Source organism: Thamnophis elegans, chromosome 1, assembly GCF_009769535.1.
Source record: "Thamnophis elegans isolate rThaEle1 chromosome 1, rThaEle1.pri, whole genome shotgun sequence".
Lineage (NCBI taxonomy): Eukaryota > Metazoa > Chordata > Lepidosauria > Squamata > Colubridae > Thamnophis > Thamnophis elegans.
In genome coordinates this window covers 16,335,980-16,408,068 of record NC_045541.1, presented here as the reverse complement: position 1 = coordinate 16,408,068, position 72,089 = coordinate 16,335,980, and the positions used below count along the sequence as shown (strand labels likewise).

The 72,089-nt window shown below is 40.1% G+C and overlaps 1 protein-coding gene across 2 annotated transcripts; it reads right to left on the bottom strand.

Moving 5' to 3' along the window:
- Window positions 1-20,704: 20,704 nt before the first annotated feature.
- Window positions 20,705-67,757, bottom strand: TFPI (tissue factor pathway inhibitor). 2 transcript variants are annotated; one of them, XM_032235248.1, is made up of 8 exons: window positions 67,372-67,755; window positions 55,326-55,445; window positions 38,121-38,321; window positions 33,334-33,372; window positions 31,181-31,357; window positions 30,548-30,634; window positions 23,446-23,628; window positions 20,705-21,294 (listed from the first exon to the last, which is right to left on the bottom strand). In XM_032235248.1, exons 2-8 carry the CDS (start codon window positions 55,438-55,440, stop codon window positions 21,188-21,190), a joined length of 909 nt encoding a protein of 302 aa, XP_032091139.1. In that variant the 5' UTR covers window positions 55,441-55,445; window positions 67,372-67,755; the 3' UTR covers window positions 20,705-21,187. The 2 variants fall into 2 exon arrangements, with proteins under 2 accessions (XP_032091139.1, XP_032091223.1); XM_032235332.1 differs by lacking the exons at window positions 20,705-21,294; window positions 23,446-23,628 and adding an exon at window positions 28,278-28,848 and having other exon boundaries at window positions 67,372-67,757.
- Window positions 67,758-72,089: the final 4,332 nt, after the last annotated feature.

Genomic DNA, 72,089 nt, shown 5'->3' with positions numbered 1-72,089 from the left:
CATCTGAACTCTCTCTATTTCAAAATGACTTTTTGTTGTCGAGCAGAGGGAAGAGCAAGGGTAATTTGACTCTGATCACGTACATGCTGATATGAGGATTTGAGTCATATAGATGTGGATTTGCACATTTGAGCCAACAATGGGGATTGGGATTGAGCCTGCACTATGGCGAGCATCAGCAAATGAGCTACATTCATAATAGAACAAACAGAGTTGGAAGACATCTTGGAGGTCTTCTAATCCAACCATCTGCTCAAGCAGGAGACCCTATGTGATTTCAGACAAGTGGCTGCCCAATCTCTTCTTTAAAACCTACAGTGATCCTCAACAATAAATTCACTGATTTATTCTGTCAGGAAATTTCTCCTTATTTCTAGGTTGGTTCTCTCCTTGATTAGTTTCCATCAAATGCTTCTTGTTTTGCCTTCAGGTCCTTTGGAAAAATAAATTGACCTCTTTTTTATGGCAGCTCTTAGATATTGGAGCACTGCTATCATGCCACCTCTAGTCCTTCTTTTCATTAGACTAGACAAACCCAACTCCTACAATTTTTCATAGGTTTTAGCCCCAGTCCCCTAATCATATTTTTTGTTCTTCTTTGCACTTTTCCTAGAGTCTCAATTTCATATATCTATATCTTTAGAATTACCCTTTTCTGACAATGGAACGAACACTCAGTGTTTCCAGTCCTGTGACCACATGTTGGTTTCCCAGATTTTCTGCCACAAGTCTCTAATGCAGTGGTGGGTTTCAAAAATTGTTTAACCTACTCTGTGGGTGTGGCCTCCTTTGTAGGAGTGGCTTGCCGCCCATGTGACCGGATGGGAGTGGCTTGCCACCCATGTGACCGGATATGAAGATGCCGACAACACTTGTCAGAACCACCTTAAATTACCTCACACACAGCACTGGCATGCATAAGAATATGATGTAAACTTGTTTCTTAAAAGGCATCTTTGGTTTGCGTTAAAACAACTTCAACATACGCAATGTTCTGATTGCACCACAAATGCAATAGTCATCCTTACCTTTCACAGAGGCACTGAGTTTTATAAATATGAGCTTGATAGTGTAGAATAATCATCTCCAAGGACCAATGGTGGGTTTCAAAAATTTTTGGAACCTCTTCTGTAGGTGTGGCCTGCTTTCCGGGTCCACTGGTGGAACCTCTTCTAACCAGTTCGGTAGATTTGACGAACCGGTTCTACCGAATAGGTGCGAACTGGTAGGAACCCACCTCTGCTCTAATGACTCTGTGTGGTACAGATTTCAGTAATTCTGCCGGTATAGCATCAATACCTGTAGTCTTGTTGTTTGGCAGTTGCTTCATAGCCCATATGATCTCTTTGTTAGGGATGGCTGGTTCTATTTCTATTTCTTTTACTTCGTCATCTCCCAGTTGGGGCTCTTTGCTATCTTCGTCCAGGTTTTTTCTATATTCTCAGCATCTGTTCTTGATGCCTTGTTGGTCAGGTAGTTCTTTGCCTTGCCTTTTTTTAAATGATGCCTTCTTTATGAGCAATAAATGATGCTTGGATCATTTTGATTTAAAAACATTTTTAATCTGTAATACATTTGTTCTTGTTCATTGATTGATGACATAGAACATAGTCAATCTGATTATGATGAAGTCCATTTGGTGCAGTCCAAGTGTATAAGTTTATTTCCTGGACCTTTTTAAATCTAGATTCAGGCCTGGCTATGGGACAGAGACAGACTTGGATGATCTCTGGTGAGAGTGAGATTGAGGTGGTGCATTCTCACCCTTTTTGACCTTTCAGTGATCTTTGATACCATTGACCATGAGTGACCTAAGTGATGCTACCTCTGTCCTCTCATGAAGTCTGGATGCTGTGGGGTCCTAGATTGGAGACAATGGACTTCAACTGAACATGGGCAAGACTGAATGGCTTTGGGTACATGTAGCCTTGGGATCCAGGGTTTTGTCATCTCTGGTTCTGGACATCTCTGGTTTTGGACTTTCCCATTCAGACCCGATTTGCTCTTGGGGGTTCTCCTGGACTCACATCTCCTGCTTGAAGAACAGTTAGCAGGCATCGCTAGGAGAGCTTTTGCACAGCTCTGGTTTTTACACCAGTTGCAACCTTTCCTAGATCTTGACACTTTGTGCTCAGTTACTCAAGTCTTAGTCTTCCCTCATCTGGACTACTGCAATGCGCTCCACATGGGACTACTCTTGAAATCCATTTGGAAGCTTCAATTGGTACAAAATGTGGCAGAAAGAGCAGTCTTTGGAATGGAATGGGACAACCTGCTGTAGCCAAGTCATACAGCCAACTCACCATGGGACAATTCATTACGGCCAATTCGCTGAAGGACAACTCCCCTTAATGGCATACTGTAGGTCCATGCTATTTGATGAATTGCATTGTCTTGCTAAGTCTAACCTATCCTACTCAGGCTGGCAGAGATCCCACCAGTGAAATAACTCTGTCTGTCAGGATCCAGAAGAAGAACCTTCTCCCACACTTTGGAACATCTTGTCCTCCAGGGTAAGTTCCGGCCCAACATCCTATTCTTTTGTTAAGAGTCTAAAGCCTGGCTTTGCAAGTTGCCCTGGGGACCCAATGGGGGAATCTGACTCTGAGGGTGGCTAATAGATACCACTTCACCTTACCCCCCAACTCTCTGCTCCCCACTCCTTTTAATTAATCATATTAATGTATCTTTTTGGTTTTCTTTTTCCCTTGCTATTTTATTGTTTTATTTTACTTTCACTTTGTTTAAACCTTTTTTTATTTCTTTGTTTTTTATGGATGTGAACCACCTGGACTAGCCTCATGGTGAGATAGGAGGCAAATAAACTTAAGAAGAAGGAGAAGGCGTAGTAGTAGTAGTAGTAGTAGTAGTAGTAGTAGTAGTAGTGGGGGGCAACTGTGGTGGCCAAGTGCTAAGGTCCCTGAGACCCTCCCTCACTCTCATTATAAACTCTTTCCTTCCTTCCTTCCTTCCTTCCTTCCTTCCTTCCTTCCTTCCTTCCTTCCTTCCTTCCTTCCTTCCTTCCTTCCTTCCTTCCCCTCTTTCCTTATTTTTCCTTTCTTGATCTCTTACCATGTTTTCTCCCCACCCCTTGTCTTTCCTCTTTCCCCGTCTTTCTCTTTTCCCTCTTGTCCCTTCTTGCACGCTCAAATGCAAAAAAGAAAACATTTCTCCTTTTGTTTTGTTTTTAGTTTTGATAGTCCTCTGCCAGCCAAACGGGTCATGAGGGGGGGGGCTTTGCCAGCCAAAAAGGGATGTGGCCCCCATATGACCCATTTTCAGCCAAAAAGGCCTCCTATAGCAGTTTGACAGCTGATATGGGCCATGGGGCCCATTTTCACTAGCAGAGGCACCGTGGACCAGTGCTTTGCTATTTGCAAGCTGGCCGCGCCGGCCAGATCTAAGCACCCCTTGAGCCTTAAGTTTGACATCCCTGGTATAAAGAATTGCCTGGATTTGATAACCTCCTTATATGTGCCATGCCATTATACTTCATTTATTTCCTGATTGTCTTTTATCTGCATGGTCTTATCAAGAGCAATCCAGTTCTTCTTAGCTTTTTGTAATCAACCAAGACAGAGGCTGTTTTTAATTCTTGGGAATAAGTTTGAGAACTCTGCAATCAAAGCATCAATCCTAAAGCTTTTCTCTTGAATTTTCTGAACAGACAACTTACATTGTTAATAAATACAGTGACTGGAAAGATTGAAGAAATCCTAAGAAAAATGAGGAAAAGAAAGGCAACACGGGGAATCAAAATGACAGGCATGATTCAACCACTTCTCTAAATTAAATAGAAAAGTCAGAAATCATTTGCTATTCCCTGGGAAAGTCGGAAGAGCATTAACGATCTTTTAAGGTTTGGAAGAATGTGAGCAGATAGGTATTCTACTTGGGGTCCTTATGAGGTGTAAGTCCAGCTGCTAATCTGCATCTTAATCTTTACAGTACCAGTGAACAAAGAACTGATTATTTACCCTGATCGTTAAATTCCTGATAGTAAGATGGACAATTCTGTATGGCCGTTACTCCTGCAGGAGTGTCATCCCAGCATAACCAGCCATCCCATGTTCTGTTGCAGTAAGAACCTAAAAATTAAAGAGAAATATGTTCAGTTTATAATCTGTAATACATTTGTTCTTGTTCATATCAGCTTTCCAGAGAATGATCAGAGAGGATAGATTACAGCAGTAACGGCTAACCTTTTCCGGACCGAGTGCCTGAAGCGTGCATGCCTGCCCAAACCCCCCAAATGCAATGTGTGCACAGCCCCTGTGTACGCATCCACAAGCATGCGTGTGTGGACCCTACACATGCCCCCACACCCCACTCATGTACACATGCCCCCTGCACATGCCCCATCCCCATATATGGTGGCAGAGACCTGAAAACCAGCTGGCTGGTGGGAGGTGCGCGTGCATGAGTGACGGAGCTGAACTGGGGCACATGCCCACAGAGAGGATGCTCACATGCCCACAGAGAGGATGCTATGTGCCACCTCTGGCACATGTGCCATAGGTTCACCATCATGGGATTATAGAAAGAAGGGAATTATGTTGTAGCCATAGAATAAGAGTAAATTTATAGCAGTAGTTATAACTACTGTAAAGAACATCAGAAGCTTCTTTTTGTATCTTTTTTCTTTCTTTTCTATTTTTCTTTTTTTCTTTTCTTCCACTTTTAGATTTTTCTGTGATTTTCTTTCTTTTCCTTTTTTTCAAACTTTATATTAGTTTGTATAATTTTTTAATCTTTTATGAAATTCTTTAATAAAAAATCTTTTATAGCAAATTATTTTTTATTTAAAAAAACAGGTGCATACAGTGGCTGAAGTAATATAGGATTCAAATTAGAATGAAGTGGAGTGAATGAAGGAGAGGTGAAAAGGCTTGTTAGGCAGATGCAGTTTACATACAAGGCTGTGGAACAACTTGCCTCCCTAAGTTGTGGTTGCTCCAACAGTGGAGGTTTTTAACGAGAGATTGGACAGACATTTGCCCGGAATGATATAGAGTAGGGGTGTCAACGTTGTGGCCTGCAGGCTGGATGTGTCATGCGCTGGCCACACCCACCCCCGGTTTAGTGAAGGGGAAAAAAGTCACAATACATCATGTGACGACATGACAATGCGAGTTTGACACCCCTGGTAAAGAGTCTCCTGTTTGAACAGAGGTTGAACTAGAAGATTTCCAAAGTTCCTTCCAACTCTTTTATTCTGTTATGTATAAGTCTAGATTACCTAAACTGATATAAGATTTAAATTAAATTTGTTATCCTATTGTATTTGTTGAGATCTTTTGAAATAAACTGAAACCTTTTGGTGCCCATGGGAATTACTCCATGTTATAATTTTTAATTAATAAGTTACTTGGCCTAGATGCAAGGCACAAATATGTGGATTGTCATATAATAGGCTTTCTCGGGTAATTGATCTGGTTCTATTGATTGGTAGGTTGGTCTTGTTGTTTGAGTAGTTCAGTTTTCTTAATATCTGTTTTAATTCCATCAGTTGAATGTCTCTGTCAGATCAGAGGCAGTTGAAGTGCATAGTCTGGCTGTCGATGAAAGGATTTGATGGTGGGTTTTGGGTAGAAATAGAAAATTTAGAAAGAAGCAATTCCTTAATCATGGAATCATCAAGAAAGAAGCCCCAACTCCATCCATGAAGAGGAGAATTTGTCTTGGAGAATTAATGGAGCAAGGCCTTGTGGGGGAAAGATAAGCAAAAATAAAAATAAAGAATAAGCTTTAGCCAAAGATTTAATGCAAAAAAATACAGATTCTTGCTTTGTCTTTTATCAATCAAAATTATATTCATATTGGTAACATAACAAGAGTACTCTTTTACCTGTATTCTCATGCACAGGAACTTGTATAATTTTCTGGTAACATTCAAATTGTGCTTTCATTATCATTTTGTCTGTTTTCATTTCCTGTCTTGGATGAAAATGCTTAAATAAGAACCTGAGGGTTTAAAAAAAGATAGGACAAGATCTGCTATTAAATGTACCATTCAACTTACTCTAAAGTAAACAATAGAATAAAATAAATATCTATGAGGAATGGAAATCTCTCTTTCTAATACCCCAGTTCCAACTTTGTTTCCTAACTTCTTCAGGACAGAATCTGTAAACATGAAGAGTAATATTATTAATATATTTAAATACACATATAAGATCAAACTCTGCAACACCATATTCATATCAGCAGCTCATGTTCCTCTATTTTATAGCTGTGCCTCAGCTATTGTAATAAATGAGCATGGACCCCAAATCTCTTTCTTCTTGTTCCTGTGATTTAATAGACCTAAAACTGTTTACATGTGAAATATAGTTCAAGATATTTTTAAGAAAGAAATGTTTTAAGAAACTGTATATATTAGCTTATCCCTTGATCTTGAAAACCTGATGAAAACTGGTGTAGCTTCCAAGAAATAACTGTTGAAAAACAGATTAATTGTTAAATCTATCATTTGTGTTACTACAGAGATCCATCTATACTTGCAGCAAATTTCTCCAAGAGCTTCAGTCCATTAAGTTCAGTATCACAGGGTGTAATCTTGATTAGCAACCACAATGTTGAAAGGGAAGAGATTATATTGACTTCATCTTTTTCTGCCACTACTAACCATGCAGATGTTTCGTTACCATGCACCCTGTGTGTGGAAGGAGATGCAATTGGCAGCAGAGTTCCCTTGGTTTTGGAGGTGAGGTGCTTCAATGCCCATTGCAAAAGCTCAGGCAGGCAGCCTCAAATGATGGCAATAGAGATGGCACAAATAAGATATGAACCAAGACAGGAAGGCTGATTAACAGGTAGGAAGCACTGAACAGAAAATCCAAGATCGACCAAAATATAGAATGGATATCATAGTTTCATAATGTAGAGTTGATAGATGGAATATTTGCATGAACTGTTTAAGCTGTTCCTGCTCTGGGCTCATGCCAGTTTGATTCTAAGCTGACTTTAGAAAATTCTAGCAATAGCAATAGCAATAGCAGTGGACTTATATACCGTTTCATAGGCCTTTCAGGCCTCTCTAAGCGGTTTACAGAGTCAGCATATTGCCCCCAACAACAATCTGGGTCCTCATTTTACCCACCTCGGAAGGATGGAAGGCTGAGTCAACCCTGAGCCGGTGAGATTTGAACCGCTGACCTGCTGATCTAGCAGTAGCCTGCAGTGCTGCATTTAACCACTGCGCCACCTTGGCTCTTAATTCTGCTTGATCTGGACTGTATTGAGACATTTTGATATCAGTTTGCAAGTTATTTATTCTGGACTGTAGGATATGATTGCATAGTTTCTGTTTTAAGAAAGTAATTGCCAATCATTTTTCTTCCTATGGACAGATAATGTCATCTACTTCTAGTTTTATCTTTGCGTCTTCCTCTGCTCTCCTCTGCTCTTCACTCACCCCCCCCCCCACACACACACTTTTAAGTTCTCCTATTGCTTTTCTGTTTTTTTTTTTAAGAGCTACCTTTACCATGAGTGCTACAATTGCAAAATTGCTATGACTCTTGGCCTGTAAAGCTCTAATGGCTATTTGGGAACTAAGAATGATATTCTTTTACCCCAGATGATTAGGATCTGGCAAATTCTGAAACTCCAATCTTCTATTTACAAGGCTTGAAAGTAAACAGAAGTTTAAAAGAAGGCAACATCATTCGTTCCTGCCCTCCATAAATAGATGCCAATCTGGTAATGGGGCAACTAGGCAGCATGGATAAATCTAGAATGGGATAAATCAAGACAAGAACTAGAGGATGGACATATCAGCAGATGGCATCTGGTACAGGCAGGGAAAGGAGTCTGCAAATATTTCTAAACCAGGTCAGACCATCATGCTTCTGTATATTTGTACAAGTGACAAAAAGCATGTAAGTAGTCATAAGTTACCATGCATGACCCGACAAAAGCACGCCCAACAACAGCGTGCTGACAAAACCGCGGCGATAAAACCGCGACGTCGACAGCGCGCCCACAAAGGCGCACCAACAAAAGAGCACCAATAGAAGTGCCATTACGGTTAAGATTAGGGTTAGGGTTAGGGTTAGGGTTAGGGTTAGGGTTAGGTTCAGGGTTAGGTTCAGGGTTAGGTTCAGGGTTAGGTTTAGGTTTAGGGTTAGGCTTAGGTTCAGGGTTAGGGTTAGGCTTAGGTTCAGGGTTAGGTTCAGAGTTAGGTTCAGAGTTAGGTTTAGGGTTAGGTTTAGGGTTAGGGTTAGGTTAGGGTTAGGTTTAGGGTTACCTTTAGGGTTACATTTAGAGCGCGCTTCTGTCAGCGCGCTGTTGTCGGCGCGCTTCTGTGCTCATTCTTTGGCGTGATTTCAAACTCGCGCTTTTCTCCCCGCGGTTTTGTCAGCACGCTTTTGTTGAGCGTGCATTTGTCGGTGAACCATAAACATGTTTCTTGTCCATCTAGATGAGACTGTCGTAGTACTAGAGTAGACTGACAGAACAGGAAATAGTTTTATGAGTAACCAATTATTAATTGTATCAATAAGATAACTTTGGAAGGGAAAAAAAGGGCCCCAAAGATCTTTATCACTGGACTGGAAAAATGCTTCAAAATGGAAATCAAGGAAGGGCAGCAGATCAACAGAAGAAGTTAAATGGACCAATAGTCTGCCTAAGGCAATTTCCTATATATTGACCAAAGATAATCCACTTCATTCCAATCTTTTCTTTCATCATCATTATTCAATATCTTCACAAAGTGATGGGTTACTAGGTATTCTAGTTGTGGGGTCATTAGCAGCATGATGAATTCTTAACTGCAGCCAATCTTTCTCCCTACCTGCTATATCCATTGGTTACCCATTATTTATTTTTATTTAGCAGCAATATCGAGACGTAATAGATGGCTAATCTTGATTAGGTTTATAAAACTAGTAAGGTCATTTTACTGAATTCCCTTTTTATCTTCTGAGATATTGTTTGGAATGAAATTCGTACAGTATTTTTAAAGTATTTAAGTACAATTCAGTATATTTGCTTTTTCAGTTGCCCCAAACAGTCAAAAGTCTTTTATCTTACAACGAGCGGCTATATATTACATAGTTTCAAGCTGAAACCTTAGCCGAAGAACTATGTGGAGTCATGGTGGACCTTACGCTGGGACTAAAAACTCTATGGTGCCCCAAACTAAAATTCTGATATCTACATCTGTAGTACCAAGAGACTTTTCCAGTACTCTGGTCAGGTTAAAAACAGGAATCTGTAAAATTGAAGTTAGAGCATGGAGATTGATGTTAAACTGCTGACAGAAGGTCCAGTTCTTCTCCTCAGAACTACCCCCATTAATAATGACCAGTGAATGCTCCTTAAACTTGAATGATGCCATAGAACAAAAACAAGTGACTTATCAGCTATCATTAGAGTTTCTACGATTCCTGGGCTATGACCTTGCCAAATGCATACTTCTTCAAAGATTTAATGACATTGAACTTCAGGCAGTAACTAACTTGTCACAGAGAAATAGGACTTGGGTGACAAAGGGCTTTTGGGAAACAGCCAATTATCTCTCTTTACTGACATTCTCCAAATTAAGAAAAACTTTCTTCTGGGCAAAGCATAATAATTGCCTTTTGCATTACTACAGGACAGATATTCTAAAATCCCTCTGGAGAAACATGCTTGCTCATGTGTAACTGGAATTGTAACAGTCCAACACTGAATTCAGCAATGATGAATATTCTAAAGAGTCAAATTCTAAAACATACTAAATTTTAATTAAGTATCTTTAGCTTCTTGAAATTGCAGTAATCTTTCAAAACAGTTTTACTGTTTAAGGTGCTGGGGGAATGAGGAGAGTGGGAGATATTATTTTTTTAAAAAGTTACTTAATTTTCTGTATATTAATCTGCCATAAACAATAGCAATACTTGAAAATCTATTTATTATCTCATTTACTTGGCAAAGGAAGGGAGTTCCATCGGTTTTATTTGCTATCCCAACCTAATTTTCCTACTCTGAATAACTTCCCAAGCCGTCCTTCCAATGTGATTTTTCCCTCTACAGCAGTGTTTTTCAACCACTGTGCCACGGCACACTAGTGTGCCGTGACATAGTGTAAGGTGTGCCATGGGAAAAACACTTTATATATAGCACAGAGTTAAATTTTTTTAACATTTTCTAATGGTGGTGTGCCTCGTGATTTTTTTTCATGAAAAAAGTGTGCCTTTGCACAAAAAAAGGTTGAAAAACACTGCTCTACAGTAACTTAGCAGCTCTAACAAATATTGAAATTTCAAAAGAAATATCCTTTTGATATGTTAGCATAATTATGGTAAGTATTAAAGGTAACGGTTCCCCTCACACATATGTGCTAATTGTTCCTGACTCTAGGGGGTGGTGCTCATCTCCGTTTCAAAGCCGAGGAGACAGTGCTGTCCGAAGACTTCTCTGTGGTCATGTGGCCGGCATGACTAAATGCTGAAGGTGCATGGAACGCTGTTACCTTCCCACCCAAGGTGGTTCCTATTTTTTCTACTTGCATTTTTTATGTGCTTTCGAACTGCTAGATTAGCAGAAGCTGAGGCAAGTAACGAGAGCTCACTCTGTTACATGGTGCTAGGGATTTGAACCACCGAACTGCCAACCTTTCTGATTGACAAGCTCAGCGTCTTAGCCACTGAGCCACCACACACATAAATATTGCTATAGATCAGTACTCACCAAATACTTTTCGTAAGATATTGGAAAGATGAATAATCCATCATTCACCTTACAGTTCAAGTGGAGGAATGAGAGATATTGTCTGCAATGTGATACAATGAGTCATAGAGTTGATCAGTGGTCATATGATGAAAAATATCTGATTGTCCGTAACTGACTGTTAACTTATCAGCAATCTGAAAGAAACAGTTTTTCTATCACATATACTGTATATCAGTCCACCCCACCCCCCTAGTTTTAACAGTTAAGCAGCAATAATGAAGAAGTAGCCCTATCCCTTTTAACATAATTGGCTCTGGGATCTCAGAGAGAGATCAATTTCTACACTTACGTTATGTATGGATTCCCTTCTCATATGGGTGGTCTATGTCTTCCTCAATCTCAGGTCCTCTGTCGGATGCCTGGGAGTTTAAGGGGTCTGCACAATATCTTAGCTGTTCCTACTACTCCACTTTTCTGAACAGAGAACTTGAGGTTGTTCCTGGCATCTGTTGGAACCACTCTACCAGTTTAGGAATCAGAGAAACGCTCATACCACAACTGGGACCACTTTAGCTTTTATTTTCCTTTAGCCCCTAGTACTTCTCCAGCTTCCCATATGCTTTCAATCACCACTGCTGTCTTCGGTCCTTATATTTTGTCACAATATTTGATTGACTGGCTAGTCCATGTCTGTCCATCTAGATCCGGAAGTCTCCTAGGATCTTAGTCCTCTTATTCTCCATGACCTTCTGTGGGATCTCTCATTAGGAGGGTCTAGCTCATAAGCTATGTAGATGCTCCTGTAGAACAGGGACGTGCAGTCAGGGGAGGCGGGGAGACAGAACCTCAGTGCTGTCATCATGAAAATAAAAAAAATGTAAAAGGAAAAAGGCAAGAGCTGAGTTCAGGCTGAGCTAGTGTCAGCCTCTGCTTTGCTGCTGCTTTGGCTGTCCTTGAAACGGGGAGGGGGCGCCTGGTATCTGGGAGGGGAATCATTATTTGCTGGAGGAAGTTTCTAGTCGCTGATCTGACCATCTTACTGCGCATGTGGAAGAAGGGAGTTTCCTGCCAAGCTAACTGTCCAGCATTCCATCCTGATGAGACTTTTTGAAGTTATCTCCCACCTGACAGTTGGGTGCATTATAATTGGACTATGTTCAGGGATGCCAAGGGGAGGGGATTGAATTGCACTTGAGATTATCCACTTTCGCGCCTAATTAACCAGACTCAGCTTTGCTTTGCAACTGTTCATTTATAATTAGTAAAAGTACACTTGATTTCAATTCAAATGGAGTCCAGTGGTTTTCTTTCCTGATTACTCTAATGAAGTCAATGCTGACAGCTAGTTGCTGCCAGAGTCACCATGGATGACTCTGCTTAGTGCTTAACTGCTTAAAAAAGCCTCTAAAAAAGCGTCCTCAACAGGAGGCGGCAGGAGAACGACGTGCCTCATCTAGTCTGACTTTTTATGATCACTCGAGCAGAGTTAAGCAAGGGTTAAAAGCCAAAACATTCCTGACGTAGATGAGGCACGTTGTTCTCCTGCCTCCTTCTGTAGAAGGTGCTTTTTTAGGGGCTTTTTTAAACAGTTAAGCAGAGTCATCCACGGTGACTCTGGCAGCAACTAGCCCAGCCTGACCTCTTGCCTTTTTCCTTTTACATTTTTTTTCTTTTCATGATGGCAGGCAAGAGCAGAGTTGAAATCCTCTTTGAAAGAGCTGGAAAAGGTACAGAGGGAGGGGGAGGAATTCAAACTTCATCCTCAAGTGTAGATCCCTCCCCAGGTGTAGTTTGATTGCAGGCAGAGCCACGTTGCCTTTTCAAAGACACACACACACACACACACACACACACACATACACACACACAGAGCTGGATAAAACTATATAAGCCCAGCTTCACTGATTACAAGTTTGAAAAGGCAACGTGGTTCCACCTGAAATCAAAGGCTCGGATCAGCTCCCGTCCAGCTTCTCTGCCTCTTCTCTCACCCCAGCCTGCAAGCAGGAGATGAGTGGGTGGGTGGGCTTTATTGCGTTTCAGGCATTTCCCACCCAGACAGCAGGCTGCATTTGCAATGGTGGAGGGGAATGGGGGGGGAGGTATGGCAGAGGAGCTGCTTTCAAGCTATTGGAAAATATATCCAATCCAACTTCTGTGTTTGTGTTTGTTTGAGAGAGAGTGAGTGAGAGAGGGAGGGGGGTAGGATAAGGTGACCAGATGTTAACATTGGTAAAGAGGGACACCATTGGCAGAAGGGGGAGGGAGGTTCTTGATTAAAAAATAATAATAAAAAAAAGATTTTAAAAAATCCTATCCTTCAAATTGTCTTCTGATAACATTATGGACATGTTCACCAGTTTTCTAAGCAGAAGTAATGGCTTCTGGAAGTAATTTGCCAATCTTCTTCTTCTCCTTCTTCTTCTTCTTCTTCTTCTTCTTCTTCTTCTTCTTCTTCTTCTTCTTCTTCTTCTTCTTCTTCCCACCATCTCTCCCCCACCCAAATCACTGCCCCAGCTTCCAATCTACCCTGTAATCCTGGGATTTTGCTCCTAGTGTTTTCTAGGCCTGGTTCTGCTCATTTTTCAAGACCAACCAAAGTTTGTTGACTTAGCATCAGTACATGGAGGATTATGTCTCCAGCCCCCCCCCCAAATTAAAAGGGATTGCTTTTAAATAGCAAGACAAAAACTAAAATCCCCCCTGAAGTCCTTGCTAAACTACCTTTGATCCCACAGAAACCACCAAAGCAGTTCCCATGTCAAAATAATCTCAATTACAAAGAATGTTTCTCTTTATACACTGGCAGATTATACTGTTTACATGTTATTCGGTCTCAGAATGTCCGTTCACACAGTTATCATTCATGATATCAACTGCATTAATCAAATACTTCTGCCGAGAGGTATATACCAAAAGTCATTTAATCACACTTTCGCTGGCAGAGAGGGGAAAATGTTTCCTTGGTGTTCCTTATGGCCTAGCTGAGATAGCAGCTTTTGATTATTGTTTTTCGAAAGTTTTATATAAATGGGGGGGGGGGATAAGGGACATTCTCTCCACCCTTTTCGCTTACACTGGGGCTTGGGGAGCTTAGCAAAACTGTGTTCTTCTTGCCTTGCGAAAATTTAGCCCCAAAAGGATGTGGGGGAGGAACAGACACGTTAGCATTCTAATAATCTTTCACTCATTGTTAAATGGTTTGCTGAGATACATCAGAAACTACTCTCCAATATCCGCCACATGAGGATGCTCTGTCCAGAACCCCTTAAAAATGATACCAGCCCAAGCACCATGGGAGCCCAGGAAGTTCACCGGGGAAGGATTATCAGAAATCATGATTATCAGTCCCAGACCATCAGCTGACGGCTGTGACCAGGGGGGCATTTGCCCAGGTTCGCCTGGTGCGCCAGTTGCGACGCTACCTGAACCGGGAGGCTCTCACAACAGTCACTCGGGCCCTTGTGACCTCTAGGCTGGAATACTGCAATGTGCTCTACATGGGGCTGCCCTTGAAGAGCATCCGGCGACTTCAGCTAGTCCAGAACGCAGCCGCGCGAGTGATTGTGGGTGCACCTCGGTTCACCAACATAACACCTATCCTCCGCGAGCTGCGCTGGCTACCTGTTGATCTCCGGGTGCGCTTCAAGGTGCTACTTGTCACTCATAAAGCCCTTCATGGTAGTGGGTCTGCGTACTTGAGAGACCGCCTCCTGCCAATTACCTCCCTGCGACCAATTAGATCACATAGATTAGGCCTCCTCCAAGTTCCATCTGCCAGTCAGTGCCGACTGGCAACTACACGGAGGAGAGCCTTTTCAGTAGTAGCTCCGACCCTTTGGAACGATCTCCCCGTGGAGATTCGTACCCTCACCACCGTCCAGACCTTCCGCACAGCCCTTAAGACCTGGCTAGCCCGTCAGGCCTGGGGACAAAGATAATTGCCCCCACCCAAATGATGAATGAATGTTGCTTACTATTTTACTTCTATGTATTGTTTGTGTCTATTGTCTGTATACCCCCTCCCTTCATTTTATGTAAGCCGCCCTGAGTCCCCTCAGGGAAAAGGGCGGCCTATAAGTATTAATAAATACTCAAAATACTCAAATAGCTCCTTGTTCCCACGTTCAAGCCTATCCAGCAGGTGGTTCTCCTGAAGAAAACCCCAAATTCCTGAGCTGGGGTTGGGAGAGGATTAAACCAAGCGCAGAGAAGGTGTCCCGTGCGAACAAGCCCCCAACTCACTGAGCTTATAGGAAAAGAGTCCCTGAAGCCCCCCCATTATCTTTGTTAGGACTCAGCCCTTGACATTCCCTGGAAGGCTCCACCTCCCCAAAAATGAAAGTGGTGGCATCCCGTTTTCCCCCTTCTCGAGACACCTCACTCGAAGGAACGAGGCGACAGGATTGAACCTTCTGGCCAGCAAGAAAGAACCTTTTGGCTTACCTGCAGAGATGTGACGCAGGCAGGTAGAGGAAGCGCGCCGCGTCCTGGGAGGGCAATAGTTGTTCTGGGGTCTGGGATGAGGGGGATGTCATTCAGCGCCGATCCACTCTTCCTCACCAGTGGAGGTGCTGCAGGAGAGTTGCCAGCTGTGCTGACACGTGCATTACAAGGGAAATGAATATAACAAAAAGGCCAAGGAGTTCACTTGCATTGGCAGCAAAAGCGAAAGTTGTTTGTAGTGGGAGGAGCTCGCAGCCTGGGGGCTGCTGATATCTTGCACAGAAAGGGTGGGGGAGATGGGGGAACCCGATCTGTCAGCCTGACAAAATGTAACCCCTTCCTTCATCCTCCTCCTCCTCCGTCACTAACAGCTGGGGGCTCAGGAATCGGAGTGAAAAGCCAGTCTGATCTTGGCATTGCAAACTCACGCACATACCCACCGCTTCCCTCCCCCCAAAAAGCAGGATTATAGTTAGCCGAGCAATTTAGAGACTTCCACTGTTCCTCTCGGTTCCGTTTTCCTTAGAGGACTTTGCAAGACGCTAGTCCTTCTCGAGTACTCTTGCGCTTCAGTCCTCAGGATTCCCTGGCTGGGTCATCCCAAGTGCGCATGACCCAGAGCTCCCCGCGCCTAGCTGTGTTGCGCACATGCGTGGGCATTCAAGGAATCTGGCATTTTTTTAAAGGTTCCAGATCCTCTGCAAATGCCCTACTGCATCCCGGCTGTCTCCAATGCAAGGGCAGCGAAGGGCAGCCAACAAGTGGCACGGGAGCTAGGAGCAGCCGAAGCCCCAGCAGCCACCCCGCTTCTAATCTCCATCTGCCCGATGGAGGCTGCCCGGCTGCTAGCGCTGCTGCACCTCTGCTCCGCCGCCGAAGATGCCACTGCCACCCCCTCGCCGGCTCTTCTCACCTAGATGCCCGCCGCCGAGGAGCCGCCCGAAACCTTCCTACCCACCACCAGCTGCACTGCGGCCTACTTGCCCCGGCCACTTGTTGGCTGCCCTTCGCTGCCCTTCACTGCCCTTGCATTGGAGATGGCCAGGATGCAGTAGGGTGCTTGCAGAGGATCTGGAACCTTTAAAAAGAATGAGCGATCGGGTTGATCGGGATTTTTTTTTAAAAAAAATATGCTGGATTCCTTGAATGCCTGTGTGTGTGCACAACATAGCTAGGTGCGGGGAGTTCTGGGTCATGCACGCTTGGGATGATCCGGCAATGGAGGGACAGCGGCAGCGAGCTGGGTGGGCAACCCAGTTGCTGATGAAGACGCACTGGACGCAGCAGGGGCCCGCAGCCAGGAGCAGAGCCAGCCACTGCTGCAGGGATCAGGTGCCGCTGCGGCAGTAGCAGCAGCAGCAGTTCCCAGTTGGGACCGGGCACCCTTAGCGTAGCAACCCCGCATTGCTTGTAATCTTGTAGCTCCGCGCGAAAGGGCCGAATGTGGAGGAAAGAAAGGTGTGTTGAACAATCAAATCGCAGCGAGGAGGAGAAAGGGGAGGAAAAAGATGATGGTGGAGGGAAAGCATCCAACAGCCTCCATCGGGCGGTGAGGCGAGCTGTGTGCGAGGCCACTCGGCCAGCCCGCCCCGCAACTCCTGCTAGTGCTCGGCAGCGCGCAGCTGCTACGCAGCCTCCAGCCCCGCAGGCCGCCCTCCCGGCACACAGCCACTAGTCCATAGACAAAGATAGAGCTGGAAAAATGAGTGAAAATGTTTGCAAGAAGAAGCCACGTGGTACAGCCAAAAAAGGGGCGGGGCACCCTTTCTACAAATATCGGGACTTTTTAAAAACGCCATGGGACACAGGACAAATTATTAAAAATCGTGACTGTCCCGCCAAAAGCGGGACGTCTGGTCACCTTAGGGTTTCTCTGTATGCATGTGTCTGTTTGAGAGAGGGAGAGAGGGAAGGAGGGGAAGGGAGAAGAAAAAGAATGAAGGAAACTTTTTCGCAAAGGAAAAAAACAAATGCTGTCACTTTAAATCAGAACTGAGCATTCCTGGCTGTGGAATTCTAGGAGTTGAAGTGCACAAATCTAAAAAAATTGCTGCCTCAACAGCCATAAACCTCACCGCATGTCACTGCTGTCGAAATGCCACTTACTTGGTTGTGAGAGTCAATGTATACTGTTCCTGCCTGCATCTTACACCCTACCACTATGTGTTTGTCTCTGAGGCCTTCTTCATAGATCGATCTCCCTCCCTCCCTCCCTCTCTCCTATCTATCTATCTATCTATCTATCTATCTATCTATCTATCTATCTATCTATCTATCTATCTATCTATTTATCTAGAGACAATTGTTTTACGATATTATCTGTCTTATTCAAACATACATTACCAAATTTCAAATAATTTGAATGAAGCTTTCTATTTTTACTTTTATCTTCAACCAGCAGAGGGAGTTCTGATGTAGGAAATATCCATCTGGCTTCCCCCCCCCCCCAACTTTGAACTGAATCTTAACCAAAAACATCTGTCTAGGCAGTGCTTGAAATTTTTAACTTTTAACAGTATTGAAAATGTTTCTTGTGTGTGTGTGTGTCTGTGTGTGTATTAAAACAGCAGGATTTCCAAATTAAAAAGTCCTGATAAAGACAAAAGGTTCAAAAAAAACCTTTGATAGAGTTGACATGGGTCCTATCTCAAACTATACAGTTTAAGCATAAGAAAGATACAGTTCTGCACTTAAGTAGAAAAAAAAAGCAGATGCACATGTACAACATTGGTGTTATTGAAGTCAGCAGTAGTATTTGTGAGAGTCTTGGGTCTGGGTAGATTGCAGATTAAATATGAGTCAGCAGTGTGCTAAAAGGAAGGGATACAATCTTGAGATGCATCCATGGAGGTATAGTATCAAGATAATGGGAAGTTATAACAGATTGCTTATCTACAAATGTTTATGCCTGTCTGAGATCAGATCACGCAGGGTGAGTTCATGCCAGGTCCCATTTATTAAACAACATACAACATTCTATGAAGGATATTATATAACAGAATTGTAAGGAAGCTTGGAGGTCTTCTAGTCCAATCCCATGCTCAAGCCCTATGGCATTTTGGACAAGTAACTGTGTAGTCTCTTCTTGAAAACCTTCAGTGATGGACCAACTCCAACTTCCAGAGGTAAGTTGTTCGACTGATTTATGGTTCTGTCAGAAAATTTCTCCTTTATTCTAGAATTTGGGTTTTCTAGTATTATCTTTGATAGTCTTCTTGTCTTGCCCTCAGGTTTTTTGGAGAATGGTCAACCCTTCTCTGTGGCAGCCCCACAAATACTGGAAGACTGCTATTGTATCACCTCCAATCATTCTTTTCATTAGACTAGGCATACCTAGCTCACCATCTTGCAGGATCTGGGAGACAGTTACTTGATTGTAATGCCTGTCTTCTGGAATGCCCCCTCCTCTTCATCATAACCTCCCATCCTTATATTGTTCTCTAATTTACTCACAACCAGGTTGTTCTCCTAAGACCATGATGTGTGGCACACAGAGCCCTCTGCTGGCACATGCGCAATGGCCCCAGGTCAGATCTCCGTGGCATTTCTTTCATGAGCTTCTGTTTCCATGCAAACAATGAAACAGAAGTGCACGAAAGCAAAAAGATCTTACCGCTTGCCACGCTGCCGGTGGTGGAATGCCCCCCGTCAGCCAGTTGGTCTTCAGGTCTCTGCTGCGCAAGTGTGCATATTAGTGCATGTGTGCATGAATGCACATGTTCACGCATGCACACATTTGTGCATCCCAACATCTGTGCATGTGTGCATGTCCGCGTGCACACACACCTTTCAGTTTGGGCATGCACGCAGTTTGGGAACTCAAGTGTCTAAAAGGTTCGCCATCATTGTCCCAGGATTTAAATTAAAAAGATTGTTTATTCCCATCTACTCACTTTAGTTTTGTTTCAAATTGCTTGCCCATACTCACTGAGGAGTTTATTTCAAAACTGAAATAAATAAACATGCAGAAGCTACTATAAATTTTGTAATAACGTTTAATGTGGTTTGCATATTGTTAACAGAATCTTGAAGGCCTCTCCAAGGCCTCCTAGTTCAAGTAACACAACAAGGAAGTTGCAACCTCCCCAGAACTCAAATATCTTTCCTCAGCATTTTCTTGTGCCGCCACTGAATCAAATGGGCATTTCATCACAATCCCCCCCAAATACCAATCCTCAAGTCTTCTTTCAGGTTCTCTTTTTTCTTTTCCATACCCAATCGTTTAGCATGCTCTATTTCATTCCCTCCTGGGTGCAAAGATTTGTTAGTGCCCTCCTTCCCTAATTCAACCCAAGTTTAATTAAAAACAGTGATTTGATAGAAAGACGAAAGAGGGTTTACATATATACATCCGAAGACATTGACCTGCTAAAAAAGAAATGTAACAGTATAGTCTCCTACATTATGTATTTATTGATCTATTTTTTTTAAAAAAAACAGTGTTCAGTTTGACTATTCTTAGATATGATAATGGGATAAAGTAAATTCAAACATGTTTACTAAATACAGAATTTGATACTACATATTTACAGAATATAAAAAGAATCTGATTTATTATTTCTTTTAAAAAGAAGCAATGAGTTTAAAAACCTGCAGTAAAATACACAAATGCCTAAATTCAGGGCTTTATATATAGCTTTTTTTAATGGAATATTTACACTAAAAAAAACCCACAAAGCAGTCAGTGGCTCAATCTTGATACGGCTGCTTTAAAGAACCTCTGAAGGTGCTAGCTGGGCACCCATTTGCACTGAATGTCTACGGAGATTCTCAGTCATCCAGGTCATGGCTGTCCCAAAGGTGCTTTTTCAAGAGGCAAATGGACTTTCTAGTTTTCCTTTGAAAAAACTTGGATGAGAAGGAAAACATCTTCGAAGGAAAAGCAGAAAGCCAGTTGCTTCTTGAAAAAGCACTTTGAGGATTGGTACTGAATCCAGATTTTTACACAGCTGTACTAAACCTTGTGTTTGTTTAAAGCTTTAGATTTTAAAATAGAAATTGAAATGAAATTGAAGCCTTGTTTAACATATTTGATAGCAGCTTTTGTGACTTGGAAAGCACTTCTTGTTTATTTCTTCTTGTGTATTTTTGTAACAAACCACTGCCCATCTTATTGTCAAGATTTATTTGCAATAAGCTGATGCAGATGTGAGAACTAAATTTCTCAATTCTAGAGTACCTAATGATTGAAATTTCTAAACTGCATTTATTGTCATACAGGTTCAAGGATTACAGTATATCCAAGAGTCCACATATACAGGTAGTCCTTGACTTACAACAGTTCATTTATTGAGTGTTTGAAATTACACAACATCATTGAAAAAAGGTGATTTTTATGATCGTTTTTCATACTTACAACTATTGCAGCATCCCCATGGTCATGTAATCAAAATTCAGATGCTTGGCAACTAGCTGACTATATGACAGTTGCAATGACCCCAAGGCCATGTGGATTACATTTTGCAACCGTCTGCCAAGCAAAGTCAATGGGGAATCCAGATTCACTTAACAACTGGATTACTAATTTAATAAGTGCAACGATTCACTTAACAATTGTGGCAAGAAAGGCCATAAAACTGGTTTAAATTCACTTAACAAACTTCTCACTTAGCAACAGAAATTTTGGGCTCAATTGTGGTCGTAAGTCAAGGATTACCTGTATTCTATTCTCCAAGAATCCATAACAGCGAGGAATCAGTCTTCAGGCAAATCAACCCCTTCGTGGTAATAAGAGAGAGTGATCTGCAGTCACAAAGCTGTATATTCAGCAAATTCTGTATCGTGTACAAGTCAGAGTGATTACATAGTGTCAAATTAGAAGATAAAGTGAGATAGCTCTGGGTCACAGCCTTTTATTCTGCATTTCTATGTAATAATCATAGAAAAAAAAAAGTCACAGCATTAATTTTACAGTGAAAAGTTTCGCTCCTGCCTGGCAAATCCCCAAGGGAACAGAAAGGCATAAAGGTTGCTATATGAAACCTTGATAAATACGCACAATGTTAAATAAAGTGGGTAATACAAGAATAGTAGATGTCTTCAAATGAAACATTTTCAGAGTGGTTTAATTATTTAGTGCTTAAATCCTTTCAATAACAATTTCCCCATCCACCAGCTTGACTAGCTGTTTCTTTCTTTTCCGACGTATTTTCCTGACACCTTTTTGTCCCTTCTTTGAAATGAAACCTGGGGGGGGGGGGGGGGAAAGAGAAAATAAATGACATATTTTTCTCCTTCACTCTCCACTTCAATTCCCTGCCATTCCTTTTGTTGTTTCCTTTTTTTTTTTCTAATTATATATTACAAACTCCTTGAAGTGGGAACATTAAAAAAAAACAGTTGTCACAATTAAGGACTGACAATATACAGCAATTGTTCAGGTAGTTGAAAGCATTATGACAGGGAAATTGATGCCTTTGGTGTACCTACACACTTCTATTATGACAAATAAAAGATTAACAAACCAAAAGCCCACTTATGAAAGGCACAGGCGTGATCTTCTGGGTGGGGGCACGCAGGAAGTCTCCCTTCTTTGTCATGACCCCTGCCCTTTGGAATAATATTCCCTGAGATTTGTATAATCCCTACCCTGACCTTAATTAAAAAAGCCCCAAGGCCTGGTCCCCCCAAGTGTTGGGTTACAGTAGGTGATAGAGCAGTGGTTCAATTCAGCCAGTTCTAACCAGTTCGGGTGAACCGATAGCGGTGGCGGTGGGAGGCTCTGCCCACCCACCTGGATGACATCACGTCCCGTTTTTGATGCTCTGTGCATGTGTGGGAGGTCCTGCGCATGTGCGGAGGTGGTGCGTGCAAGCCAAGCAAGAGTGTACGCTCACATTTGTGAACCAGTAGCGAAGGTAAATTGATTTCAACCCTGTAATAGAGCAACTGTGTGGTGTTTTGATATTGTTTCTCCACATTCTTCTTTTTAAGGTTTCATACGTTCATATCTTTTATTGCTTTATTTTGTAATCTGCCCAGAAACATAAAAAATAGGGTAGCCTATACAATGAATGAATGAATGAATGAATGAATGAATGAATGAATGAATGAATGAATGAATGAAAGCTTGTATCAAAAACTCTCTCTTCAGAATCATCTCTAGCCTCTGGAAAAATAAAAGTTATATCTACCTCTAACCAGGAGTTCTTCCGGATGATTTTTTTAAAAAAGATTTATTTTATCCTGCCTTTATTATCTTTATACATACATCAGGGTGGCATATGTACCGAATACTTCTTCGCCCTCCTATTTTCCCCACAACAACTCTATGAGATAGGTTGGGCTGAGAAAGAGTGACTGGCCCAAAGTCACCAAGCTGGCTTACATGCCTAAGCCAGGACTAGAACTCATAAAATTTTGATTTCTAGGCCCGTACCTTCACCACTACGCCAAACCGGCTCTCTTTATTTATTACAAGTGTATTCCACTCTTTCCTGTACGGAGATCAGTGCATTGTACATGTCCCCCTATTTCCCAAACCCTAGTCTTACAAATTAGTGAAAACTAGGTTATTGGAATAAGAATTGATGATGTCAAGAGAATATCAAGCTTCTAGAATCCTAAATTAGGTACTTAAACCAGTACCCCCGACTGCCTCACAATAGGTGGCATTCAAAAGAGATGCTTCGAAATAGAACAGGGATGGGGCCTCATGAGTATGTCGAAATACAATTCAAAGAGTTGTAGCCAGCATCACTGATGGGGAGAGAAGTTGAAAATTTAGCAACATCTTAGGAGCCTTAGAGGGCCGTTAGATTAGCAAAGTATATTGATTGATTGTTACTGCAAATCTTAAAGGCTTGTGTGTTGCACGTAAACTTCTACCAGGAGACAGTCTGAATCTTTCCTATTCAGCTGTGCTAATAGTGTTCAGGGCTTTCAGAAATTACATTTTGTCGATGCTTGTTTAAAATAAATAACAGGACAAGCCTCTTTGACTTGTGCATTCAGTTGCAATAATGTACAAATGAAGGCAAATATATATGTCCCAGGATAATGTTGCTAGATCCAATCTATGTCAGTCTCCGGGAACAGAGGTTTAGTCTTCTGAGCTTTCAGGCTTGTGCCGGAGTCCACGTTCAGGGAACTTCTCTCTTCTATTCCAATACATATTCCAGTAGAGAGAAATTCCCTGAACGTGGACTCCGGCACAAGCCTGAAAGCTCAGAAGACTAAAACTCTGTTCCCGGAGACTGACACAGATTGGATCTAGCAAAAGCCCAAAAGCTGGGAAAGTAAACCTTTGGTCCCAGTGACCGACCCAGATTGGAACTTGCAGTAATACTTTAGCAAAAGAATATTCCCATCCATGTGCTGCAAAACGTGCGACTGTACCTTTCTTACACATCTGCACACATGCCTTCCTAGCGGTGAAATTATTTTCATTCCCGCCACATCCAGTGTAGCTGAACGGACGGCATCTTCCAGTAGTCTGATTATAGAAGAACCGTTTCTCATTTGCTTTGCAAAGACCTCTGTCCATGGGCATCACACAAAGAGAAGGGAGCAGGGATAACTCTAGACAGAGTAAGGAAGAAAACATGGTGAGAAATAGAAACTTGGATTCTGGTGTTGTATTTTTGGTTCTATGATAAATATACATTTTTCCAGTATTGCATTGCAGTTCTCAGAATTTAAAATGTGTGTGTGTGTGTGTGTGTGTGTGTGCATGCATTGTTGGGGAGGCTTTTTTAAGTCAAAGGAAAGTGTCAAAATTGAATGCGATTATAAATGAATAAAAGCATGAAACTGTGAAATATGCATACTTAATATATGCAATACAATATAAATAGACTTAAAAAAATAAATAAAAAAGGAAGTGAAATTCATAAAGGAATAAAAATACAAACAAACAAATAGCAATAGCAATAGCAATAGCAGTTAGACTTATATACCGCTTCATAGGGCTTTCAGCCCTCTCTAAGCAGTTTACAGAGTCAGCATATTGCCCCCAACAACAATCCAGGTCCTCATTTTACCCACCTCGGAAGGATGGAAGGCTGAGTCAACCCTGAGCCGGTGAGATTTAAACAGCCGAACTGCAGAACTGCAATCAGCTGAAGTAGCCTGCAGTACTGCATTTAACCACTGTGCCACCTCTTAGTAAATAGTAAAATAAATCACAGAAAGAACTGAGTTTTCATGATAAAATCACAGGGTTTTTTTAAATCCCAGATTATCCCTACCTCATGCTGTCCAAATGTGATGGACCAGCAGCCCCCCTCCTTCCCTACCCAATAAGGGCCAATGGATATGAAGGCTGTGGATGATGGGAATTTTCAGTCAAGTGTGCCTAGATTGCCAGTTTGTGGCAATGCTGTGCTGTGCTAATAAATCTGACTTCCAAGATAGATCAGTTAAACTTACCCTTGACTAAATTTGTTTAAAACATGTAATGCTTCTACCTACTCTTCCAATTCAGTATATAGTTTCTAGATTTAACCAAGTCAACAGCAGTGGTTATGTTTTTCCAATTCTGTATCTCATTAAAACCCACCGCAAAATTGTATTTAAGCACCACATCATTCCATTATTTACAAGGTCACTCCTTTCATAAGCCTCCTGTTTTCACATTTGTAAAGAATGCATTCTAGCAGCTAAAATTGTGCACGGAACGCTGTTACCTTCCCATCAAAAGTGGTTCCTATTTTTCTACTTGCATTTTTTACGTGCTTTCGAACTGCTAGGTTGGCAGAACCAAAAACAAATAGACAAGTACAAAACAATCAGAAAAGAGATACAGCCTTCATGAAATGGATTATTTCAAAAGGAACCTTTAATCAAGCAGGATGGAAACCATTAGAAGCAAAGCAGCATCTGAAAACCTTTAGGCCATGCAAATGGGATTAAGCTGATAATGACCTCTCCCCTTTGTCCGAATGCAGATTCTGACCAATACACAAGTGTGAAGATGCTTCCTTAACTCTTCTGCCCTGGGAGTCAAATAAAGTACACATTCCCATGGCTATCTCTAGTTAGACATCAAAGTTATATACCCCACATGGCTACCATAAACATCCCTCCAGGGATGTTGGGACCTTCAGTCTCCTGGTGACAGGAAACCAGTTGTAAAGTTGTAAAACTCAGTTGTTTCAGATGTAGCTAATGATTTAACTCCGAGGCTCCCCTCCTCCCAATTGAATGGCAGTATCACTTTTAGTGATCTGACAGTTGTCTTTTGAAACAGCCAAGAAACAGAAATAGCAATAAGTCTATTTGGTGCAAAGATGCCAATGATTCGTGGGAGGAATAAGAAGGTTTTATGAAACTTGAGCAAAGCAAGGATTGGCCACTGGAGGCTTTAAGGGCCTTGATTTTCTAGGTCTGAAATAATGATAAAGATAGTAACGTACTATGGCAATCAAACCTGCCCAGGTTCACAGCTTGTAGAAAAAAGGCAATAAAAATCGGAAGCTTACATTATTTTACAAAACTCAGTATAAATCCTAAATTATATTGATGTGCTGCTAAGTTACAGAAAACAAACAAACAAACAGTGGAAACTTCGGGAAATAGCAATTTGCTTATAAAATGCCAGGAAAGAAATTTCTCCCTCAGTCGGTTTAAACTAAATGTAGAGAACACGTCTTTTCATTGAACAAAGCGAAAGATTCATGTTGTGATCCTGAGGGGGTCCTTTCCTATAAAATTAATGAACAAGCTTTTCTTTGGTGCTTTTCATGCTCTTTGCACAGAACATGCAGGGCTTTCTAATTTAAACTCATTTCCAGTTTGTCCCAGCGGTTGACTGAAGGGATTTTGGTGTCAAGAGAATGTGGGCTTAATTCCACACTGGGCAGATGACACAGCTTTGCACCTCATGGCTCCTTCCTTTAGGAAGATAAGAAACGATGGAAAACTAAACAAGGAGAGAAGGAATCTAAAACTAAGGAGAAATTTGCTAACAGTTAGAACAATGAATCAGTGCAACAATTTGCCTTGCCTTCAAAGTTGTGGGTGCTCCATCAATGGAGGCATTTAAGAAGAGATTGGACAGCCACTTGCCTGGAATGGTACAGGGTCTCCTGCTCGAGCAGGAGTTTGGACTAGAAGACCTCCAAGGTCCCTTCCAATTCGATTCGATTCTATTTTCTATATTATGTTAGCAGAGCCATTTCCTAGAGCATCATGAGGTGTTTCTTAATGCCTAGCTTGCATTTTGAATTTATTCTTTTGCCTCTTCTGTGAAGATGACCAAGGAGAACAAAGCCAAACGGAGACACATACACACATACACACACACACACACACACACTCACTACACACAAAGAGAAACAGCATGAAGCCAAAGAAAGTAGCCAAGTAGGTGGATTAAATTCTGTGCATAACATTTTCCTATTTGTGAATATCTATAAAGAGAAATAATGAAGCATTGTCGACTGCCATTTGACCATTCAAAAACAGCACAATGACAATTGTGGCAATATGACTGAAGCCTTGTCTCTTTACCTATGCATGTGACATCAATACATATAAAAAGGTATAGAGCTTCAATCACATTGCCGTGACCAGCATCTTGCCTCTTTTGACTCCCTCCCCATAAAACTCCCTCTGCTTTCCTAATTTCACATGTATGTGTGTGTGTGTCTTTCTCTTTGTGTATGTGTGTGTGTATTTCACATTCCCGCTGTAAGAATTATGATAGCTAATTACGAAATACAATTTTCCATGAAAATATGAAATTAACAATTAACACAGCAGTAATAAATGGGTGATATTATTTAACTACCCCAAAGAATATTTGGTGGCTGGCTGTTCTGTCAGGGAATGATACTATAAGAATCAGTTGATCCAGAAACCATAGCAGTTCATTAGACTATCTAGACTCGGAGATAATAGCAACATTTCATGCCTTATTAAAGCCATTTAAAAACAGTTCATAAATTTATGGCAACTTCAAATCTCTTTCATTAGAGTAAAAATTTATCTAGTTTATCTATATAATTATCTGATTACTTTTCCCGCTTACCAAGAAGATTGCAGCGCAAGCACAAAGGGCAAATTAAATTGTTTCCATTAAGCCCTGCAAGTTGGCATTATATCTAGTTAGGCATTTAGAGAAAGATCCGTGTGTGTGTGTGTGTATGTGTGTATATGTGTGTGTGTATTTATTTGTGTGCATTTGAGTAATGTAGAGGTATTTCTCAACTGTTCACTTTACAAATGTTTGAAGTTACAGTAGATACCCCACCCCCAGCAGAAAACACCCCATTGTTGTTTGCCCTTATGACCAATTAAAGGGATGCTACAGGTCCCCTGCTTATCTCATCCCCCCCCCCATTCTCCCCACCAGGCCCCACACTTTCTTCCTTATCCATCATCCATTGCACACTTGACTTTTGAAGAGTTGGGGTTAAGAAAACAGAGTGTTTGTTGCCTTCTGCGCATGCGTTTTTGGTGAAAAAGGGGCCTAAATGGGATGCCATAGAGCTGGCGTGGGTGGGGCAACCCACGATTTCCGCTACCGGTTTAGGCAAACCAGTCCGAACCAGTAGAATACCACCTCTGATTGGGCCCAGTGAGATGGGATGCAAGGCCCGTGGACTCCTGAGGAACAGGAAGTGGAGCATGGGATGCCTTAAGGGTGGGGAAGGCTTTGGGAGGTCTGGGCCAGGGTCTCCTCCAGGGCCCAAGTCACCCTATGCTTTGCTTAATGACCAGCATGTTCATTTAACAACCACATTGGGAAGAGCAGGGATGATCACATGGGAACTTCACTGAATCATGATATCTGACTGTAATGGGCAGGCTGCATTACAGCCTTGAGTTGAGGATTACCTCACCAGGTTTTTGTCATTCTGTCAGACTGTTCCTCCCAGTGGCTCCATAGAGGTGTCAAGATATTCTTAGAAGATAGCACTTCTAAGTTCTAAGAACTAGAACTAAGAACTTCTAAGATACCATGTTAGCAATAGCAATAGCAGTTAGACTTATATACTGCTTATAGGGCTTTCAGCCCTCTCTAAGCGGTTTACAGAGTCAGCATATTTCCCCCACAGTCTGGGTCCTCATTTCACCCACCTCGGAAGGATGGAAGACTGAGTCAACCTTGAGCCGGTGAGATTTGAACCGCTGAACTGCAGATAGCAGTCAGCTGAAGTGGCCTGCAGTACTGCACTCTAACCACTGCACCACCTCGGCTCTCTATGTTTTCCCACCAATATGTACCTCCGATTGGATAGGTTTAAGTTTTGAGTGGGTTGCCTAAATTCAACAGTAGATCCATGCATAAGCAAGGAGTAAGAATCAACATAAAGACATGAGTTGTATTTAACAGCGCAATCAGGGCCAACTCCAAGACTAAGCAAAACAAAACAAAAAGTATAGTCAATTACTCTTGAAACAGTTTTAATGCTTTATTTATTTATCTACTCAGAATATTTCTCTACCACCCTTCATCCTGATTGGATTTTGGCTGACACAAGAATGCGTTCCTTCATCCCATTACTGGATTAGGTGATTATAGCCCAAGCAAAGTTCTATGTTCTATGATGAATGAAGCCAGGATGTAGAAAAACAACACAGCACTTTCCCATCATAGGCAGTCCCAAAGTTCATTAGGAAGATCTCCCTGGGCTTCTCTTACATGCACTCCAGATTTCTAGCCAGCATGCATAATCCACAAACTACCAGCCAGTTCCCAGAAGCACATCTGAATGAAAGTGCAGATGGCCAGCAGAAAAATATAGCAACCGTGATCAGTCTTTTTCCAGCTGTTCCTTTCTCCCTGGCGTACAACTGTGGATCATAAAAGTGAGAAGCCTCAATCTCCAGTATGGCATATACTCATGGTAAAACAATGGCAGCAAAACTTTCAAGAAAAGCTTTCAGACCAAAAAAAAAAAAAAAACACCAGGAAAGATTAAAAAACAAGCAAAAACAACAAAAGAGATTTATTTTTGTCCCTAACAATTACCTCAGAAATATTAGTATTTATTATTTCTTTCTTGACATTTATATATCCCAGTCTCAAGACTCTAGGAGGTATGCAGAATAGTTAGGTAATAATTAAAAACAGAACTTAAATGAAACTCTGATTTAATTTATTGACAATTTTATAGTGCATATTTTTGTTTTGGCTTCCCTGGACTCATCCTCCTCAGTGATGTTTGGAGTCATTAGTTTATAGCAGGGGTCGGCAACTTTAAACATTCAAACAGCCACAAAGGTTATTATATTATATTAATTATATTAATTATATTAATTATATTAATTATATTAATTATATTAATTATATTAATTATATTAATTATATTAATTATATCATATCATATCATATCATATCATATTATTATAACTTATATTATTTTCATTAGCAAATCTTTTCACAATATATAATTACATATTGTTTTTGTGATTAATCACTATGCTTTAATTATGTTCAATTTGTAATAATGAAAACACATCCTGCATATCAGATATTTACATTATGATTCATAACAGTAGCAAAATTACAGTTATGAAGTAGCAACGAAAATAATTTTATGGTTGGGGGTCACCACAGCATGAGGAACTGTATTAAAGGGTCGCAGCATTGGGAAGGTTGAGAAGCACTGTTCTAAATGGAAGCCCCTTATTCAATTCTGGAGTCGACTGGAAGTCCACAGTCTCCTCCTAGCCTGGCATCCTTTTTCCTCTACCTGTCCTAACTGAAAGCCCTATCAATTGTGGAGCCGACCAGCAACAGGGAGTTGCAGCAGAGCGATGAACGAGCCATATGTGGCTCCAGAGCCGCAGGCTGCTGACCCCAGACAAAGTGAATATTTCTGATGTAAATGTATAGTGTCACTGACTCTTTAAGGCAGAAAGCAGTAAAATACAAATCCAGACATTCAGAATTAATAATATGTCAGATAACATGCTAGGTGCTAGCATGTATTGTGTGACTATTCCCATTTGGCAATGGCATGTTAGAAATTTGAGATCTCCTTGGTAAACTATAGTTGTGCAATGGCACAGTCAAAAGAGAAATTCCCAGCGATTTCTACCATACCCAGTATTAGTTAGCAGGGTTGAGTATGTTTTTGGCTGTTAGAATAAATAATATAGTATGCACTATGTGACTCTGGTTAAGGAAGCTTCATATGTTCATATGCTATTGTTCTTTTCTGTTTAGGCATTATATATGAGAGTGATGAAATGGGGATTTTACCATCTTTTAGTAATAATAGAATGCACAAGGTAGCAGCTTTTCCATGGAGGGAGGGCAAAAACACCTGCTTTTAAAAAAAGCAAGTATACCAATGATGGAATAGAGAGGAATTTTTTAAAAAATGAAGGAATCAGTCACCCATCTTTGCAGAAACTCCCCTTAGTTGTTAAACCGAATGCCCTTCAGAATCATGAAAAGCGAAGTAGAAACATGACGGGGAAAAATTCAGATGAGAACTGTAGAGTGAGCCCGACTCTTACTCAGGCATAAACTATTAACACATACCTTGCTTAATACGTGGAGCACTATTATTGCTATTAGTATCAAAAACCACGTGGTCATCATCTATTTGTAGTGAATTGCCTGAGGGGACTGAAATAAAAGGAAAAAAAGTTTGATTAGAATGGTATATTGGGACAGAGAAAACAGCGATTAACATCTATTTAATACCCCAAGGTTGTAATTGCCTGAAATCCTCTTTTCATTTGAACTTACTTAAACATAAGAAGTAGTTTTCACTTCATTTACATTAAACTGAAAAAGGAGCTTATTCCCACCTTCTGTTATACATCATACTAGCTTTCTAATACATTGTTTATGCAGTTCTTTCACTGAAGACTGAAAGGGACTCCTTATCATCTTTGCTTTTTCTCCCCAGTTCTGAAAGCACATGATAGCAACCACCCATACATGCAGCCTTCAAAGTGAACATGTGAATGAGTTTCTGTTGCAACTCAGCAGGCCCGCCACCGTTCCCACGTGCTTTGAATTCTATAAATTCCAAGTCTTATCAGCCAATAAAAGCTAGCAACAGTTGCTTTCTAAAAAAGATCTAGAAGGATAGAGGCTCTATCTTCCTGCCTTATACCAACAGGCACTGAGAGATGCAGTTAAGTACCAAGAAACAGTTCCACTTACCCCTGTCATGGCAGGTATTTTGGCATTCTTGCAAAGATTTAAAGTTGTTTTGGTTTCCCAGGCAACCTCCATATTGGAATTTTTCACACTGCTGTGACTCTTTGTTGTAGAAATACCTGGGAATTAATCCTCGGCAGACCCCAGGGTCATATTCCAAAAGGCAGAAGGACGGCTTTCCTGTGAATTAGGATTGTTTCAGGGAGGAAAATGATTATGTTTCTTTCCACTGTTATTGTTATTGTTCCCCCTTAACCTCGTAACAAAATCATTAAGTTCTAACTAAAGTTAAATGCTACTCAATCCTCCTATTGACTTCAGGAGGAAAGATTTAGGAAAATCCTTCAATACTCTAGTTTTATAAGATTTTTGTATATCCAGAATGTGAAACATAATGTAATTGTAGTGTATTAGCCACAGTAGTTGTCTAGGGACTTGCTATATCCTCTACTTTGGTTTGCAAATAATATGGCTGATTCAGTTTCCATGATACCCATAACTGAGATGGAATGTGATGAGTTTCACAAGTTGGGTTTATTCTGATATTTTCAGCCACAGTTAGGCAATAGCCCTCAAGAGGGTGGTAAACCTTTGATGCAACCATAATATTTAATATTTAATTTCAGAATCCAGATGGCCTCAATTTTTCAAGAAAGTAAGCTACGCTAGAAAATGTCTCCCACAAAAATATGAGATTTGTATCTTTTTTTTCTTTCTTCCTTATACTCAGTTGTCAGGATTAAACTCAGCTATATCTACACAGTCTTCAAGCGTATGCTACACAAATGATTTCACCACAAACTGTTGAAAGTAAGAACAGCTGCTACAACTTCTAATGCAGCTGGAAAACGGACAATTGTTTGAAAATGGTTTGGTCCAAAAGATTGCGTAATGGTAACTCGGCTAAATTTGTTAATTAAACATCCGACTTCTCATTCTGTTATTTATTTACAAAATTTATATCCTGTCTTTCCTTCAGGAGCTCCAGGTGGCATAAATATATACCACTCCTTCCTTCCACTTTTAATGCCAACAACAGTGCTGTGAATCAGGTTGGGCTGAGACCAATTGGCCCAAAGTTACCCAGTTTTTAACATCTGAATTGTTTTATATTGTTGTTTTATGATGTTTTAAGATGCCCAAAATTGTTTGACAGCGAGATGGATAGCATATGAATTTAATAAATAAATAAATTAATCTCTGGGGATAGATCTGAACTTGGTTCTTGCACTTTTAATTCAACAGTTTACGCACTATATCTATGTTAGTCTAATTACAGTGAAATGCTCCATATCATTTGATTCTAATCTCAAACTTTAAACCTAAGGGCCAAACTTAAATTTTGGTGATGTGGGAAGAAATTAATCTATTTCAGGATGAATCTGACTTAGTGTTAGTAGCATCCAGAGGTATTTCTGCTTGATGCCTATATCTCCTAAGAAAGAATAGATAGCACTGTACTTTTTGTCAGTTTTTGGATCCAGAAATTAATGTCTGAAATGAAATGAACTTTAATGCAATTCTCCCAAAAGTATGGATTCTTATGGGTAAAAATATCTTATTGAATAATAAAACAATAATAAAAAAAGAAAATATGTCTTGCAACATATTGATTCTAATTCTCATGCCACTGCTTTCCCGTTGCTTTGATAGGTTTTAATGGGTTTCAAGATAATGGTTCTTTTACAATCAAGATATTCATGTGCAAGGCCACTTAAAACCTAATTAACTAAGGATAATTCAGTTGATGTGATATGAACACTAATAATTAATCTTGGCAATGTTCGTTTCTCATTCATTATTCATATTACAATACAAACTTAATTGTGATACAATTATATTGCATTATACATTGTAAACTGTAAGTTAAAAATTATTGTACTGCATTGTACTATTAATATGACGCCCTCCAAAACCAAACATCATAAATAAAAATGATCTACTTAAGCCCCTCTCCTTCTTACAGATGAAAGAAACATTAAAATAAATCATTATAGTTATTGTTTCCTATGATAAGTACAACAATCTTATAAGCTCATAAGAACTTGAGACATTTGAGTAAAATCTGCATAGTAACTTAACCCAGCCTTATTTCTGTTGGGAAATTATTCCTTAATACTGAGAGATTACAAAACACAAAGAAACAGTTAAGTTACCATTCTTAAGTCTTGATCTCTCTGTGTTTTTTGGCACATCTGTAATAGAAAAAAGAAATGTAACAGTAAAAGTTCTCATACGGGCATAATCTTTCTTTCTCTAATACATACATACACACACATCATCATCATCATCATCATCATCTATATACTGTATATCTATATCTACATGTTGCATTTGTGCTGAAAAATAAATAAATAAATAAATGCAACACAAATGTAACAAAGGCAACATAAAAATGGCTTTCTGCCTGGATGGCTCCTAGGGTGATCTGAATGACAGAAAAGGGAAGCAGTATGCTGCCTCCCATATTTGGGCATACCAGGGATTGTGACACAATACATACATACATACACATACACATACACACACACACGTGTGTGTGTGTGTAGATTTGGAGATGATGACGACTTCTTTTCAATAGAAACATCTTGTGGAGGCTGGTTTTCAGTTTTTTCCTTTGCTTCTCAAAATTTGCACATCACAATTGTTTTTTAAAAAATGTAGATTTTCTTTGTCATTGCCGCATCTACGTGGAACTCTTTTCTTTCATAAATATCAAACAGTGAAGCTGCAATCCATTAGTGTCATTGTTGGACTATGAATGTGTTCCTCTGAATACATTAATTTTATGTATTTATTAAATATATATAATACTCATTTCACAGTGTGAGCTGACACCTAGCAGCTAATATACTCTAACATACTGATATCAAGAATTAAAAAAATCAGAATAAAAATCAAGAAAGACACATACGTATATAGTGCTGGGGATAACTAAACAAATCACATATCAATGGCCTGTGCAACATCCTGGCCATAGAACCAGGAGGAAGAATTAGGTCTAAAGGCCAAGAGGATCAGGGTCATCTGAATCTCAGTGATGAAGGGGAGAGGGGAATGCTGTTCTACAAGACCGCCAGAGCCACAGAGTTCCTGGGTTCTATAAAATAAAACTCTTTAATAGATGGCACTTGTAACGTATCAACTCAGTCCAATCTGGTTGGGCAGGCTGAGATAATTGAGAGATAGTACCAACAAACTCTGCTGAAAATGATGAAGTTGGATATAAGAAATGTAGACAAAGCATCTAAACTAATTTCAGCAAATAGACAAGCAATAGGGTTCTAGTAATCAAACTTGAGAGATGTTACAAGCTATACATGTTGCAGAATATATGAACATCTTATGAGCGTGATTCTTTTTCACATCTTATAAATGTATGGACACACATTGTTTTTCAAATGACTCAGAAAATGTAACTATGACATCTTTTTCAGTTCCAAATTCAGAACATCTCCATACAGTTTTGTTTTCCATGAGTATTTATTTATCATCTGTCAAATTTAGATATTACCAGTGGTGAAATTCCAAAATGTTCCCTACCGGTTCTATGGGCATGGCTTGATGGACGTGACTTGGTGATCATGTGACCGGGCAAGCGTGGCTTGGTGCAACAAGCAGGAACCACACAGAGTCACAGAGAGCTCAAACACAAACTATCACACTTTACACAAAAATAACACAAAAGCTACACAACTGACTCACACACAATTTTACATACGATCAGCTGTGACAATCAGCTGTGCCGTGCAATTGTGGGAACTTTTTTAAAAACTTTTTAAACGCATTTTTACTACCAGTTCGGGTGAATAGGTAGTAAAAAAAATGCTTAAAAAATGCACAGCACAGCTGATCGTCACAGCTGATTGTCGGAACCTTTTAAAAAAACTTTTTAAAGCATATTTTTACTACCTACTTGCCCTAACTGGTGGTAAAATAAAAGCTAATTTTTTTTTTAAAAAAAAGGTTCCGATGATCAGCTGTGACAATCAGTTGTGCCGTGCGATCCTCGGAACCTTTTTAAAAAAACTTTTTTAAAGCATATTTTAACTACCGATTCGGGTGAACCGGCCCGAACCAGTAGCATTTCACCCATCTCCCGGAGTGATTCTGGGCAATATAAGATTAAAAGCTTAAAAGCCATCTAAAAATACAGTGCATCAATAAGAAGAGCCAGATAAAAACAAGAATAAAATAAGTTAGAAGTTAAAAGGTGTGTGTCTGTGTGGGTAGGGGAGAGACTTAAAGGTGCCAACCAACCCCACTGTTGGTCAGTGAGCCCCATTCGAATCGGCAAAGCCAGGTCTTCAAACTCTTTCAAAAGGCCAGGAGAGTGATGGCCCATCTCACTTTTGAAGGGAGAATATCCCAGAAGATGGGGAAAATGGAAGAGAAGCTCTTGTCCTGGACCCCTTTCATTCTTTAAATGAAAGGCTCTATAACAGACCTTCCCTGCCTGCATAATGACGTCACCTTCCTTCTAATTTTAAAAGGACTTTGGATTTTCTTGGAGATTAAAGCTGAGGGGCATGACTTAAGCTTTTTTCCCTTGGAGACTGGGATCTCATTTCCTCGTCTGACTTTTGTTATGTTTGAATTAAACACTTCTCCTTACGCTGCATTTTGTGCACCCTTAAACATGCACCTGGGGCCCTGACTGGTTTAGCTTCTCGAGGTCAGCATACCAAATTCTTGATGTTTATTATACTTGCCCACTGCAGCGCTTTTCACTTGCCTTGACTGAATTAAGTAAGACTGTTTTTTCTGGCAGAAAGATTTATTAAAAGTTGCAGCTTGGGATTTTCTTAACCAGCCAGCTATTTGATAGTACTTTTCTCTGCTGGAAACTCTGGAATAACTAAATCCCTACTGAATTAACTTCTTGGTATAAGATATATTTCCCACTTGGACTTTTAGTATATATGGGCATAAGTTATTGTGCTTCACTTTATTACACTTCACACTTAGTGCAAGTTTTTTTTTTTACAAGGCCCTCCACTAGCAAAAAGATTATGATTCACTGAAAGCTCAGATGATTAGCATTTTTAGCAATAAAATATTTTTAATTAAAGTATGTACATTGGTTTTCTTTTTTAGACATACTATTGCACACTATATAAATGTGTTTATGTAGACTGGTAAACCAAAACATTTGTGTGATTTGCTTTATTGCAATATGTGCTTTATTACAGTGGTCTGGAACCAAACCTGTAATATCTCTGAGGTATGTATTACTAAACCTGGATAACAACTGCTTTATGTGTATAGTGTTAGGACTGACTGAAGTTTAAAACAGGGAAATTGCCCAGAGCATCAAATTTACATCTGTTGGAATGTGGGGTAGGCTGATGGATATTTAGGACTTAATGTTCATTTTGCCTGGTGAAAATGAGATATGAAACTTACTATTCAAAATACTTTTTGAAGTGTTAAGTTTATCTTTGATTTAGTTTTAATTCCAAGAAGGACCAGAGTTCAGGTGTACAAAGATGTTTCACATGCACATGGCAGCAAATTTAATTTGTGATGTCTCCAGAGATGGCTGTAGTCACTGACAGTTTGGGAAACTACAAGAATAGAGTGGTTGGATCAATGATGTAATTTGGTGCAAGGCTGCTTCCTATGTGTTTCCACACGCTACCCTGGAGGCCTCCAATACAAGAAACAAGCAATATCCAGCTGTTCACTGCAAGATCTCCTGCCATCTTTTCTGACTATATAGCACAGGTGGAAATATGTAACTATTCTAAATCATATTTGTTTTTAACTGACATTATCCTTGCCTGCTTTGTGTTTGTGTTTTTTTAAAGTTAATCTCAAAAATACAATCTGACAATAATATAGTGGCAACTATTCTTGAAACTGTTTGAAGGAAATACTATATTCTATGACGGCACCTAGACACTCAAATTTCCTTTCGAAAAAATATGAAATCATTTTTATTCCAATTTTTATCTATATTGTTATGTAATAATTGTGACTGGGGCTGTTTTGTGCATGTGTGTGTAATGTGTGTGTGTGAGTGTGTGTGTGTGTATGTATGTATGTATGTATGTGTGTGTATATATATATATATATATATATATATATATATATATATATATATATATATATATATATATAACACTAACACACACACACACACACACACACACACACACACACACATATATATAAAATAAAGGTTAGTGGGACATGGGGGCTCAGTGGGTAAGACGCTGAGCTTATTGGTCAGAAAGATTGGCAGTTCGGCGGTTTGAATCCTTAGCACCGAGTAACGGAATGAGCTCCTGTTACTTGTCCCAGCTTCTGCCAACCTAGCAGTTTGAAAGCATGTAAAAAATGCAAGTAGAAAAATAGGGATCACCTTTGGTGGAAAGGTAACAGCGTTCTATGTGCCTTTGACGTTTAGTGATGTGGCCACATGACCACAGAGACATCTTCAGGCAGCGCTGACTCTTCGGCTTTGAATCGGAGATGAGCACCACCCCCTAGAGTCAGGAATGACTCTAGCACATATGTGCGAGGGGAACCTTTACCTTTTTATTATAAAGGTTAAATATTCTTGCCCTGAGGACAATGATCAGTTTTAAAGGCACCACATAGTAGAAAAAAAATGACCGAAATAAAACGGCTATGCTTCCTTTTTAAAGAAGGAATACATTTTTTAAACCACATGCAAATATTACATATCTGCATGCATATCTGCAACAAGTGTCTAAATGAAGAATGTAAAAACTTTCTCACATCGTTAAAATCCTACACTTAATCGCAAATACTTCCCTCCCGATCATGTATATATTTGCATAAATTCTGCAGGTAAGCCAGTAGTACATAATATGACAATCTGATAAATTGTCTGAAGAACTGGCTTTTGTCTGACACTTAAAAAATGCTGATTTTTTTTTTTGAAAAAAAGAATTGTAGTAAGGAATATACTGACCTTTTACAACACATGTTTTTTGACATTCATCTAGGGTTAAAAAGTTGTTTTCATTGCCTTGACATCCGCCAAAGTTGAAAAGTTCACAGTGGCCAGTATGAATGTTGAAATAATAGCGGGTGTGAAGGGCTTTGCACGGACCAGAATCAGCTTTCAAGGCGCAGATTGACATGCCTAGTATGAGTGGGGATGAATTGAGACCTGGAAGAATGCAAATGACAATATTGCCTGACATAAATTGCACAGTATAACAGACAAATGCATTTGAAGGAATCTAAACATGATGTGAGAGTAATGGGGGATGGCGACCACGGTGGCAGAGACTGGGCTCCAAAAACATCAGCACTCCCCTCCTCCTCTGCTAAAGTGGCTCAGGCTAGTTCCAAACTTTGGCCCCCTGGATTGGGGCACTTACTCATCGTTAAGGCTGCCATCTATGAATCACTGGACTTTCTACTTTCTACATCTTGCCCTGCCTGCATACGGCCGCCTTATATATCATCCACTTTTGATCTGGCGGCCAAGGACGTCTCCCCAGGACATAGGAGGGGAGAGAAACGGAGTACCTCTCCCCCCCCTTTTCACATTGTTACACATCTAACTGCGCAATTTTTTAAATAGTATGATGAGTGTATGGGATTGGTTGTGATTGAATGAATGGCCCACTTTTATTATTATATTGTTGTAAATTTCTGTGTTTTAACTCTTACGTGGGGACTGTTTGGGGGAGTGCATGGGTATGTATGATTCGGAGGACCTGCCGGGAGATGCGGGGGCCATGGGGGTGGTTGAGGGGACCAGAGACACGGGAGAGGGTCGGGGTATTACGGTCGTAACAGGGAGGGGCAGATATGGCGGGGACTTTAGGGCAGGCCATTACCGGGGAAGGAGGGTTCGCTACATTACAGAGATCCCTCCTTCCGGCCCTATGAGTCCCACTCCGAGACCAGATGGCGCAAGTAGTCAGGACCCTGGACTCAGGATGCTGTCGCTAAATGCCAGGTCTGTGGTACATAAAGCTCCTCTCGTCCGGGACTTAATTTTAGACGAGAGGGCAGACCTGGCATGTATTACTGAAACCTGGCTGGGCCCAGAGGGAGGAGTCCCCCTTGTAGAGCTGTTCCCAGAAGGATTTCAGGTGCTGCACCAGCCGAGAGCCCAGGGAAGGGGTGGGGGTGTGGCCATTGTTATCCGGGAGTCGTTAGTTCCTCGTAGGGTCCCTGCTCCGGAGCTTGTCGGGTGTGAGTCTCTGCTGATAAAGTTGGACCTCAAGGGTCAAGTGGGTCTGCTGTTAACGTACCTGCCTCCCAACAGCGTTGCAGCAGCCCTCCCCTCGCTCCTCGAGTCGGTAGCCGAGCTGGCGATTGAGTTCCCTAGGTTGATGGTCCTGGGGGACTTTAATTTGCCGTCGCTCGGTGAAAACTCTGATGGGGCGCAGGAGTTCATGGCTTCCATGACAGCCATGGGCTTGACCCAAGTAATCCGGGGCCCAACCCATTCGGCGGGTCACATGCTCGACCTCGTATTCCTCTCGGAGCAGTGGATTGGTGATCTTGGTCTGAGGGGTAACGACATCATACCCCTGTCGTGGTCAGACCACTTCCTACTGAGGCTCGACTTCCGGAGACCAAACCCCCACTGTAGGGAGGAGGAACCGACCAGGTGGTTCCGCCCCAGGCGACTTATGGAACCATTAAGGTTCCAGACGGAGCTTGGGGTTATTCCTGATACTTTCGCCCACAGTCCGGTAGAGACTCTGGTTGCTGCTTGGCACTCGGCAGCATCGGAGGCCCTCGACCGGATTGCGCCACTACGGCCCCTCCGAGGCGGTGGATCCCGGAGACCTCCTTGGTTTACCGAGGAACTCCGGGAGATGAAGCGCCGGAGGAGATGCCTAGAGCACCGATGGAGGTCCGATAAGTCCGAATCGAACCGAGCAATGGTAACCACCAGCACCAAGGAATACACCAGGGCACTTAGGGCAGCGAAAAGATCTCACATAGCCACCTTGGTTGCGTCCGCTGAGTCCCGCCCAGCCGCCCTGTTTAGGATAACCCGCTCCCTACTAAATAAGAGGGAAGCGGGGGAACCCTTGCAGGGTAGAGCTGAGGATTATGCCCAATTCTTAGCGGACAAAATTGCTCGGTTTCGGTCGGACTTGGACTCCATCCCTGCAGTTCCAGCCGAGGCACAAGAGGATCAAGTAGACCATCTCTGGGTTGAGTTTCAGGATGTTGCCCCCGGGGATGTGGACAAGGCCATGAGGGCTGTAAGTGCCTCCACCTGTGTACTGGACCCGTGTCCCTCATGGCTGGTTACTAACAGCAGTGGGGTGACACGAGGCTGGATCCAGGCGGTTGTTACCGCCTCTCTTCGGGAGGGGAACTTCCCCGCCGCACTGAAAGCGGCGGTGTTGAGACCCCTCCTAAAGAAGCCATCTCTGGATCCAGCTGTTCTTAATAACTATCGCCCAGTCTCCAACCTTCCGTTCCTTGGGAAGGTTGTTGAGAAGGTGGTGGCCTTCCAGCTCCAGCGGTCCTTGGAGGAAGCAAACTATCTCGACCCCTTCCAGTCAGGCTTCAGACCCGGTTACAGCACAGAAACCGCTTTGGTCGCATTGACCGATGATCTTTGGAGAGCCAGAGATGGAGGACATCCCTCCATCCTGGTTCTCCTTGACCTCTCAGCGGCGTTCGATACCATCGACCATGGTATCCTTCTGCGACGACTGCGGGAGGTGGGAGTGGGAGGCACCGTGTTGCGGTGGTTCTCCTCCTACCTCTCGGACAGGTCGCAGTCGGTGTTAGTGGGGGGGCAGAGATCGTCCCCTAGGCCCCTAACATATGGGGTGCCTCAGGGTTCGGTCTTATCCCCCCTACTATTCAACATCTACATGAAACCGCTGGGAGAGATCATCCGAAGGCACGGGATAAGATACCATCAATATGCGGACGATACCCAGCTGTATCTGTCTGCCCCGTGCCAACTCAATGAAGCGGCAGACGTGATGAACCGAGGCCTTGAGGCCGTTATGGACTGGATGAGGGCTAACAAGCTTGTACTCAACCCAGAAAAGACCGAGTGGCTGTTGTGCTTCCCTCCCAAAGATTCGACCAATATTCCATCACTCAGGCTGGGGGGTCAAATTTTACACCCCTCAGAGAGGGTTCGCAACTTGGGAGTCCTCCTGGATCCACAGCTATCTTTTGACCACCACCTGACGGCTGTGACCAGGGGGGCATTCGCCCAGGTTTGCCTGGTGCGCCAGTTGCGACCCTACCTGAATCGGGAGGCTCTCACAACAGTCACTCGGGCCCTTGTGACCTCTAGGCTGGAATACTGCAATGTGCTCTACATGGGGCTGCCCTTGAAGAGCATCCGGCGACTTCAGCTAGTCCAGAACGCGGCCGCGCGAGTGATTGTGGGTGCACCTCGGTTCACCCACATAACACCTATCCTCCGCGAGCTGCGCTGGCTACCTGTCGATCTCCGGATGCGCTTCAAGGTGCTACTAGTCACCCATAAAGCCCTGCATGGTAGTGGATCTGCGTACTTGAGAGACCGCCTTCTGCCAATCACCTCCCTGCGACCAATTAGATTTCATAGATTGGGCCTCCTCCGAATTCCATCGGCCAGCCAGTGCCGGCTGGCAACCACAAGGAGGAGGGCCTTCTCAGTAGTAGCCCCGACCCTTTGGAACGAGCTCCCCGTGGAGATTCGTACCCTCACCACCGTCCAGGCCTTCCGCACAGCCCTTAAGAACTGGCTAGCCCGTCAGGCCTGGGGACAAAGATAGCCGCCCCTCCCGAATGATGAATGAATGTTGCTTATTATTTTTTACTATATGTGTCTACGTCATTGTTTGTATTCCCCTTCCTGATTTTTATGTGAGCCGCCCTGAGTCCCCTCAGGGAAAAGGGCGGCCTACAAATGTTAATAAACATTCAAACATTCAAACAAACATGTATCATATATACTCAGTTCTTTTTCCAAGAGGCAGAAGGAGAATATATGTGAAATATATCAAGGAGCTGCTGATTCAGCTCTACAGAGGAATTATTTACTCTGTCATCTGCACCTCTATAACTGTGTGGTTTGGCTCTGCAACCAAACAAGACAGACACAGACTTCAACAGATAATTAGAACTGCAGAAAAAACAATTGCTACCATCCTGCCTTCCATTGAGGACCTGTATATTGCATGTGTCTAAAAGAGGGCTGTGAAAAAGTCTACAGACCCTTCACATCCTGGACATAAATTGTTTCAACTTCTACCCTCAAAACAAGGCTATAGGGCACTGCACACCAGAACAACTAGACACAAGGACAGCTTTCCCCCCATTCCATTACTCTGCTAAACAACTAATTCCCACAACACTGTCAAACTATTTAATAAGGCTGTATTACTATTATTTTTCTCATCTTTCCTATTACCTATCTGCTTTCTACTTAGGATTATAACTTTGTTGCTTGTATCTTTATGATTTATATTGTTTTATTTAGTTTCCTAATATGATTTATGCTGATTGCTTATTTAGTATCCTATCACTAAGTGTTGTATCTTATGATTTATGATGAATGTATTTTATGATGATTATGATCATGATTTATCACTTATAGCTTTTATGTTCACTGAGAGCTTATGCACTAAAGACAAATTCCTTGTGTGTCCAATCACACTTCACCAATAAAGAATTCTACTCTACTCTACTCTACTCTACTCCACTCTACTCCACTCCACTCCACTCCACTCCACTCCACTCCACTCCACTCCACTCCACTCCACTGTTTGGTCCAACATTACTGTACATTTATCTTTCTTTCTTTCTTTCTTTCTTTCTTTCTTTCTTTCTTTCTTTCTTTCTTTCTTTCTTTCTTTCTTTCTCTCTCTCTCTCTCTCTCTCTCTCCCTCCCTCCCTCCCTCCCTCCCTCTCTCTCTCTCTCTCTCTCGTCACTGCTGACGTCTGATGACTGGCTGAACTAGTCCCTGTGGGTTTTCTTTTCGTGCCTTTTTATTTCTATGAATAATAATTGAGCAACCCAATATTCCTTCCTCTTTCCATTTTTCTTTAGTAAAGTTCTGTTTATCCTTGCCTCCTTCTTTGAACTATGAGAGACTGGCTGACCTAAAATGACCCATTTGGTTTCATTTCTAAGGCAGGATTGGACATCTAGTTTATAACCTGGTACCCTAACCACTGCATCAAACTGGTTTTCATTCTTTCATGTATGGAGTACCATTATACCCTAAAATCAAATGAGTTTGTCTGATTGCCCTGGGAATAAAATAACTACAAACAATTAATTTTCAATCTCAAACTGTCTACCGTGGACCTCACCCCATTCTTAAGAGGTCCATAAAGGGGGCATGCATAAGCGCACCAGCATGCCTACTGTCCCTGTCTTACTGTCCCCATTTATCTGTATTTACTTCCTTTGTTCATGTTTATGTTCATACCTATACTTGGTATCTTGTACATGTTTGACAAGCAAACAAAAAAACTTGTAACTGTAATTCATATAGAATCTGGCAGTGTCATAATAAAAAAATTTCTACTGGATGTAGAAATCTAAAATCTAGATTTTAGTTTATTTGGTGGAAAGGGAGCAGTTGCTTAATTTGGCATTTAGTCTGCAATCTGAATTTTATTTATTTCTTAAAGTCATTGACTTTAGAACAGAATTTCCTCTTGACAGAAGCAGGCGAAAATCCTGACCTTCTGTCCCTTTGTCCAGGCAGGCTAGGAACCCATTCTGACAATACTCCAGCTTTTTTTAAAAATGCCATGAGGTTACCTATCTAAAGCAAGGACCCAGTAAAAATTCACGCTGGGTTTGCCTGGATCAGCCAGTTGCCAGCTTACTTGCAAGATAAAGCATGGAAGAGTACTATCAGCTACTCAGATATGCATGCACAAGCGCCCCTGAGCCCAATTTGTAACCCCACTTATATTTGCTGTTTGGGGGAGGCTGCATATAGTAGTGTTTGCTAAGTATTTCACTATACCTATCCCATAAATAAATATATTGGTAGCTAGTTCCAACATAGTTTTTCAAGAGCAATAGTTAAATAAAGATACCTTACCAAATGCAGCAAAGGAATGGGAAAGGTTTCGTTTGCTTAACACTGCTGGCCATACACTGGGGGCTTATCAAGACACAGGAAGAGCCTAAAACCTCTTTTCCTGGATGGCAGATGAACAATTTCATTCTTCTTACTATGATGTTCTTTATATAACTATTGCTTAAACTATAATCTTTCTTTTTATCAATTCAAGGATCATGTACCCCTTTCAACCTTGCTTTAAAAAATACTTATTTTCCTCTTCATTGAAAGCATTTGCCTACTATCCAAGAATGGACATTGAAAGTAACAAACCTAGCCGAGATGGCTAAAATATCTGCTTATCTTAAGGACTATTCAAACGAGAGATATAAATGAGACTGGAAAAAATGGATTGATTATACTCAAAATAAATATGGGACTAAGAAATTCCAGATAGCTTATGATTAAGACCAGGAGTGATATAAATTGTTTAGAGTTAGCCTAGCAAGGAGGAGCTAAAGCTCAATTGAAAGACATTATTAACTTTTTACTCTCTTTTCAAATATATTTTAGACTGTTTTTGTTAAGACTTATACCTTGTATTGGTTCTGGGAAGTCGGGGGGGGGGAAGGTTGGGGGGGATCTGGGTGGGAGGGTGGGAGGAAGGGAAGTAAATATTTGCAACTAAATTAGGCTGGGGGGAGGTGTTGGGTTTTAAAGCACTATGATCATACATGTATACTGTTTTGTCTTATTTTTTAAACAAAGAAGGAGCAAGATATGTTATTTATATTGAAATGGAATTATAAATACCATCAACACAAAATGGAACTTGCTCAGACGCTGAAATACATCAAGTGAATGAGAGGAAGAGTGGGAAGCAGAGGAGAGAAGTAAGATAGGAAGAAAGGGATAGGAGAGAGGGCAGGGGGGGGGAAGATGAGGAGAATAAGGAGGAGTGGAAAGGGGAGAGAGGAGAAGGAGAAAGGAAGGGGAAGTAGAGTAGAAAAGGATGATGGAAGGAAGAAAGGAGGGAGGGAGGGGGAGGAGAGACGGAGAAAAAAGTGTTGGATAAGGCACAAATATGGTGTATGGAGAACAGAAGAGCCAATAATTGGTTTTTTTCTTTTTCTTTCGGGAGCTGATGGTAAGATGAATTGATGTAAATATTTAACAACACAACATGATATTGGCTATGTAATAGTAATAGTATACATGTGAATATATGTTATGAAAATGGAAAATAGAAAGTTTTCATATGAAAGCGTAATTACTATGTGTATTATTATAGGATGTAATTATAAAAAGAAACAAGAATATCACTGACCATGAGCATACTGCTGAAAAGTAGTTCATTGGTACAATATTTTTTCACTTGCAAGTTAGCATGAAAAAGGACTGAATATTTATACTACATATAGCATACATTGTCTATATATGTTTATACTATTACGAAGTTCAATATTAGTTTATCTCTTAAATGGCACTATTTTATCTATACATCCCTATAGATATGTATAGCTTCATTCAACCCTTTGACTATGTATTGTTGAGACTTAAAGAAGAATAACTAATCTCTAGAGGGCAGCATCTGCCTAGAAATTACACATCAAAGAGCCATCAGTTCCCTGGAAGTTACAAATCTGAAGTGTCACGCACACTGTTCATTTATTTCTTTCCGTTGAAGATTACAAATAACAAATCTTAATATGATATAGATCTATATTTTCTTTTTAAAAAAAGATGAGATAAGACATAATCAATGTTTAAGGATCCTATTCTTTTAAAGGAGTCACTCTTTCTCCCCCCCTAAACTGCTTGGCAGCCTTTTAGTGCAAATGCAAAATCTGGAAAAGATACTCATGTGTACACATCCGTAGGCAGAGATATTTTAATTTTTTGGTTCTTTTGCTGTGAAGTTTACGAGCAAGAAATTTCCCCCACTTTTTAGAAGTTAATTGTTCCCAAGCGGCTTTGTCAGGTAGTCCTCAACTTACGACCACAGCTGAATCCAAAATTTATGTTTCTAAGAGAGAAATTTGTTAAGTGAGTTTTGTTCCGCTTTACGACTTTTCTTCCCACAGTTGTTCATTGAATCACTGCAGTTGTTAAATCAGAAGCATGAATCTGGTGTCCCCATTGACTTTGCTTGTCAGAAGGGGATCACATAATCCCAGGACACTGCAACCGTCATAAATATGAACAAGGACCAGGATACCTGTGAGACCGCCTACTGCCACATACCTCCCAACGGCCAATGAGATCCCACAGAGTGGGCCTCCTTCAGATGCCGTCAGCCAGACAGTGTCGGCTGGCAGCTCCCCGGAGGAGAGCCTTCTCTGTGGCTGCTCCGGCCCTTTGGAATGAACTACTCCAGATCCGGACCTTGCCCACTCTCATGGCCTTCCGAAAAGCTGTTAAAACCTGGCTATTCCGGCAGGCCTGGGGCTGCTGACCTCACTGCTGAGGTCCAGCCCCAATCAGATTGGGTGTATGGGTGATGTTTTAAATTGTTTTCCTTTTTTTATTAATTATTTTCTTTTCACTTTGTAAGCCGCCCGGAGTCCTCCAGGATTGGGCGGCTATAAATCTACTACATAAAATAAATAATAAAATAAATAATAAGTTACCAAGCATCTGAATGTAAATCACATGCCCATGGGGATACATTGCATCATTACACCCAGTCAATGCCGAATTCAGTCTCTACCTCCTGCCAACGTGATAGGAGCCTTAATCTGCATATTTCAGGGTAAGACTAATCTGATCCTGGATACAACCTAAATACTGTTGCTTTTGTCAAACAAGTTCCTCTTGAATTATCCCCCTGCCCTGATCCCATCCTAGGACTGACCACAGGAGGTCATTCTGATTATTTTCTCCCTTGCAGTTGCTATCAGTTTAGATCAGCATCCCCCAACCTTTTGGGCAACAGGGACTGGTTTCATAGAGAGAGGCTTTTCCATGTACCAGTTTGTGTACTGCCTGCATCCCATGGATGGGGCTTCACTTATTTGTGCATACCAGTTTCTGGCATGCCATGGATTGGTACCAGTCCATCGACTGGGGGTTGGGAACGCTTGGTTTAGATCAGGGGCCGGCAACCTTAAACACTCAAAGAGCCACAAAGGTCCTACCCAGAAACCCCTCATTCAATTCCGGAGCCAATCAGAAGTCCCGTTTCCCCACCATAGAGTCTCCTCCTAGTGCGGCATCCTTTTTCCTCTACCTGTCCTAACCAAAAGCCTTACCAATTGTGGAGCTGACCAGAAAACACACCCCTTGCCATAGAGTCTCCTCCTAGCGTGTCTTGCTCTCTCTCCCCCCCCCCAAACCGGAAGCTCCTCTCAAAATTGTGGTGCTGACTGGCAAGAGGGAGCCACAGCAGAGGGATGAAAGAGCTACATCCCTCCAGAGCTGTGGGTTGCTGACCCCTGGTTTAGATCATTCCTATCTGTCAATGGGGATGGTTATGATTGGAGCCAGAAAACCTCTCTGCCCCCCAAAATGGCCAGGCCAAATTGGGAGAGACCTAAAGCTGGTCCATCTATGGCTACAGTGCCTCCCTCTTTTCCTCTGCTCTGACCAGGGAGGAAGATAAGAGTATAAATTGTTTAGTAGAAAGGATGGGACAAATTTCAGTGCCCCAAAGAGAAGGAGGGCAGGGAGAAGGAAGCCATTGAACAATGGGAGCTTAATGCTATCTATCATGTACAATTGGGAAAAAGGAAATTCTTTTTTTAAATATCTCAACAATTATTAAATGACATTAAAAACCTGAGTGCACAATCAAATCTTGATTCACTATGTTCATGTGAAAATGTCTATGTGTACATGTGGGGTGGGTGGATGTTGTTTGCATATTGAGTCCATTGCTGAATAATCTTTTTGTGGTTCACCACAGTTAACTTGGGTTTGTCCGGTATGACACTTATTATCTTATAGTGAGCTTGACTGACATGGAAGTGACCTTGTGTAAAATAGATTGGAGAGATTCTCATATGTCTGAGTGCCCTTTCAGTGTGGCAAAGTTAATGATTTTACATCATTATTACTGCAAAACATGCCTCATTTTTATTAAGTGGAATCCAACAATATCGTTCTTTAGTGGAAAAACTGTTTTCGGTACACCAAAAGGCTATTTGCAGTTTAGCGGAAGGTTCAATCTGAGCCGAATAAATGCAAATCAAAGGCAAGGTCTTCTATTCTCAAGAGCTTTTGTAGCCCCTTAAAAATATATTCCATTTTCCACATTTGGTGGTTTTAATAGTTAACACATTCCCAATAAATGGTGCAATTGCACACAGTACTGGGAAGTTTCCATTACCTTTTACAAGTGTAATAATTTACACCAGTGGTAGTCAACCTGGTCCCTACCGCCCACTAGTGGGCGTTCCAGCTTTCATGGTGGGCGGTAGGAGTTTGCTGCAACTCTGCTTTATAAATTTTATAAAGTTACTTCCCTACTTTATAAATCACCATTACTGTGGAACCGGTGGGCGGTTAGAAAATTTCACTAGTAACAGAGATACAAAAGTGGGCGGTAGGTATAAAAAGGTTGACTATCCCTGATTTCCACAGAAGGAAGAGAATTAATAGGTTTTTTATTCCATCCAAGGATTTGTTCTTTTGTTTGATTCTTGGCATATCTTGGCATCTTAGTTTCTTTCTTCTTTGTGTTCAGGGGAAGAAAAAGAAGAGAAAGCAGCTTCCCTCACCCTCACTAAGGTATCTCCAGAAAGTAAAATCTGTGAATATGAAGTAGATTTATTCTTTAATTTCCTGGCGGTGTATTTTTTTGTCAAAGAATTCAGAAGCAACATAATGGAAAAAATATGACAAAACACTGGAGATTAATTTTACCGTTCGATAGACGCTCTCCTAATCTTTCATCCAAAACTATATTTAAACTAGTTATGTTGACCCCATAAGGCACAAAGAGTATGCTTACTCTTAGCCATTCTGGGAATGACCAAAAAATACCCCACAACATCCTAGTTTTTCCATTGTATTTGTCATTATTTATACACCGCGTGAGGTGCAGCTGTCTTTGTTTCTATTTCAAACATTAGAGATTTCCTTTTTGGAATCAAAGACTTCTAAACATATGGGAGATACAAGAGGTCAATATTTCCTCAGTAATAAAAATATACCAGACTTGGACTTCTTTCTAGCAAAGATACTTGCTGAGTTGCAGAAATTCCACAGGAAACACACTACTGTGTCTCATGCTCATTCTAGCAGGGCAGAAGTGAGAGTGGAACAGTATATTTGAACTTTTTCCTCCATACGTGACAGTTCTCCCGTCACGAGCTCAACTACATTAGTTTCAACAAGAGGACAACATGTACACATACACACTTCTCCCAAGGAGGCTTCCACAGCAGCTGGGAGGTAATAATAAGGTCAAACTGCCCATGCGGTCCTTGGAGAGGAACACACAACATATCCTGTGCTGCTTGGGATGCCTCATCAGCAACCACAGGATTGCAAATATAAAATGTTTCCAGTGAATATGGCAGGAAGAAAGTAAGCCGGGAGGGGGGGGATGTGGGAGAGATGGACAAAAGCAGACAATTTTAAGAAATAACGGTCTGGGAACGGACTGTTCACAACCCCCCTCTCCCGGCTAACTAGAGCTAAAATTGGTAGGCCAACCTCTTTATTGCCTGCAAATTTCTTTAAAAAAAACAATCTTGAAAGATGAAGCTGCCAATATAGATGGGAGCCAAGTACAAATGGCATTCATGTCCTCAGAGGTGGGTTCCTACCAGTTCGCACCTATTCGGTAGAACCGGTTCGTCAAATCTACCGAACCGGTTAGAAGAGGTTCCACCAGTGGACCCAGAAAGCAGGCCACACCTACAGAAGAGGTTCCAAAATTTTTTGAAACCCACCACTGGTCCTTGGATATGATTATTCTACACTATCATGCTCATATTTATAAAACTCAGTGCCTCTGTGAAAGGTAAGGATGACCACTGCGTTTGTGGTGCAATCAGAACATTGCGTGTGTTGAAGTTGTTTTAACGCAAACCAAAGATGCCTTTTAAAAAACAAGTTTACATCATATTCTCATGCATGCCAGTGCTGTGTGTGAGGTAATTTAAGGTGGTTCTGACAAGTATCGTCGGCATCTTCATATCTGGTCACATGGGCAGTAAGCCACTCCCATCCGGTCACATGGGCGTCAAGCCACTCCCACAAAGGAGGCCAAACCCACAGAGTAGTTTTGAACAATTTTTGAAACCCACCACTGCATGTCCTGCTCTTCAGTAGGAGTTTATGGTGGACCTGTAACGTGTTACACTAACTTATTTCAATTCCTATTTGCTTTTCTCTTAGAGCTGACCGATGACTAATAGAAAAAGGGTTGCAAAAATAAACACAAAAAAGCAAAACAAGTAAGGCAATGATGGCAAATTAGTGTATTCTTATATTTACATGGGTTTGTTTACCCACTAATGCCTTGGGAATTAACTTCATGCCCAATAAGAGAAACATCCGCTATTCATGGATGGACTAAAATACAAGAGAGGATTCAATTTAGAAAAGGAGGTAAGGTTTTTTTCCCCCATTTGTCTCTTCCCTTGTTCATAATGGAATAGGAGCACACCAAGAACTCTAACGGAAAAGCAATTGTGGAAGCCACACTCAGAATGATACAGGTTCCAAGAAATCCAGAATACAGCCCATCCTTGTGGAATGTTCCTGCAGCTGAAATTGATGTCCCAACTTGTCCTTTGATTTCAGTAGGGATTAGAATGACAGCCATAAACCGGATATAATGGAATAAACTCATCATATCATTTCTCACAATTCTGAGAAAGGCGGGGAAGGGAAATTCGATACAGTATTTTTCCAGTCAAAAGCATCAAACCTGATTTCATTTGTCTTTCTAAGGTTGAACATGTGTTTTTTGTTTTAAGTGGCACGGCAAGGAACAGACTCCAATATATACGTATGGCAAGAACAAAGAACTGAGTACTAGAAAGGCAAAACATTAAATGTGATTTAATTTACACTAAATGTAAACTGTATTATATTTAAAGTTTATTTATTTTTAATATTCCTGTGTTCTTAACCTTTTCCAAGGGATGTGTAGCTAACGAGAAAAATAATTTGGGTCGGGAGTTATATTACCAAGCAACAAATTTGATGTGGATTAAGGAGTGGATAACACTAAAAACCTCTAGATTATTGAATGTAGAATCATGATTTACTGTTGGGATGGCATGCTTTTATGGTATATGGCTATTTCAGAAGACATTATATAAGGAAGGCCTTGTTATTAAATTGGGAAAGGTTAAAATATTACGCTACATAAAAATTCCAGTCTGGATATCAACGATTGAAGCATTTTCATATCCAATAATATATAAAAAGGAACAAACAGTTAGTTATGTTGAAATATTGAATGCAGAGGGTGAAATCAAATCTATCCAAGAGTTGAAACAAGAAGGGATAGAAATGAATTGGTACTCATATGTACAGATACAATCTAGATATAATGAAGATAGAAAATCAAAAGGTTTTTTACAACAAAATGACTGAGTTAGATAAAATCCTAACAGGTACTGATGAAAAAGTAATTAAAAAACTATATGGATATTTATTGGAGGTTAAATTACAAGAGGAACAAGTTAAAGAAACTATGATAGCTTGGGGAAAAACTTTAGGCATGGGATTGATTTAGAGAAATGGCAGAAATTGTGGTCTCAAAATTATAAAATGATAATATCTACTGCATATAGAGAAAATTTGTATAAGATGTTTTACAGGTGGCATCTACCTCCAATGAGAATTGCAAGAATGTCCAACAATAAATCAGAAAAGTGTTGGAAATGTCATCAGATACCAGGCTCATATTACCACATGTGGTGAACTTGCATTGAAGCTAAAAGATACTGGACTAAAATTCACATGTAGTTGGAGAAAATGATACACAAACATATAGATTTTAAACCAGAGGTCTTTTTATTGGGAATTATACCAGAAATCTATAATAAAGACTTAAAATATTTGATTGTAAACGTTCTAACAGCAGCCAGAATTGTATTTGCAAAAAACTGGAAAAATGAAACAATACCAAAACAGGAAGAAGTTATTCGAAAAATAATGGAGTGTGCTGAAATGAGTAAACTGACATTTGAAATTAGAGAACAAGAAGACGAGCAATTTTATAAGATATGGGATTTGTTTTATCAGTGGCTGGGGGAAAAAACCTGGAAATGAAAAATGTTTTACTTATGTTTTAACTGAAGGAGCTAAGTGATAATACAATTATGCTGTGAAATAGATTATCAATGATACAATGAAAGACTGATACATATATGAATTGAATACTTTGGAACTTTTTGGTTTTAAAATGGATAAGGATAACAATGAATTTATGTATACTTGATAGAGGATTGGTGATATAATGTATAACCCTAAGAATATATTATAAAGATATCTTGTTGATAAATAATTTTAATAAGGAAGTAATTAAAAATTGGTATATATATGAAGTGACTATTTAGAATACCTTGTTGAAAAATGAAGGAATAACATTTTTGTTTGAATGTATGAAGTACAAGGACAATAATGAACATAAGCATACTCGATAGTTGATTGGTGGAATTATACATAATTGAAAACAGTGATATAAAAATATAAATGGTTGGTAAATCTCTTTCATATCGGGATCTGTGATTATATAAAGGTATATTGTTATTAAACAGACAATCAAGAATGTAAGGAAATTAGGTTTATTGAAAAAAATTAATTGTAATTGAATATACATTGTACAATGAAAGTGAGGTATTTAGTTATATTAGATGAAAAATCTGTGATTGTAAATGTAATTGAGAATATGGATGTAAAAACACTTGTAACCAAACGACATGCTGTATGTAATGGATGAGATCATTTTAAAATGTTTAAAAATAAAAAAACAGATTGCAAAAAAAATAATTTGGGTCATTTATTAATTATCCCTTGAAGCTAGATAAAGTTCTGGTAAAGCTTAAGCTAAGCCGTCAAATTTATTGCAAAACAGTGATACATAAACAGCTGCAAAACAGTGATACATAAACAGCTTAATATATAGTATAGTATAGTATAGTATAGTATAGTATAGTATAGTATAGTATAGTATAGTATAGTATAGTATAGTATAGTATAGTATAGCATAGCATAGCATTATCTTACCTAATCTAACCTAGCCTAGCCTAACCTAAATATTGTATTTATCACAGAAGATTCTATTTAGCTGAGGGGCTAAATTACTCAGGTTTTGCTCCTCATTTTTCTTCTCTTGTACTTATCCCATTTTGCACTGGGCTTAGTTACTAATATATAATAATACTTAAAGAATTGTCTAAAGGCTTATAAAATATGCAGAAGAATTTATTTCAAAAATGATGCTTCATATAAGAGGTTTGATAAGGTTGAATTGAAAGAAGAATTAAAGGAATTTATTATCGTTTAAAGTTGCATTCTTCTACTATGTATATATCTTCAAATCAGTCTGAATAGTTGTCAACTTGTTTTAAAAGTGGTTTGTTGTTGCTTTTTTCCTTAAAGTAAGAGGTATGGATTGATCCAACCTCACCTAGCTTGCTTCGGGCATAAAGGAAGACTGAAACTCACAGCATGTTTGTTTGTTTATAAATAATTCAAGATGGCTAACATATCTACTATTCCTTCTTTCTCTTATTTCTCCAACAATAACCACCCTGTGTTGTGGGTTGGGCTGAGAGTGTGTGAATAGCCCAAAGTCACTCCGCTGGCTTTCAGGCCTAAGGTAGGGCTAAAATTCACAGTCTACTGGTTTCTAGGCCAGTACCTTCACTACCAAACTGATTCCTTATTTCTTACTCCTACTAAAATGAGCCTCTTGCATGTAGGTTTGGCTCAGTGAATTTTTTTTACTCACCCAAATCAACTTTCTTTGCAGAATATGACAACTCTTTAATTCTACAATCATAACTAAATGATCACCTATTTATGATAAGCTGACTTGACAGGAAAAAATATTCAGTACTCTTTCCTGTGGCTGATTGTTCTGTTGTCTCCCAAGTGAAATGCTTCGTGTCTATGTATTCTATTTATATTCTATTTATATAGTTCATCACAAGGCTCTGTTCAAATTATTCTTGTTGATGAGCATTATCAAGGCAAAACAGCTTGTCGCATTGAGAGAAAGTGAGTTTCTTTTTTGTCCCCATCATAAGCTCAATTTGACAACTTGCCGCCCACCCAACACCCACGCCTGTTAAAAGCTTTTCCTGCTAGACAAGCTGAATCTCCAAGGAGTGGTGCTAATAAGTTATGGACTTTCACCCTTTACAAGAAAGAGGCAGTTTCAATGGCTGTGACTCATTTCCTTCAGGAAATGCGTCTTTCACATAATTAATACGTCAGGATCCTCCTTACAATCGAATTCTGTGTATTCCTAGGAATTTTTTTAAAGCTTGCACTCCACACAAAATATTGGGGTTAATACAGCTTTATTGTCAGAGCAATTAAGTAGCAGGCCTCCATCTTTTGTGATATTTGATTTGTAAATAATAAATAATAAAGTAATGGATAATACTTTTTTCACACCCTCTCTGGGCCCCTGGTATATATACTTGACAGCTATTTTCTTTTCACACCTAGTGCAATGTTCTTTCTTTTATTTTTTGGTCAAACAAAATTCGACAGTAACAGGAATTGTCTGGGTAATTTCAAATATTGCAATAGCGAGCAGGATATATTTTAATGCCAAAGATGGAAACTGTTTTGTTTTTGACTACATTTTTAAAACATTTCTTCTGTATTTACATTATCTTTCAATTTCATACCTTAAATAAATTGCCATAATTAATTTACACTTTTAGTTTAGATAAAATATGCTTTGAAATTAGGTTTGCTACTAAAAGGGTATTTTGTGAAAAGTACATTCGAAACCCTATGTTTGAATGGATGAAATTGCAGACTAATTGAAAATTAAGACAGAACAGGCTCATGAATGATAACCAGTGGAATTCAATCGGGGCTGAAAATATTATTACCCGTTCATCTTGAAAATGCATACCACAATTAGGAATTGCATTAAATACACCCTGTTAAACCCGGGACATATTTATTTCTCTGTACTGTAGCTTTGTGAGAATAAATAAAAGAGCACTTACCAATAATCTCTGCGTTCTCCTCATTCTCTGAAGCTGCAGCCCCATCGCAAAGGACAAATTGGGAGAGAAGGTACAAGGCGGCAGTTACAAACATATTGATCCTCCTTCCGCTCATCTTTTCTAAACAAGCAAAGAAAAATAAACTTTAGTACAGAAGGCAAGAAACAAGAGAGCTTTGGAACATCCTTCCACTGCCAAGGAAAAATGCTCTTAAAGGTATTACAGTTCAATTCACATCATCATCCACCAGGCAAAGAGAAAAAAGGGCCTGGATTCAAAGATTTACTTATTATGATGCCTGTGTTTCGACACCAGAGTTGTCAAAGCTTAATTCAAAAATATTGTTCATCCTGAGGGGAAGTTGAAAAGCTTGTCCCTGCTTATCCTGAGTAATACTGAGTCTAAAGAAATGGGTTTTGGAGTTTAATCAAATGAGGTAAATCCTTACAAAATTAAGTGGGTTGAATTAACACCAGTTTCTCTATTTTTTCTTATATTTGGCCCGATTGATTGTTGCCAATTCAGGGTGAATTATGCATTCTGGGTGCTCTCTATTAATCCTGGAATTGGCAAAGCATTATACTGGCTTGCAATTTCTTCACCCCACTGCTAATTCCTATTTAACCTACGGTACCTCTGTTTTAAGTTGCTGCAGTCCCTTCCATCCAAAGTAATGTATAATGTAATCTATTGTTTAATACATTTTTTAAAAAGTTTTTATTGTTTTTATTAAAGAAAAACACCAAAAAAAAATCATCTTTCATTACATCTTGTAGAAAGTGTATCCATTGGTTACAGGTACATTTTGTGTGTTTCTTCCACAATCACATATATTTCATTCAGTTTAAATTGTACATTTTAGAATTTATATATTTACTTTTAATACATTTACATTTCCCCTGAATAAAGGGGGACTTGTATTTATACCAGTTAAGGGCTTTATAAGGACCTCAATTTAAGGGGAAAAAAGATTAAGATTAAATGCAAAAAACCCACCAAATTAACAACAACAGGTACAACAAGCAGACTTACCACTGTCTTTATGATTATTTATTAGTTTTATGCTTATTGTAAGCCACCAGAGTTGCTTAAGAGGGGTGGCCATTTACATCTTAATTGGCAATGAAGACAGGATGGACAGCTTCTGCTTTTTAGAGTCAACTATAAAGTATAAATGAATCAGCAGTTATGAAATATAGGCCAGACTAGCACTTCATAGAGTAGGCCTGAGAAAAGATTCAGGGATGCCTCTACACTTACAAAGATCAGAATTGTGCAGGCAACGTGAGGTTCTGTCAAAAGGAAAGATGGACTTCGAAGAAGCAGAACAGAAAGAGTATTGAGACTTTTAGACTTGGTGTTGGAGAAGCAATAGCAATAGCAATAGCAGTTATATACTGCTTCATAGGGCTTTCAGCCCTCTCTAAGCGGTTTACAGAGTCAGCATATCGCCCCCACAGTCTGGGTCCTCATTTCACCCACCTCGGAAGGATGGAAGGCTGAGTCAACCTTGAGCCGGTGAGATTAGAACTGCTGAACTGCAGATAACAGTCAGCTGAAGTAGCCTGCAGTACTGCACCCTAAGCACTGCGCCACCTTGGATTCCACAGAATACCGTAGACAGCAGAGATAACAAACAAATGACTCAACGAACAAGTCCATTCAGAATTGAAGCACACAAGATCCTGTTTTGGACATGTTCTATGAAAATATAACTCTCTGGATAAATCCATGATACTAGAAATGATGGAAGGAAAGACAAGATGAGGACAACCAGCAGCAAAATGATTACAATTACTTGGCAATTACAGTAGTAATGAGTATAACATTGCTTCCATCCAGGAAGACATGAAAGGTCAGAAAAACCATCCTGGAGAAGATCTATCTATGCAGTTGCTAGAGCTGCCACTGACACTGGAATATAATCAATCAATCAATCAATCAATCAATCAATCAATCAGTGGCAACATAGGACTATCATACCCATGGACAAGGAAGTGTTGTGATAGGAATTCCTCTTCATCACTACTGCAACATGCTTGATGCAGGTTGCTTTTGAAAATGATTCAGAAGCTCTATTGGTCCAGAATGCAACAACCAGGCTATTGACTGGGAAAGCTCACTATAGCAAAATTACACACATCTCATGGTCATCTCTAGATGAGATGGGTGGTACATAAATCTAAAGAATAAATAAATAATCAAATAAGGATCTCTCACATTAGGAATGTCAAGAGCAGAAATCTGCAACCTTTCCTACTTTGTGGACCAGCAGCGGTAGCAAGGGGGGGATGGTTTTGCACACATGCACCACTTGCGTAAATCCCACTTCGTGCACTCAACTGCCATTTATGTGGCCTGGTTCCCAATGGGCCGTGGCCTGGCACTGGACTGCAGAACAAGGTTTGGGGACCCATGCTCTAGAGGTCTGTGAAAGTTTCTGACTTAAAATATGTTTTGCCTAGGAATCTGACATACCTTCACATGGTATTAGTACTTCAGAAACCACATTGTCTAGGTTCCAAGTAACACCCCCAACAAAAGATGACTCCAAGGCTAGAGTTTCCTCAAGGTTCCATTTTATTAGAGATGACATATTGGCACATCTGAGAAAACCCGAATCTGAACGTTTCCAGGTTTTCCCCACCCAAATGGTAGTTCACGTCCTTGCCCAGCACCCACATCATTCATCATTCATCATTCATCATTTATTAAATTTATAGGCCGCCCAATCTCGGAGGACTCTGGGCGGCTTACAATGAAAAAAGAAAAAAAGAAAAACAAAATAAGTAAAAAAAAATAGTTTAAAATACACAACACACGTACGTTCTAATCGGGGCTGGACCTTAACACTAAGGTCAACAGCCCCAGGCCTGCCAGAACAGCTAGGTTTTAACGGCTTTCCTGAAGGCCATGAGAGTGGGTAAGGTCCGGATCTCAGGGGGTAGCTGATTCCACATGTCCATCACAGGATCCAATCAGGATCCTCCTCCATAGCTGGAGATGCCTCCCTGTCACTTCATTATAGCTGCAGGGCAAGATGGCCTTGACTTTCTGAGAAAGAATGTTATTTTGACAAAATATCACCCATATTCTGTATAATCCCCTCTCAGGAAAATGTGGCAGGCCTGGAGTCCCAAAGGTAAAAGATGGCTTCCAGGTCTGACACACATTCAATCTGTTCCACAAAAGTATATGAAGATACGTAAGTCTCTGCTCCTTTTCTCCCCTTTCCCCGCTCTATCAACAGGACAAAAATGCTTATCTTTGTCCTCATGAAACCTGTATCTGTAACCTTGGCCATACTTCAAGAGACAAGAAATAATTATACTTAAATAATGGAGAGACTATCTGTCTCCTGTACGCTTAAACAAAAAACAAAACAATCTATTTAATAATGAAAAAGTTTAGAGTTAACATAAAATTTTATGAGATACTGATATGCTTTATGAATACATTTTCTAATAGAAAGAATTAAGTACAATTTGGAAGGAGAGAAACATTTCTTTTTTCCAAGGAATCCAATGATATTGGTTATTAGATTGAGACTCAGGGTATCCCTTTTTTATTTGGATCTTTTTACAAATTTGCTAGAAGCATACTAAGATTTTTCTATCTTTGGAACCTTAATACTAATATGTTATTATGTTCAATAATATATTACCCATAATAACACATATTATAGATCTATTAATCACATTTATTTATCACTAAATACAACTTATATGTTCAATAAAACTTATTTTTGTCCAGCTTTGATCAAATTATCATGTGGAATAGGTTTTCTCTATAATTGGCAGCACTCTGCATTGTTTGGTGGCAGAACATGGAGATTTTGAAAGGTTATTTGAAATGCACTATCAGCAAATCTGTAGACTGTTAGATGAATTTGTTTTTGACAAAGCCTAGAAGTGAAATTACACAAAAAGGTACATTTTTTCTCCTTTCTTCTGGAAAGTATGCCTTCAAAATCTGTTCCATGTTTTTGAGAACACAGGGGCAAGGTGAGGAATAGCTCCAGAAGAGAAAGTAAAGCACCATCAATGGTAGGATTGCCCCCAGTGAAATTATCATATTGACTTTTATGAAAATATTGCTTTTTTTTCTTCAAAAGTTTATTATCTTAAATCTGCTCATTGCTTCCGGAAAATCTAGTCTAGTCACAAAATTAATGTTTTGATCAAATATCAAGACCGCACAAGGCAGACTGAAATAGTGTAATGTAAAATCCTTTCCCTTTTCGGAGAAATCTTTTATGTGGTTTCAAGTGAGTCAGAGCAAATTTCCCCAAGTAATGTTCTCTAACAAACATTCCTAAGCGCTTAATTTGGAAACAGTTCAAGCCAATTATTAATGTTATAGTTTATTATTTAACAGTAGTTTGATATTAAATCACAGCTTCAATCTGTATTTGCAAGAAATTCCCTGGGAGATTCAGGATTAGGAAACAAGGATTGTAGATATCATCATCAGCCTGTCTCGTAGAAGCCAGTAGTATATAATCATATGACATTAGTAAGCAGCAAAGAATGTGAAATGCTTATGCAATATGAATGCAGTAGTAGATTCAACCTGAAACTAGGTTTCATGGAAAGCTTTTTTTTTTAATCACTCTTAATGTAAAAGCTGAGTAATAAAATCAAACACTTTAAAATGCAATCTTATTATGGGAAATGGAGCAAAAGGAAATAGGGGGACAGACATTCCTGTTCATTAGAATTTATAATTACCTGTTTCAATTTACCGAGTACCTATGTTTTATTTTGAATCTTCCATCTGTTTCGTAATCTCAGAAACTTGACTTATTTATTGCACCATCTGGGAGATGCAGAAGCAGGGACTGAAGCTTCCAAGATTAATTACTTTTTGTGGTTCCCTTCTTCCTTGTTTTGTATAACCCATTGTTAAAACTAAAACTTGGGCTAACATTCCTTCACTGAGCAATTTTAAAACGTGTGTCTTTTTCAAATTTTTGCTTTATAAAAACAAAAGCGGAAGCCAGTTTCAGTTTTAGCTTTCTGTTTTTGCATGAAGTATACAACCTGGCAATGCTGAAAAACTGACAAAGGGAAAAGTGAAGGCACATAGGACTTGTGCATTCAGATATCCAACTGAATTAAGGTTAATGTGCTCTGCAGATCTTACAATCTTTCAGAACCCCAAAAGGATATGAGAAATATTATCCTTTCCTGCCCCCTTCAGAAAAAAGCACCTGTGAAACTGTTGTGGCCCACCAGTGGCCAGCAGAGCCAGCAGCTGATTTGGACAGTGAGGAGGTTGGGGAGGAACATGGGCCAGTTCTTGAGTTTGGGGAAGGCTCTGACGAGTGCTCTGCATCAGAGGCAGAGATGGGGCCACGGCTGTCTGACAGTTATTAGCTGCCTTCTGAGTCAGACATCAGTGAGGCAGATGAACAGCTGGAGCCTGCTCCCAGTGTGTGCATTTGCAGAGTTGCCAGATGAAGGGAACACCTATGGAACAAGGGTCGACTTGGGAGTAAGGCCACAGGTGGATGGTGAATGGCCTCTCCTATAGGGAATAAAAGAGGGGCGAAAGGAGAGGGGTGTTTGCAGGAGACAATGAGTTTATTCCTGCATTCTTGCCAACTATTGCAGCATCTGAAAGATATCGGCCTTGCCACTCTCCAAGCCTGATAAAGGTCGGTAATTGTGAACTATCTTGAAAAACTGTGGGAGAGGAAAGACTTTGCTGGAGAGGAATTCACCGTGAATTAAATAAAAGGGGTTTATTGGTTTCATAGATAGTTTTATTTTCCATTTTCATTTTCTTACAGTCACACATATACTGTACAGAACCGGGGACATATAACATTAAACAATAAACACAGCCATTCCTCTTGTCAATAATACCCCCCAAAATAGAAACCCAATGTACTTCTTCGACCCTCCATACACCCTTTCTTTCGCCCCCTCCAACTTTCTGCCTTCCCACCATCATTCCCCTCTACCCTACTTCCCCTCCCCCTATACCACGCCTCTCTCCCAATACACTCCCTCCCTTCCTTCTCACCCTCCCTCCAATCCTCGCTCCCACCCTCTCTACCCCTCTTTCTCCTTTCCCTCTACTCCTCCCTTCGGTGTATTTCTACTATCTATTAATATATTCAGCTTGTCCTATTTTTACACTGGAATTAAAGAGCAACAGTATACAAGTGCAATTGTGTTACTTTAGTATCTAGCACATACTATATATCCCCCCCTCCCCCCTAAGACCCCACCTCCCTTCCCCCCCCCCCCGACTTCCCAGAGCCCGTACACGGTGTAGCTTTTTAACAAACACAGTCTAAAATATATTAAGGCAAAGAAAATTAAAAAAAAAAAAAAGAAAGTCAATGACATCTCTGCGTTGAACTCAGCTTCTTGCTGTTGCACAAACTTTAAGCAGTTTAAATTATTCCTAATCTTAAGCATAGGCTATCTGGAATTTCTTAGTCCCGTATTTGTTTTGTGTATAGTCAATCCATTTTTTCCAGTCTCGTTTATATCTCTCATTTGAGTGGTCTTTAAGATATGCTGATATTTTAGCCATCTCGGCTAGGTTTGTAACTTTCAAAAAATGGGTTTATTGGGACGCGGACTCGGCTTCGTGCTGCTGGGGAAGCCTAGGTCAGAACGGAGACAAAACCCATGATCTGGATGACTGAGAATCTTCACAGATGGTTGTTGGCTTTGTTTTGGATCACAAATCTTATTTGCTGATGATTAATGCAATTCACAGTCCCCCCAGTTTCAGCATAAAGACTTGCTATAAGATAAGGAGTGGGAAAATGAATTGAGAGGAAGAGTCAGGTGGGAGATTAGGACTATCACTTTGCTCACATGAAACCAAGCTCTATCCAAAGTAGCTTTTTGCTTCTTTGCTTTTACGAATCATCACCATGCTGCCAATATTTTCAAAGGAAAGAATCAAGATAAAGAATACCAAATCACACTGTCTTGTGAATTGCATGCCTTGATCTAATTTAAAAACAAACTGGGAAAATAATTATCCACATGCTTACTTTCTTGAGAAATATTTAATAAGCGGGCCATAGTTTTAGATCTTAATTCTGAACATCTTCTGCCTTTGTGCAGTGATCTTCCAAGTCCTTTATGGTAGAATTTCAGCATATTTGTATCCATATTCTTTTTAGAAAATAAAATTGCTAGGGATCAATGTTGTTTGAGCTTGAATGATAAAACAACACGTTTGCCATTTTTAAAAAAATCTGAAACCACAGATAAATAACTAGACCATCCAAACGTTAATATAGTTTGTTATTTTGCTTTCTCAAACCTGTAACAATCTTTTCTTCAGCTTTTCCCAGATCCTAAAAAATATTTTTGTTTACTTGTTTGCATAAGCACATCCTTAGTCATTTTAACTATGTGTGTTCCTGATGGATAGAATAAAAAAAAAGTTCATAGGTTGATTTTGAGCTTCAAAAGCCTTTTGTTTTTCTGTTCAATTTCCTGGGCTGTCACTTTGAATGAGTCACTTTTGTGGCTGTGGAACAACAGGAAGGATAGAATGAAAAACCCAAAAAGAGATAAAAGTCTGAAGTTATTAAGAATGCAATTTCAATGAAAGATTTTTTAAAGGTCTGCAAAGTTAGCTGTCAAAGAAGAAAATATGTCATAACTTTAGTGGTAATCTTTTATTATTAGAAAAAAATGTTTCTGTGGTTTAACAAAAAGTCCCCTGGCTTTTAATATAGTTGTGTTCATTAGTCACAAGAGATAAGTCTTATGACGACCTTATAACCTAACTGAATGCAAACTTGGAATATAAATTGGGATTGTTCCCCACTATTCCCATGTGCATTTGATACAATGTCTGACTAGCATTCAAACACAATTTGTGTGTGCTTGTGTGTGAAACTTTTGCTCATGCCTTGATCAGAGGTGGTATTCAGCAGGTTCTGACCAGTTCTGGAGAACCGGTAGTGGAAAATTTGAATAGTTCAGAGAACCAGTAAATACCACCTCTGACTGGCCCTGCCTCTATTTTTTGCCTCCCGAGTCCCTGCTGGGGAGGGAAAGGGGATTTTGCAGTAACCTTCCCCTGGAGTGGGGAGGGAATGGAGATTTTACAGTATCCTTCCCCTGGAGTGGGGAGGGAATGGAAATTTTACAGTATCCTTCCCCTGGAGCGGGGAGGGAATGGAGATTTTACAGTATCCTTCCCCTGGAGTGGGGAGGGAATGGAGATTTTACAGTATCCTTCCCCTGGAGTGGGGAGGGAATGGAAATTTTACAGTATCCTTCCCCTGGAGCGGGGAGGGAATGGAGATTTTACAGTATCCTTCCCCTGGAGTGGGGAGGGAATGGAGATTTTACAGTATCCTTCCCCAGCCATGCTCACCAAGCCACGTCACGCCCACCAAGCCATGCCACGCCCACCAAGCCATGCCACAGAACCAGTAGTAAAAAGTTTTGAAACCCACCCCTGGCCTTGATGTGTATACCTTGTCCACCTGCAAGCAAAATGTCTAATGAGTTCAGAGAAGCAGAATTGGATGCTTTGCTGCAGAAGACTCAAGCTTTAATTTTCATCTCCAGGTAGGGGTGGGAAAGCTCTTGCATAAAATGTTAGAAAATGTTAGAAAATTGCTGTAAAGAGTAATATTGAGCTAGATATACTTAACTCAGTGTACCCCAAACCTATGTATAGGAAGGCAGGAGCACAGAAGCACATGCTATCAGGAATTAATTTTATACACTACCAGCTATGTCTATTTAAAAAAGTATCCTTAAATTCAATCTTATTACTGACTTTCAAGTAAAGAGGTCTGTTTGATCTCTTTGAGAGGGTGACACAGATTCAGAGTTTTAAAAACAAACATTTCCGATTGAACTCACTGAGGAAGAACCTAAACCTGAAGCTTGTTTCCATTTTAATCAGGACTGTCTCAGTCAAATATGACAAGTAATAATGTACCCATATGACAGTAATCACTCAGGACAGAAGTCTATCGTTAAGCCAAGCTTATGCCTTTCTATATCTACATCTGTATCTACTGTATATCCGTATCTATATCTATAGCTATAGTTATATCCATATCTATATCAAGGGTATATCTATGTCGATAGGTCTATCGTTAAACCAAAAGCTATAGTTCATATAAATTTCTATGATACTCAATGTCTCCATAGCTGATCATCGTATCATGAGACAGGATAATATATAATGGCACATGAAAAAGTAACTAATTAGTAATATGAAACTATCTTTATTTTGTGAAACAATAAGGCTTATCAGTGGTGACCCAATCACACAGATAACTTACCACTACATTTTTCAGTAGGAATTAGTCTGCAGAAAATAAAACAATGAGAAAACAGTCTTTGATTTAAAATGTGTTTTAGCTAGTTAAGAATCTTGCCTTAATGCCGGTTAAATATTAGACTGACTTTAAAATCAGCAGCATTCTTTAGGGAGTCTTTATTTCAGTGCAGGACAAATATTTGAATTCTGGAAAGCAGTATTGGTGCAAGTGTTCCATTTCTCTAGAGAGATAAAGTTTTAAATGAATATTATATTTCTTCAGAAGTTAGGAAAATTGTGTGCAGATGTTGATACTTAGGAAAGTTTTAAATCAAACTCTAGAATGAGTTAGAGAAAACCCGGAACCTGGGAATTAGCTTTAGATTTGAATGGATCATATTATAATTATATATACTTTCTATTTTGTGTAGAAATGTCACAGGAAATTGCACAGCTCATGTTGACCATGTGCGTGACATCTTTAGAGCTTCAAACATTAACATTTCTTAGCCCTTCCTTAAAAAAAAAACCTACCAAGAATAACTTTTTGAACCAAAGGAAATCCTTTTTTTACTCAAATAAAGGAAATTTGCTACCCAAATTAGGATACACAGTAAATAAGGATATTTATTGTGTGCTATGTTCAAGGTTGTTTGCAAAAGCAACTTTCATATGCCACAAATGTTAAAATTTAGGAGTAACTTAATGGGCATCCATATATGCGTGTGACATTATTATGCAAATATTTTTTTGTATCAGCTTTTTTCTTCCCTAGACACATCCCCAAGAGTTCACCGACAAATGTGCGCTCAACAAAAGCGCGCCAATGAAACTGCGAGGCCAAAATCGCACCGACGAATGCTTGGAGAAGCGGGCCTTCAACAAACAAGTAATAACAACCTAATAACCCTAACCCTAACCCTTACCTTAAATCACGCTTTTGTGGGCGTGCTTTTGTCAGCACGTTGTTGTGAGCGCGTTTATGACGTTGCGGTATTTTCGACGCAGTTTTGTCAGCGTGCTTTTGTCGTGCGCACATTTGTCGGGTCACGATCCCCAAGCTGTCCTAGTTTTATTTCTTTTAGTTATTTAAAGTGTTTGTTTTTATCTTGCCTTTATCATTTTTATAAATAACCCAAGGTGGGAATTAATACTAATAATACTCCGTCCTCCTATTTTTCCCACAACAATCCCCTGTCAGGTGGATTGGGCTGAGAAAGAAAGACTGGGCCAAATCACCCAGATGTCTTTCATGCCTAAAGTGGAACTAGTACTTTATTCAGAGTGTCCTGGTTCCTTCACCACAATGCCAAACTGACTTTTGATTCTTTCCAGAGATAGTTATAGGAAGGATGAGGAAGATAATGAAAGGAGGAGGATGCTAGGTATAAAAGGAACTCCGTATTTCTAATAAGTAAATTCAAGGCTGAAGGGATTCAAAATCAATGGCAGATTAAATGAGATAGCGACCTTTTGCCTAGTGGGAAGACATGTTTACTTTTATTTATTGGAATTCTATAATTACTTTCTCTTCTAGTCTGAAGCACTCAAGGCATCCAACCAAATTTAGGACAAAAGTAATATATAAAAACAGTTAGGATTATAGATTAAAATTAACATTAATAGCAATTATAACAGCAAGTAATGAAATGATCTAACAATTCCAAGCTTGGCAAAGAGATATACCACCTATACAGGACTCTAAATACCAAGAAGGGCAAACACAGCTCCCAAGGGAGTAGTAGAGTCTTCCGTATCTAGGAGCAATCAGGACCAAGATCTTCTCTTGCATGTTAAAAGAACAAGCCTCTGATCTCAGAAGCAACAGAGCTTCTTCTGTCAATCATATCACCTGGACAGGTGTGAAATGGGAGAGATGGTTTCATAGAAACCTAAGCCTCGTTGAGTTTTATCAGTCAAGACTAACTTCTTAATATGTGCCTGATAAATCAGTACCCATCTTTCAGTATAGACAGCATCTCTTCTCTTCCCTTTTCCTTGCACTTCTTAACAACTAAAATACTGTGTTTTCCACTAAGTGTAACAACTTCTCCTCTCTCAAACTGTCAAGTATATTTCATCGAACTCTATGATAATTATATGAGAAGAGCATTGCGACATAAAACCTACTCTTTTCCCTCCAGTTTCAGAGAGGAATTTTTATTTATCACCAACTTTCTTTTATACAAACGGCATAGACAAAACTTATCAGCAACTGTACTAAAACTTTCACGAAAATAGTGGCTGATTAACTACTGCATTCTTCCTTGGTTCCCATTCATACATATATGTACGTGAGTAAATCCCTTTCCTTTATAGATTGCTTTGAAACAGCTTCTTCAGTACATAAGTCTTCCATAATATCATATCCTTAACATAACATCATATCCTTAACTTGGGATGGCATTCTGCATTAACATACACAAGAGGGAATCCCAAGGAAGTCTCTTGTAAATGATGTTGCAGGCAATAGTAGAAAATAAATACTCTAAATCTAAACGATTAAAACATTCTCTCCATGCTCTCTATAGAAAATATGCCTATTTACAATGCCAACTGTCTGCATTTAGTTGCTTTAAAAGTTTGGGTCTGCGAAGGCACTACTCACTGACCTTGCTCAGGTATCCTTCGAGCTAAATTACAGTGCGTTTTAATTTTGCGCTCCGTATACAAAAGCAGCCTTCGACAACATCAATAAATCTGACATCTGACACTAATCTGGCAACAATGCAGACCCAGCCAGAGAAATAACATGAAAAGAACATCGCTGTTGCCTTACCACCAAATTGCTTGCAGGGCTGGAAAACGTCCCCAAAGTTATCACAAGATTCCAGGAAGGCTTTGGTATTTGCAGAGCCTGGGGTAGGGTGGAGGGAACGGGGAGAGAAAAGACAAGGGGAGGAATATAATCTGATCTTATTACCAGACTTTTCAATAGACGGAGAGGGGAGGGGGGATCTGAACACACTGCTCTGAAGTTGCTCCTTTTAATGCCGTGCAGAAAACCTTGGGATCCCAAGGAGTTCGCCTGGCAAGGATCAACTTTCAGAGCTTCCGGTTCAAAGCCTGTTGATGATCTTCCTGTGAAATTATCTTGCACCTCTCTCTCCTTCCAGGAAAGCCCTTTCTCTATAATAGGCTCTTCGGTATGTGGGAGGCAGGATGAGCAGCCCTTCTGACTAATTTCAGGCTGTCTTCTCTTGATTAGCCGCCTCCTTTTTCCCCCCCAAACAAAGAGTGTAAATTGATCTCTCCAGCAATAGGTTTTTCCTGCATGCCTCGGATCTGGGCTACTGCTATAGAATCCCCACAAAATTATGTGGTTTCCAGTCCATTTAACAGAAGAATTCGTCTTTTGGGGGATAAAACAGAGTTTCCGCCTGTTTTTTTCCCCCCTTCACAAGAATACTTAGGATATCTTTTTAATGTTTAAAATCCAGACAAATCATGCATATACTTGGACCTGGAAATCTTCTGGTTTTGCTGTCCGCTCCTCCCTCCTCAAGGATGGGTAGGAATCTTAATGCTACTGCTCATGAATTTAGAAGGAACTAGGCAAAAATGTTAGGCAAAAAAACAGGCTTTTCTTAAAAAAAAAAAAAAAAAATTTGCCACTATGAGAGAAATCCAGGATGGTTGGGGTATAATGCCAGATATGTGCATGGTTTTTTTTTTTTGGGGGGGGGTAGCCTTTTCTTCTCTTCATATTCCTATTGCAAATAAATCTCCTTCGCCCGCCCCCCTTTTTTCCCGAACTATACTCTGAAAAATGGCGGTTTTTCATGAAACACTGCCATGAAGAAACAAGATAATACTTATCCCAGAGTATCCCAGACCTCATTCCTGTTAGGGCATGTTACTAGCAACTACTGGGTAAAAAGGAAGTTGTTGGCTAATATGATCCTGTATAAAGCAGACGGCCTGGCTCTCATCCAGGCACAAAGACCTGGGACTGTCATTCCTTTTCCCTTCCTCCCCCTCATAGTTCTGCTTAGCTAAGTCTGTTAAGCCCAGTTGTTCCATTTTGAGATAAAACACTCTCAAACGCTGAAGATATTAACAGCAGGAACGTATTTTTGAAACCACAAGCTGTTGCAGAGTCATTGAATATAAACATGCAGACGGAAGACTACTCAGTAGCTTGCAGTTTTGTCATCTGCAAAAAGACGACTGTCGTATGAGAGTTTATTTTCAGTATCCTCCTGTTTTCTGGCATCTATATGGGCATTTTTAAACAGTCATGAAAGGTGAAAGCATTGGAAGAAAAGAACTAATATGATGATGGTTTGGTTTGTGCAAGGGAAAATTATGGTTTTAGGGTAAAAAGAATCCCACAACTCAGGGACCTGGGAAACTCCTTAGTTACAGTCCCCCGCAAAACAGCAGCTTGGAATGACAGTTGCCTTAGGCCAGACTTCTGAATAAGATCATCTTTGGCTCTAATTTTGTGACTTTCTGTCAATGACATAAAGCTTGTGCCAGACATAGACTTACCAGTCTGAGTCATTTTAGTGCCTGGCCTCTCATTTAATCCTAATATTATTGGCATTCTTTAATTACTTTATATGTCATTTCCTGTGTCAAAAACACATTGATCAAAGCAATAGATGAAACATGGTGGTAACTTCAGCTCCAGTAAGTCTAACCCAGTTTTTTGGCTATGCCCCACCTAAGCATCTCTAAAATCCTGCCCCCACCCCCACTCCGGTGACATATCATGACCCGACAAATGCACGCCTGACAAAAGCGTGCCGACAAGCTCAGAGAGAAAAATGTGACGTTGAAATCGCTCCCACAACAGCGCGCCAACAAAACCGCGCCCACAAAAGCACGATTATGGTTAAGGTAAGGGTTAGGGTTAGGGTTATTACTTTGTTTTCGCATTGTTTGCTGATGGCACGCTTTTGTTGGCGGCTGTTGTGGGCACGATTTCGACGTTGCAGTTTTCTTACCGCGGTTTTGTCGGCGCGCATTTGTTGTGTGCGCATTTGTCGGTGAACCGTGACATATAATTCTTCATTTAACTCAAAAAGCGAACTCTACTCATGTGGAGGAAGCTTAAAAGGCCCTTAACTTGGTTTAAATAAGGTTCAAATTGCCCCTATTAAAAATCAAATTTCCCCACTGTGGGGCCTGGCCCCCATGTTGGGAACCACTGGTCTAAACCATATTTCTTGATTAAATAAAGGAACTAAAACACATTTTACCTTCCACTGTTTGTACTACCTGAAATTTATATTATTCATTGATTTCAAGTATAAATGTCTGTTTATCAGCTTTCTGGGCTGTCCAACTCCAAAATGATTCTAATTGTTTTCATGAGATTTTAAAAAACCCATTACATCAACAGGAATAGCAATGTTATATAAAACATTGTGATTGTGTAAGCTTAACTCTTAACACATTTTCATATCACTCTTCTCACAAAGTTCAAATGAAAATTATGTATGCATTTTTATTGTGAACATTTGTAACTCAATTCTTAATTACTCTGAATCATTATTTATATGCAATTCTATAAATTTGAAATATGTGTTTCAATGATCAACACCTTCCCATTGAAATGGTATCTATTAATCTACTTTATTAGACAATCTATTCTCCAATGCACCTGAGGCAGAGGTGGGTTGCTCCCGGTTCAGCCTGTATCAGCCGAACCGGTAGTGGCAGTGGCGGGAGGCTCCGTCCACCCTCCCAGTCGCTTCTGCGCTACCGGCCAAACCGGTAGCGCTGGAATTTGAAACTCACCACTGTCCTGAGGGCAGAACAAGAAGCAATGGGTAGAAACTAATCAAGGAGAGAAGCAACCTAGAACTAAGGAAAAATTTCCTGACAGTTAGAACAATTAATCAGTGGAATAACTTGCCTGCAGAAGTTGTAAATGCTAGAACACTGGAAGTTTTTAAGAAACTATTGGATAATCATTTGTCTGAAATGGTATAAGGTTTCCTGCCTAAGAAGGGGTTTGAATTAGATGACCTCCAAGGTCCCTTCCAACTCTGCTATTCTATTCACATTTGCATGCTTTTGAACTGCTAGATGGGTAGGAGCTAGGGCAAATAATGGGAACTCAACCCGTTGCACAGGTCTCGAACCTGGGCAAATAGCTCTCCAGCTCTTTTTAGCTGCTGAGCCATCACAGGGACATTGAATCTTGAGAAAATGTAGTTTTTCATTAAACTTCAGAAAGGCAGTCAATAAACTCAGTGTTAGTATTTATTTTTTGTTTTTTCCCTTGCTTTTAGTCAATACTAAAGTACCATGCTTTGCTCATAACTTAAAACTGAGCATAAGGTGTATCAAAATTGTATACTCTATGCTGCACTGTATTTATCAAATATACTGTAAATAAACTACATTTATATTCAAATATATATGAATACCATTTACTTCTGCATATCTTAAATACAGGAAATATACAAAATGTCAATGCAAATCCCCAGGAATTAGCAGCTTCAGCAAAGAATATTGGTCTACATCTGTGATTGTTTAGTCTATTTCAGTTCCATAAGACATCTCAAGGCTGAGAAGAGAAGCATTGCATTGTAGACAATACATGCAAAAGAAACTGAAGGAAAGAATTAAGAAAAACATTCAGGAAGAAATAGTTAACATATGAAATCTTTACCAAATTTCAGTAAGCATGAACTTTGTGAACCTGAAAAGTTTCTTTGCTGGTAGTCACACACAAAAACAAATACTCATAAATCCAAAGCAATGAATAGGAGCTTTGTTTTGACTATATATTGATTAATCTGGAACAAAGAATGAACAGTAAAAGATAACCCAAAAGTAAATTCATTATGGGAAAGTCCAGGTCAACCGATGGAGCAAATTTCAAATCTTGTGCTTCCCAGCATGATAGAAAATCTAAGTGTGATACTTCAAGAGCAGGTAGTAAAAAGCAATGCATTTTTAAAACAGCTACATATAGTATTTTGATGGGTTCTGTTTTTTAACAGTTCTTGCAGTTTTCACATTTCAGGTCACTTCTATTTGTTCTGTATGCAAAAGTAGTACATATATTGTCCATAATAATACTAGACCTTAATATATAGAAAGAATCAATTATGGAACAAAAGGGAAAGAAAAAGAGTTACATGCATAAAGTAGCATGGTATGACATCTTTAAGCTTCCCACCCAGGGCTGGGTTCTGACAGTCACTATTGCTGGTTCGCTTGTGGTTGCGCCACACATGCCCACTTTGCGCACATGTACAGTGCAATAAAAATTGCTCTGTTCAGGCGCAGAAGTAAAAAAGAAGATGCTGGCGCCTACAGCACCATCCGGAGAACCGGTTTGGGGGGGCGTGGCAGGCCTGGGTTGCGGCCAGTTCGGCTGAACCGGTAGGAATTGAATTTATTATATTTCTATGCCGCCCTTTTCCCCGAGGGGACTCAAGACGGCTCACAACCCAAATCCGGGGGGGGGGGGGTAGGGGATACAAATAGGGGAAAAAAGACATGGACAGACAATACCACAATTTAAAAGCAACT

Coding starts and splice junctions, on each gene's coding strand:
- TFPI (XM_032235248.1), bottom strand. CDS start 55,440: ATGAGCGGAAGGAGGATCAATATGTTTGTAACTGCCGCCTTGTACCTT. Junction 33,373..38,120: donor AAAAACATGTGTTGTAAAAG/GTCAGTATATTC, acceptor TTTCTATTACAG/ATGTGCCAAAAAACACAGAG. Junction 23,629..30,547: donor TGCTCCACGTATTAAGCAAG/GTATGTGTTAAT, acceptor TACTCTGTCTAG/AGTTATCCCTGCTCCCTTCT.